A 71,678-nucleotide genomic window follows, 5' to 3' on the forward strand; every position below is an offset into this window, starting at 1 on the left:
AGATGAAAATGGCAGATTATGAGGTGATCGACCAGCTTCAAAAATTTCCCGAACAAGTCTCCTTGTTGGCTTTGCTGATAAACTCCCCCAAACATCAGAAGGTATTGATCAAGACCCTTAACGAAGCATATGTTCCTATTGAAACTTCTATAGAACAGTTGGAGAGGATGGCAGAAAGGTTTTTCTCAACTAACCAGATTTCCTTCAGCAAAAATGACTTGCCTCCAGAAGGGGCCGCGCATAACAAAGCTCTGCACTTGATAGTCAAATGCAAAGGGTACTATGTGAAAAGGGTTATGTTGGACGGAGGCTCTGGGGTAGACATCTGCCCACTCTCGACTCTACAGCGCATGGAAATTAGGACTGAAAGAATTCGACCCAATAATGTCTGTGTACGGGATTTCGATGGTATAAAAAGGGACACGATTGGAGAGATTGATCTGATTCTGACCATCAGCCCAGTAGACTTTGAAGTAACCTTCCAGGTGTTGGATATGGACACCTCCTACAATTTTCTTTTGGGGAGGCCATGGATTCATGCAGCAGGGGCTGTACCCTCTACCCTCCATCAGATGGTAAAATTTGAGCATGAAGATCAAGAGATTGTGGTCCACGGGGAAGACGAGCAATCAATTTATCGGGACCCATCAGTCCTATGTCTTGAAGCAAAAGAGGGGAGTGAGCACATAGTTTATCAAGCCTTTGAAATTGTGGTCGCGGACCAGTACGAAGAAGGAAACCCTTGCCCTCAACCCTTTCTTTCTAATGCATCAATCATGGTGGCCAAAGAAATGATCAGACATGGTTTCAAATTAGGGAAGGGGATCAGGAAATCATTGAAAGGAATAACTGAACCTGTTACCCTGACAGCTAGTGAAAAGTTCTTCAGGATAGGCTTCCGACCCACTCCAGATGATGTAAAATAGGCAAATGATAGAAAGAATGATGATTGGGTCTTGCCTCAGCCGGTGCCGCATCTGTACAGAACATTTGTCAAGCCAAAATACCATGAGGAGGAAGAAAATGAGGCTTTCACAGCCGAAGAAACTGAAGAGATATGTGGGGCAATGAGGAAGATACTGTATGAAGCCCACATAGTTCAACCAAGGGAAGGCTCGATCACCGCTGAGGTGCTGTATATGGGACCTAATGCCAAGCTGCAGAATTGGAAGGCTACGCCATTCCCGATCAGGCGGGAGTCCCGGTAGACCTGTCCTGCCACCTTTTTTGCATCACGAGTTATTTCATGGGGTAAATCGGAGGTTTTCTTTAGTTTCTTGTTTTTTAATTTTCCAATGTAAACCCTGTTATCTCCAAAATCCACGAAATGAAGTTAATATTTCATAGTTTATCTTTCTTTATTCTTTCTGATTTTGTTATTTTTCTTTTTTTTATTTCTTCTTTCAGTTCTAATAATGCGGCTTTAAATAACATGATATGCTTGCGGACTTCATGCCCAGATCCAAACATGCTGTCTAATTGTGAAATAATGAACCAAGAGCCGGAATACGATGAAGAGGAGGCTTTTAGGGAAATAAATCGAGAATTGGAACAATTTAAGAATAAACCTAAGCCGAACTTAAATGATACTGAACCGGTTAATTTGGGTAGTTCTGAAGAAGTCAGAGAAACCAAGATAAGCATTTTCACAGGTGAAAAAACTCGAGACGCATTAATCCAACTCCTGTTTGAGTTCAAAGATGTGTTTGATTGGTCATACGATGACATGCCAGGGCTGAGTGTTGATTTGGTTGTTCACAAGTTGCCAACATACCCCGACTGTCCCCCAGTCCAGCAAAAGCAAAGAAAGTTCAAAACTGATGTTAGTGACAAGATCAAAGAAGAGGTCACGAAGCAGTGGAAAGCGGGGGTGATCCGAGTGGTCCGGTACACCACCTGGTTAGCTAATGTAGTTCCAGTGCCAAAAAAAGACGGGAAGACCCGGGTGTGTGTGGATTATAGAGATTTAAACAAGGCAAGTCCCAAAGATAACTTTCCTTTGCCAAACATCCACATCCTTGTTGATAACTGTGCCAAGCATGAAATATAGTCCTTCGTGGATTGTTACGCAGGATATCATCAGGTGTTGATGGATGAAGAAGATGCAGAGAAGATAGCTTTTACCACACCGTGGGGTACATACTGTTACAGAGTCATACTGTTTGGTCTCAAGAACGCCGGGGCAACCTATATGAGAGCCATGACAGCCATTTTTCACGATATGATGCACCAAGAGATAAAGGTGTATGTGGACGATGTAATCATCAAATCCAAAACCCAGGACGACCACGTTCGGGACTTGAGAAAGTTTTTTGAGCGGCTGTGCAAATATGATTTGAAACTGAACCCAGCCAAATGTGCATTTGGGGTACCATCCGGCAAACTCTTGGGATTCATCGTCAGTCGGAGGGGCATCGAGTTAGACCCAACAAAGATAAAGTCTATTCGAGATTTGCCTCCTCCAAAAACCAAGAAGGATGTTATGAGTCTGTTGGGTAGATTGAACTACATCAGCCGATTCATTGCCCAGATGACATCCACATGTGAACCCATATTCAAACTACTAAAGAAAGACGCAGCTGTCAAGTGGACAGATGAATGTCAAAGAGCTTTTGATAAAATCAAGGAATATATGTCGAATCCGCCGGTCTTGGTCCCACCTGAGACAGGGAGGCCTTTGTTCTTGTACCTGACAGTCTTGGAAAATTCTTTCGGCTGTGTCCTCGGGCAACACGATGTGACCGGAAAGAAAGAGCGGGCTATTTACTATCTGAGCAAGAAGTTCACCAGTTATGAAGGCAAGTACACTTTGTTGGAAATGACCTGCTGCGCTTTGACTTGGGTCGCTCAGAAGCTGAGGCATTACTTGCAAGCCTACACCACTTACCTCATAACCAGGTTGGATCCTTTAAAATACATATTACAGAAGCCGATGCCCACTGGGATGCTAGCAAAGTGGCAGATCCTGCTTACGGAATTCGACATAGTATATGTCACTCGCATGGCAATGAAAGCCCAGGCGTTAGCAGACCATTTGGCTGAAAATCCGATCGATGATGAATACCAGCCTTTGAATACTTACTTCCCAGATGAAGAGGTAAACTCGGTTGAGGGAATATCCGAATACATCAATGCTTGGAAAATGTTTTTCGACGGAGCGGTAAACGCAAAAGGTGTTGGAATTGGGGCAATCTTGATCTCGCCCACCGGCTAGCATTATCCGGCCACAGCTAGGCTCTGGTTTTTCTGCACAAACAACACTGCCGAGTACGAAGCTTGCATTATGGGTATGAACATGGCGATCGACCAAGATGTCTAAGAACTGGTAATCATGGGTGACTCAGATTTGATTATCCGACAAGCTCAAGGAGAATAGGAAACTCGAGGCGTCAAGCTTATTCCTTATAGGCAACATGTGGAAGAACTTGGAAAACGATTCAAGTCAATAGAGTTAAGGTACATTCCTCGTTTTCACAATGAATTAGCTGATGCGCTTGCCACCTTAGCCTCAATGTTGCCATAACCAGGCAATGCCCGCATTGATCCCTTGGAAATCCAAATTCGGGAAAGGCATGGTTATTGTAATACGGTTGAAATAGTGCCAAATACCCAGCCATGGTATCATGACATCAAAAGGTTTTTGAAAACACAATAATACCCTGAGCAAGCCAGTGGAGACCAGAAGAGAACCATTAGGCGGCACGCGAGTGGTTTCTTTTTGAGTGGTAACATCTTGTACAAAAGAACTTCGGACCTCAACTTGTTGAGATGTGTTGACGCAGAGGAGGTTGGAAGAATCATGCATGAGGTACACGCGGGAGTATGCGGACCCCACATGAATGGGTATGTTTTAGAAAAGAAAATCCTTCGAGCAGGCTATTACTGGATAACCATGGAAAAGGACTGCTTCAGTTTTGTTCGGAAGTATCATCAGTGTTAGGTGCACGGTGATTAGATTCACGCACCTCCCACAGAATTGCATCCCATGTCAGCACCTTGGCCATTTGTTGCTTGGGGTAAGGACGTCATCGGGCCGATCGAGCTGAAAGCCTCAAATGGGAACCGATTCATACTAGTTGCCATTGACTACTTCATGAAGTGGGTTGAAGCTATCACTCTCAAATCCGTCACCAAGAAAGCTGTGGTAGATTTCGTGCACTCCAATCTTGTCTGCCATTTTGGCATTCCTACAACTATTATCACAGACAATGCTGCAAACTTGAATAGTCATTTGATGGGAGAGATATGCGAACAATTCAAGATAATGTCACACCTCCTTTTTCCGCACCCGAGGGGGTACAAAGGAGTTTTTTCCAATTAAATGACAATCGAAAGGGGATTTATTTGTTTATTTCAGAGTCGCCACTTGGGAGATTTAGGGTGTCCCAAGTCACCAATTTTAATCCCGAATCGAGGAAAAGAATGACTCTATATTACAGTCTGCGTACCAGAAATCCGGATAAGGAATTCTGTTAACCCGGGAGAAGGTGTTAGGCATTCCCGAGTTCTGTGGTTCTAGCACGGTCGCTCAACTGTTATATTCGGCTTGATTATCTGATTTTATACAAATATGAACTTATGTGCAAATTTTATCTTTTTACCGCTTTTATCATCTATTGTTATTTTTATCAAGAATTGCAACATCGTGGAAACACATCTCGAACCACGTCACAATCAATGTACCCGTGATTAGAGATACATTTCGACTCCGTTGAGATTTGGATTTGGGTCACATATATGTGCACCCGAGTTTAAGAAGGTAAGATTTATTAAGGCGCGTCCTAAAGCAACTAGCGTATTGTTATTTTGGGAAGGCCGTAAAATTCGCTAAACGGCCTGTCCCGAATTCTAAGTATTTTAATATATACATTTTGTGAGGGCCCCGCAATCTATGCATTTTATTTGGCGAGGCTCGTCTCATTTTATTTAAAAAGATAAACCTACAGTGACTACATTTCTCTATTAAGTTTGTCTCTAAAATAAAAGAAAATTTCTTAATTATTTACATGCTGAAAAACGTAACTTATTTATTAGTTCACGGCTAATGCGAATGGAAAATTGCGATCGAGTTTGTACAAAGAAAAACTGCTTTCATTCTATATTCTATTATTCAATAATACTAGAACATGAGATTGACGCACAATAATATCGAAACAGATTATCTATTTTTAGATGAAGAAATTAAACGTATGCAACCTTATTCATTGACGGGCACACATATGAGGTTCAGTAATTATTCCTACATGCAAAGGCGAAAAGACCAAAATGACCTTATCTAACTTAGGTGGTATTACTACATGTTTTAGGCAACCCTTATCCAATAATATAACCTACACGATTTTGTTGTTTATACATATATTTTCCCAAATTGCATAGCATGCTTTTGAAATATGCGTTATATACTGGTGAGCCAAGGTAAAAAAAACGTGATTACTACATTACCCTTCTTAATCGACCCTATACGAAACCATTTGTTGATCGAACATCACTGATACACCACTAATTTTGATTATGATACATCGTCAAATTACTGGACCAAACTCTTATAGAATGAAAACTAATCCATTACACAGTATGGGGTCAAACTTTACATGTAGGGTATACAAAATGCTTTAAACTGTAACAGTAGAAGATGAAAATCACTACACTAAGTTCAAACAACCATTCTCTTTAGACTCTTACATGCTCCAAGTTCATCACTACACCAGTGCAATTAGAATGTGTACCTGGATGCTGGACAATAAGAATGAGAAGAAGAAGAAGAACGATATCAACAACAATCGAACAGACAGCAGTAACACAACAGTATCACAGCAGAAACAAACAGCAACAATACAACCACTAGTTCATGAACAACCAACAGTTGTTCCCACAATGATAAACCCACAAATGGTCGGGCATCAATCAACAATCCCAGAACAGAGTGGTAGACCAACAGAAAAACCCAGGATGTTTGATGCAATAGTAAAAGCAGTTCACTAATCACAACAACTTGACCAATAACTAACAACAAACTCAATAACAACAAAACCAGGCTCAAATTAGCAGCATACAGAAGCCCAAATTTCAGTAATAATCTCGCAAGGAAATCAGAATACACTCTCAGCTGTTCCCAGAACCTTCAGCTGTTTTTTTCAGAACTGTTTTCTGTTTTTCGTTTCTCCTTTCCTCCCTCTTTTTTAGCTTTTTTTCTTCTGTCCCTGCTTAGCTTGTGTTCCCCCCTATTTATTCTAGCATCAGCCCATTCAGAACAACATGTTAGACCATTCAAAACCCCCCTCCCATATTCTCCTGCTGTCTTCCCACTCAAAGATAAAAATAAACCCTTCCCATGAGATTCCCCTGACAAAAACTATTAAAATGCCTTATCATTTATTAAACTAAAACCAAGCATGAGTAGCAGGAATGTAATCTGACAGTACATGTTGTTCAATTATTTTAATTCCTTAACAGCTGACCATACACATGCTGCCCACAATCTAAACCAAGTGAACATGCCATCCATTTAAAAACCACAGTCTGAACTGCAACTATAACACACCCTTAAATGTTTTCTGATTCAAATTGATCAAATCTCAGGCAACACACTCAGTTCCTAATTGAATTCAACAAAATTTCAGCAGACAAACCAATGACAAGGATCAGATTATCACCATTCCAAGCTGAACTAATTGACGACGTATATCGACTCGACTATACTAATTGTAATACATACAATCGAAGCCAATGATCAGAAATCCAAAAGTATCAACATGTGATTCAAATTGTACTGACTAAACAAAGTTGTACTGGGGACTAATTAATCAATCAAATTTAAATTCAGTTGATTGTACAGCTTATAAACACACACAAAATGAAGAAGGGCTTGACCAAATACAGAAACCTTGGGCAAAGTGGACGGGGCAGTCAAAATTCAAAGCAAATCAACTAAAGACATTTAGCCATACAAACAGACCTTTAACTATAACAAAACACATGAACTGATAAAGAAAAAGGGAAAGCAAAAATACCTTGGAGTCTTGGAAAAATCAGCAAATCCTAACTCGGATTTGAATCGACCTTTCTTGGGGTTGAACGGACTTTAATCGAAGTGTTCTCAGTTGAGAACACTTCGATTAAGGTCCATTAGACCCTAATCATCTGGTTCAAACGGACACAGACCGGACATCATGATTTCTAGGGTTCCTAAAGGCAGATTTGGGATTTATGCTTCCCTGGTTAGATTCGGACCAAACCAAGCCTGGTTTGGTCACGAGGGAGGTCAGGGGAGTGTCTGGTATGAACCTGGGGTAGATCGGTGTAGATCGGAGTTCTGCTCGAATCTTCAAATGAAGATTCGAGCACCTAGGGACTGATTCGAACTAAGCGGTTCATGGATTTGGATTCAGGGTGGTGAGGTGAATCTAGGGTGTTAAGGCGGTGGTCACCGGCGTCCTTGCCGCCGGGTTTAATTGTGAGGGAAAAGGAGGCGGCGTTAGGGTTTCATAGGGTTCGGGGTCTGGTGAAGAAGAGGACTACATGGGTGCTTGGATATGGGAGCAGGTTATGATATGGAAGCTTTTATACGGGGTGGATGGTTGGGTCTTGGCCGTTAGATCACTTGAGATCAACGGCCTAGATTCAAAGGTTAATCCAAACGGTGTCGTTTGGTTTAGCATTATGATCGGGTAGGTCCGGGGTTGAATGGGTTGGGTTCGTATGTGGGTACGAGGGATATAATCTTGGCCGTTGATCCTTCTGAGATCAACGGTCTAGATCGAAAGTGGCTCAACGACGTCGTTTGGCAGGTGGTGTGGCCAGTTCAACTGGACCGGGTAAACAGGGCTTCAGGATTGGGTTGTTTGGTTTGGGCCTGTTCATTTTAGTTCAAATTGGCCCAATCCGAAGATCCTTTAATTTTCCAATAAAAATGTCAAATAACACTATACAAACATCACAATTAACACACATTAACATTTAATTAAAATAACATCACTTAATGACGAAATAAAAACAAAAGATGCATTTTTTGTGATTTTCCTAATTAAAGTTTAATTAATTCCTAAATGCACAATTAAATTGTAAATGCGCATGTGACACATATTTTTTTTTCTTAATTAAAGTATAAATAAACATGCACAAACAAATACAAACAATACACAAAATTCACAACAAATGCAAACTATCAAAAACTATTTGGGAGTAATTCTTTCATAGGACAAAAATCACGTGCTTACAGCTGCCCCTCTTTGCCCGAAGACACGAAGGGTTTTCGTGCAAAGATAAAGTTAGCGATTTTTTTCATCCGAGTACTCCGTGTGAAGCATTTTTTCGAAAAAGATTTGATCGAACCTTCGCTTCAGAGGTTTCCTACATATCCTGGGCTGAACAGGAATCAGGTCAATGTAGTTCGGGAAGTTTTGGTAGCTGGGACTACCGCATGACTGTAATGTTCGCTGCTATTGTGTACTGTTACATGCTGCTGTATATTGTTATTGCTTACCGATCTCCTTGTTACACCGTGCTAAAAAGAAAAACAAGAAGCTAGGCTAGACTACGGATCATAAGATCTCATCTATCTTCAACTTGTTCTTGTTGCCTTGCTTTCTTGTCGTCTTGTGTTTCCTCCGGTGCTTTTCTTCCATGAATTTGGGGATGACACTGGTCCTTTGCCTTTCTGAATGCCAGTTTTCATCATTTTGCTTGGTCCGCTGGGGACATGGCTTTCTTCATTAAGCTTTTCAGTGGTTCCTCTGGTGGTACGACTCTCTTCATCAGATTTGCTATGTCGGGCATGATTTGATGTTCACAAGCCGTTTTTTTTTCAAAACGCGTCCTTTCTTTCCTTTTGACACATGCACTTGAGTTTGCAACCTTCTGCTTCCTGGTGCTGGGGATTTTTATTGTTTCCTGCTAGGTATTCCTATTGTAACCTTCGGCCTTCCGGTGGGGTTACTGCTCTCAAAATCTGAAATATTTAAACTAAAACATGAAAAGTATTCCTCTCGTTATACAGGTGGGCGCCTATTTAAACTAGGACTGAAAAGTATTCCTCTCGTTATACAGGTGGGCGCCTATTTAAACTAGTACTGAAAAGTATTCCTCTCGTTATACAGGTGGGCGCCTATTTAAACTAAGACTAAAAATTATTCCTCTCGTTATACAGGTGGGCGCCTATTTAGACTAAGACTGAAAATTATTCCTCACGTTATACAGGTGGGTGCCTATTTAAACTAAGACATGAAAATTATTCCTCTCGTTATACAGGTGGGCGCCTATTTAGACTAAGACTGAAAATTATTCCTCTCGTTATACAGGTGGGCGCCTATTTAAACTAAGACATGAAAAGTATTCCTCTCGTTATACAGGTGGGCGCCTATTTAAACTAAGACTGAAAAGTATTCCTCTCGTTATATAGGTGGGCGCCTATTTAAACTAAAACTGAAAAATATTCCTCTCGTTATACAGGTGGGCGCCTATTTAAACTAAGACTGAAAAGTATTCCTCTCGTTATACAGGTGGGCGCCTATTTAAACTAAGACTGAAAAGTATTCCTCTCGTTATACAGGTGGGCGCCTATTTAAACTAAGACTGAAAATTATTCCTCTCGTTATACAGGTGGGCGCCTATTTAAACTAAGACTGAAAAGTATTCCTCTCGTTATACAGGTGGGCGCCTATTTAAACTAAGACTGAAAAGTATTCCTCTCGTTATACAGGCGGGCGCCTATTTAAACTAAGACTGAAAATATTCCTCTCATTATACAGGTGGGCGCCTATTTAAACTAAGACATGAAAAGTATTCCTCTCGTTATACAGGTGGGCGCATATTTAAACTAAGACTGAAAAGTATTCCTCTCGTTATACAGGTGGGCGCCTATTTAAACTAAAACTGAAAAGTATTCCTCTCGTTATACATGTGGGCGCATATTTAAACTAAGACTGAAAATTATTCCTCTCGTTATACAGGTGGGCGCCTATTTAGACTAAGACTGAAAATTATTCCTCTCGTTATACAGGTGGGTGCCTATTTAGACTAAGACTGAAAATTATTCCTCTCGTTATACAGGTGGGCACCTATTTAAACTAAGACTGAAAAGTATTCCTCTCGTTGTACAGGTGGGCGCCTATTTAAACTAATACTGAAAAGTATTCTTCTCGTTAAACTAAGACAGGTGGGCGCCTATTTAAACTAAGACTGAAAATATTCCTCTCGTTATACAGGTGGGCGCCTATTTAAACTAAGACTGAAAAGTATTCCTCTCGTTATAAAGGTGGGCGCCTATTTAAACTAAGACTGAAAATATTCCTCTCGTTATACAGGTGAGCGCCTATTTAGACTAAGACTGAAAATTATTCCTCTCGTTATACAGGTGGGCGCCTATTTAGACTAAGACTGAAAATTATTCCTCTCGTTATACAGGTGGGCGCCTATTTAAACTAAGACTGAAAAGTATTCCTCTCGTTATACAGGTGAGCGCCTATTTAAACTAAGACTGAAAAGTATTCCTCTCGTTATACAGGTGGGCGCCTATTTAAACTAAGACTGAAAATATTCCTCTCGTTATACAGGTGGGCGCCTATTTAAACTAATACATGAAATGTATTCCTCTCGTTATATAGGTGGACGCCTATTTAAACTAAGACTGAAAAGTATTCCTCTCGTTATACAGGTGGGCGCCTATTTAAACTAAGACTGAAAATTATTCCTCTCGTTATACAGGTGGGCGCCTATTTAAACTAAGACTGAAAATTATTCCTCTCGTTATACAGGTGGGCGCCTATTTAGACTAAGACTGAAAATTATTCCTCTCGTTATACAGGTGGGCGCCTATTTAAACTAAGACTGAAAATTATTCCTCTCGTTATACAGGTGGGCACCTATTTAAACTAAGACTGAAAAGTATTCCTCTCGTTATACAGGTGGGCGCCTATTTAAACTAAGACTGAAAAGTATTCCTCTCGTTATACAGGTGGGCGCCTATTTAAACTAAGACTGAAAATATTCCTCTCGTTATACAGGTGGGCGCCTATTTAAACTAAGACTGAAAAGTATTCCTCTCGTTATACAGGTGGGCGCCTATTTAAACTAAGACTGAAAAGTATTCCTCTCTTTATACAGGTGGGCGCCTATTTAAACTAAGACTGAAAATATTCCTCTCGTTATACAGGTGAGCGCCTATTTAAACTAAGACATGAAAAGTATTCCTCTCGTTATACAGGTGGGCGCCTATTTAAACTAAGACATGAAAATTATTCCTCTCGTTATACAGGTGGGCGCCTATTTAAACTAAGACTGAAAAGTATTCCTCTCGTTATACAGGTGGGCGCCTATTTAAACTAAGACTGAAAAGTATTCCTCTCGTTATACAGGTGGGCGCCTATTTAAACTAAGACTGAAAATATTCCTCTCGTTATACAGGTGGGCGCCTATTTAAACTAAGACATGAAAAGTATTCTTCTCGTTATACAGGTGGGCGCCTATTTAAACTAAGACTGAAAAGTATTTGAATTTGTCTCCTCGTTCCTTCGAGAAATTTTTTTGACAACGGCAGAAAATTTTCTGCCCCGGTTTTGGTGACCTTTCTGGCATTGCGTCTTGCTGCCATCATCAACCTTTATTTTCCTGCAGCAGACAAAAGGATTTAGTTAGTTTTAATCATGGTGGGCAGCGGTGTCCTTCCCGCTGGGGATGATTTTTTGTTTTCTTTTCCTTGCTCTGTGCTCCAACAAATGGTGGGTGGATTAAGTTGCTTGCTGGGGGTGCCCTGCCTGCTGGGGATGGTTTTCCATTTATCCCCTTTTCTGCTTTCTCTTTACAGGACATGCTGTGGGAGTCTACTTTACTCCCGAAACCACTCCCTTTAGGAGTTTACTTCCTCCCAGAACTGCAAGGCACAACATTGCATCGCCTGGGGCTAGCCTTTAGGATGGTTGGGGTTATCTTGCATCGGATTAATTTCCCTTTCCTGTGGCGTCTGACCACTTCGGACTTGGGCCCATGATTTGTCGGCATTCTGCGGGGACATCTTCTCAAAATTTGGTCCACAAGTCCTTCACCCGTCTTTTCCCGCTCTCTTTACCCTTAACTTTCTGCACAATTTGTCCTTTGGTTTTTGCAACTGACGCCTTTTGTCTTATTGCCTCGGCCTTTGGCCTATCCTCTTCGTATTTTGCTTTTGTACCCCTTCGGCCTCTGGTAGTAAACTTTGAAAAATCCTTTTCAAAACGAATTTTTAGAAAGAAAAATTAAAAAGATAGAAAAGGAGAAAAATCTTTCTGAACCAATACTTGGTGGAAAAAGGAATTCAGAAGAACTTATCTGGATGATATGACTGGTCCTTGTGATCATGACGTGCACCATAGATTCCCGACCCAGTCTATTTGTATCAATCAACTTGCCTGATGACCTTACTTGCTGGGGATAAATGGGTGTCCATTTATTTGCGAACGTGGACCCTTTTGTTGATCTGTCTTGTCGCCTCATAGTGCCCTTCGAGGGGTTTTCACTAATGAGACTCTCTCTTTTCTCTCAGCTCCCGGCGCCTTATGGTGCCTGTGAAGGTTTTCACCGATAAGACTCTCTCGTTTCATATCTCTCATCTTTTGTCGCCTTGTGGTGCCTGCGAAGGTTTTCACCGCCAAGACTCTCTCATTTTATTTCTTCAAAGGAGAATTGGAGTACTGTCGATATGACCCTCTTCTGGAGATTCCTTTGGACTATCAATTCATTTCCAGTTTTATGATCCTCTTCTTTGCCGGGGATCAGTGTATTATTCTCGGATTTATCTGCCTAACTTGGCACCTGTTGGAGGGTGATCGGGAGGTCTTTTTTGGACGTCGATGTTGGTTTTGGTGTGGGGTAAAAAGAAAAGCTATCAAAAGTTTGAAATAACTCTGACGGGTGAGCCACTACAACTTTGGAATCAAACCTTCGCTGGAACTTTTAAAACATAACCTCTGCCCCAGTTTTCTGGCTTGGGGGATTTTATTTTTTTACACTATGTTGAGCTACGTGTGTTACGCACACTGTGCCTACTATGCACACTTATGTACACTATGCACACTATTAACACTATGAACACTATGACCGAGCCGTGAGGCGCCTACGTATCCTCTTTGAGGAATCAGGTCAAGCGTAGTTCCCAACGGTTTTGTATTTCTTGTGATTTTTATCTCTTTTTTTTTCTTTTTTTTCATTTTCTCTTAAAATTTTTCTTTTCTTTTTCTTTCTCTTTTTCATATCTTTTCCATTAGTGATTCCAAAAGAGGGGTATGAAAGAATAACTTAAGGCTCAAAAGGGGGAAACAAGGGTTAAAAGTGTTTGGATAGAAGAAAGAATTGCCTCCGTCATTTCATTATCCAATAAGTACCAAGTACAAACAAACGAACCAATAATTGCCATAATCAAAGAAATTACGCATAATATCTCTTGACTGCATCCGAATTGATAGCCATGTCGATACATCTTCCCTCGATATCCGTCAGACACAAAGCACCGTTGGACAACACTCTGGTCACGATATAAGGCCCTTGCCAATTTGGGGCGAACTTGCCTTTTGCCTCGACCTGATGCGGGAGGATCCGCTTCAATACTTGCTGCCCTACTTCAAACTTCCTGGGGCGTACCTTCTTATTGTATGCCTTTGCCATTCTCTTCTGATACAGCTTACCATGGCATACTGTTGCCAATCTTTTCTCGTTTATCAAGCTCAACTGCTCTAGTCGAGCTTTGACCCATTCATCATCAGCAATTTCGGCTTCAGCGACAATCCGGAGGGACGGAATTTCGACCTCCGCCGGTATTACGGCCTCAGTTCCGTACACCAATAAATAAGGGTTTGCACCTACGGAGGTCCGGACGGTAGTGCGATAACCTAACAAAGCAAAGGGTAATCTCTCGTGCCATTGTCTGGACCCTTCCACCATCTTCCGCAGTATCTTCTTGATGTTCTTATTGGCTGCTTCGACTGCTCCATTCGCCTTGGGACGATATAGGGTGGAATTGCGGTGTGTAATCTTGAATTGTTGGCATACCTCTCTCATCAGGCTGCTGTTAAGATTTGCACTGTTGTCCGTGATGATCACTTTTGGGATCCCAAATCTGCAGATGATATGAGAGTGAACAAAATCCACCACTGACTTTTTAGTTACCGACTTGAAGGTTTTAGCCTCGACCCATTTGGTGAAGTAGTCAATGGTCACCAGAATGAACCTATGGTCGTTGGATGCTGCCGGCTTGATAGGCCCAATGACATCCACACCCCATGCAACAAACGGCCAGGGTGCTGACATCGTATGTAACTCTGTTGGCGGAGAATGAATCAGATCTCCATGTATCTGACACTGATGGCATTTCCTCACGAAAGTGATACAATCATGCTCCATGGTAAGCCAATAATACCCTGCTCGAAGGATCTTCCTTGCCAATACATATCCGCTCATATATGGTCCGCAAACTCCAACATGTACCTCTGCCATAACCGTCGTGGCCTGACCGGCATCTATACATCTCAACAACCCCAAGTTCGGGGTTATTTTGTACAAAACTCCTCCGCTGAGGAAGAAACCATTCGACAGACGCCGAAGGGCTCTTTTTTGGTCTCCAATGGCCTGTTCCGGATATATCCCCATTTTGAGGTACTCCTTGATATCATGAAACCAGGGCTTGCCATCTGCTTCCTCTTCTACCGCGTTGCAATAAGCGTGCTGATCACGAACCTGGATGTGCAGAGGGTCCACGTACATTTTGTCAGGGTGGTGCAACATTGATGCTAAGGTGGCCAATGCATCCGCAACCTCGTTATGAACTCTCGGGATATGTTTGAATTTCACCGATCGAAATCACTTGCTCAGATCGTGCAAGCATTGTCGATATGGTATAAGTTTCAAATCCCGTGTTTCCCATTCACCCTGAATCTGATGTACCAAGAGGTCCGAGTCTCCCAAGACCAAAACGTCTTGGACATCCATGTCCGCAGCTAATCGCAGACCCAAAATGCAAGCTTCATACTCGGCCATATTATTGGTGCAATAGAAGCGTAGTTGAGCCGTAACAGGATAATGGCGTCCTGTTTCAGAAATGAGTACTGCTCCTATTCCAACCCCTTTCGCGTTCGCGGCTCCATCGAAGAAAAGCTTCCAACCCGGTTCCTCGGGTAACTCCAGCTCACTTGTATGCATCACTTCTTTGTCGGGAAAATACGTTCTTAAAGGCTCGTATTTTTTATCAACGGGATTCTCTGCCAAATGGTCGGCTAGCGCTTGGGCTTTCATGGCTGTCCTCGTCACATAGACGATATCAAACTCTCTGAGCAGAATTTGCCATTTTGCCAACCTCCCCGTGGGCATAGGTTTCTGAAAGATATACTTCAATGGGTCCAAACGGGATATGAGATAAGTAGTATACGAGGACAGGTAGTGCTTCAACTTCTGAGCTACCCAAGTTAGGGCGTAGCATGTTTTCTCGAGTTGAGTGTACTTGACCTCATATACTGTGAATTTTTTGCTAAGATAATAAATGGCCTGCTCCTTCCTTCCTGTGTCATCATGTTGCCCCAGTACACAACCAAATGAATTTTCCAGGACCGTCAGATAAAGAATTAAGGGCTTCCCTGGCTTAGGCGGAACCAACACGGGTGGATTAGACAGATACCCTTTGATTTGGTCGAAAGCCTCTTGACACTCTGCCGTCCAACTTACCGCAGCATCCTTTTTCAGCAGCCGAAATATGGGCTCACAAGTTGCTGTGAGTTGAGCGATGAACCTGCTGATGTAATTGAGTCTACCCAACAGACTCATTACCTCTGTTTTGTTCTTTGGCGGTGGCAAATCTCGGATGGATTCGATCTTAGATGGGTCCAGCTCAATACCCCGTCGACTGACGATGAATCCTAACAGCTTTCCTGATGGAACCCAGAACGCGCATTTGGCCGGGTTGAGCTTGATATCATACCTTCGGAGTCTTTGGAAAAATCTCCTTAGGTCTGCTACATGGTCTTCCTGACGCCAAGACTTTATGATCACATCATCTACGTACACCTCAATTTCTTTGTGTATCATGTCGTGAAACACAGTAGTCATTGCTCGCATGTACGTTGCCCCGGCATTCTTCAATCCGAATGGCATTACCCGATAGCAGTAAGTTCCCCATGGCGTAATAAAAGCTATCTTTTCCGCATCTTCCTCGTCCATTAGGATCTGATGATAACCCGCATAGCAATCCACAAAGGATCCGATCTCGCGCCCAGCGCAATTATCGATCAAGATATGGATGTTGGGCAATGGAAAATTGTCCTTGGGACTTGCTTTGTTGAGGTTGCGGTAGTCGACGCACACCCTGATTTTCCCATCCTTCTTTGGAACTGGTACCACATTGGCCAACCACTCGGGATATCGAGTGACCCGAATGACCTTCGCCTGCAGCTGCTTAATCACCTCTTCTTTGATCTTTACACTCATTTCTGTTTTAAATTTCCTTAGCTTTTGCTTGACCGGAGGGTATGCCGGGTCAGTGGGCAATTTGTGAACCACTAAATTGGTGCTTAATCCCGGCATATCATCATATGACCATGCAAAAACATCTTTGAATTCCACGAGGGTTTTGATCAATTCTTTCCTAACATTTGGCTCAATGTGGATGCTGATTTTGGTTTCTCTGACATTATCAGCGTTTCCTAGATTCACAGCCTCAGTGTCATTTAGGTTAGGCTTGGGTTTCTCTTCAAATTGGCACAGTTCTCGGTTTATCTCTTCGAAGGCCTTATCTTCGTCATATTCAGATTCATTGTCACAAACGACCTCTTGTATCATTAAGTCGGACTCAGATTGATTTATTAGACTAGGTCGAAGATCCGTTGTGCATGCCATGTCATTAGAACCAGTAAAAAGAGAACTGTTCAGAAATAAAAAGAACAAAACAAAAATTAAAATGAGACAAAAGAAGAGAACTTTATTAAACTTTCGGGATAAAAAGGGTTCACACTTTTACAAACAAAAGTAAAATTTGGATTACACCCTGGAATAATCCGAACAAAACAAACAAAAACATAAATCAAAGCCTACTACCAAGAATCCCCCCGGACAGGAAGAGGAGTAACCGTCCAATTGTTGGTCTTGGCCTCAGGCCCCACAAATTGTATCTCTGCTCTGCTGGAACTCTCTCCAGCTTCTACCATACTGACATCAGCGAATAGCCTCTCGAAACTCTGATTCAGGTCCCCATCCATGCCAATCAATGGTCCGAGAATCTTTGGGACCGGTGGCCCCTTGGCACTTGCTCTGACAAAAAGACTTTGGGAGACGTGGCACGGGTTTGGGAAGATACCAGACTTTCTTCTTCATTTTCCGCGCTTGCTTTACATCTGCTGCGCTTGGCTTGAACCCCAACCCGAAAGTTTCCAAATTTTTAGGCAGGGAGACAGGTTGGACAATCCCCTGAAGCTCGACTCCCAAGCCTTTTCTCGGCACAAATCCATTACCCAGCATTTCCGAGACCATCATGATTGTTGCGGCAGCTACCCTAGGGTGCGGGATGATTTCTCCTTCAGAAATTTTGTTTGCCGACACTGTATCGAAAATCTGGTAGACCCAAGGACCTTTGTCATCATCGGTCTCTATGAAGGGCACAATGGCGCCACCCATGGTGCACGCCGTGTCTTCGCCGTGCAGTACGACCTCTTGTCTATCCCACTCGAACTTAATCATCTGATGTAGGGTGGAAGGCACCGCTTTGGCTGCATGAATCCACGGCTGTCCTAACAGAAGGTTATAATATACTGTGGCATCTATCACCTGGAACTCCATGGTAAACTGGACCGGACCGATGGTCAACTCAAGTACAACATCCCCTACAGTGGCTGTTCCCTTTCCGTCAAATCCTCGGACACAGATGCTATTCTTGCGGATTCTTCCGTGGTCGATTTTTAACTGGTTCAGGGTGGATAATGGACAAATATTGGCACTTGAACCGTTATCCACCAATACCCGAGTAACTACCGAGTTTTCACATTTGACAGTTAGGTAGAGAGCTTTATTATGCTCCGTACCTTCCACCGACAGATCATCATCTGAGAATGTTACCCTGTTCACCTCGAATATCTTGTTGGCAATGGTTTCCAGGTGGTTTACAGAAATCTCGTTGGGCACATGAGCTTCGTTCAATATCTTCATCAGGGCCCGGCAATGTTCCTCAGAATGGATCAGTAATGATAGCAGCGAGATCTGGGCTGGTGTTTTCCTCAACTGTTCGACCACGGAGTAGTCCTGCACTTTCATCTTCCTCAAGAACTCCTCAGCCTCTTCTTCGGACACAGGTTTCTTGGTTGTAGCGGGGTTGGTTCTTTTCAGCTCCACCGGAGCAAAACACCGCCCAGATCGAGTCAGCCCTTGCGCTTCACAACTGACTTCCTCCACTTGTTTTCCTTTGTACATCACCACTGCCTTTTCATATTTCCAAGGCACGGCCTTGCTATTAATCATCGGCAGCTGGACTACAGGCTTTATGGTGACCAGTTCCTTGTATACCCCTTTCAACACAACTGTGGGTGTGGGTGGAGTCCCTGGTATTACCAACTTGTTTGGCTCGGGTTCGCTTGTTATGGCGGATGGACTCTTTCCCAATATCACTACTGGCTTGATGCCTCTTCCCTGCGACTGTACCCCCGTTCCTCCACCGGTCGATCCTTCTTTCGGAGCGGCCTGGATCATCATCACTGTCTGTGAGGGCTTTCTCATCTCTCCTCCCTCGTTCACCAACTCGATCATGTGAGTCTTGTGGTGCGCTGGCAGTGGATTCTGGTTGATGTTAGGTGCCACCGGCGTTTGGACCTCGATTTTGTTATCATCAATGAGATCTTGTATCGCCTGCTTCAGCCTCCAACACTTTTCAGTATCATGTCCCAACATTCCTGAGCAGTACTCACAGCTTATTGACATGTTCACATTTTGGGGTGGGGGGTTTTGCTCTCTAGGTTCGACAGGACTCACCAAACCCAACCGTCTCAATTTGTGGAATACAGCGGTATAAGTCTCTCCCAGCTCAGTAAAGGCTCGATGTTTCTGCAGCCTATCATTTTTAGCAGCTTGACTCCCTCGAAAACCCGTCCTTGGAGGGTTCCTGTATGATCTTGGTGGAGGGTAGGTATTTTGTGGTGGTGGGTAGGCATTATGTAGAGCTGGGTATGTATTGTGGGGAGCTGGCACATGCCATTGCGGGCAAACCGGAGGTTGGGTGTATGTCTGGGCTTGATGAACGGTGAAATGCGGTTCTTGGGGTGGATAGTAGTGATGTGGTGGGCTGTATAGGTAGTTTTGCCTGTGAGGTCTGGGTTGGTTGTAGTGTGGCTTGCCAGCCCTAGACCAACTGCCTGCCTCGATCGTGGCAATTTCTTCTTTCTTTCTTCTTCCTAGCGCACCTCCTGTGCCGCTCTGAATAGCCTGGGTCGTTGCCTTGAGTGCTGAGTAATTCAGGATTTTGTCAGACCTCAGACCCTCTTCTATCATGACCCCTATCTTCACCACCTCGTTGAAGGATTTTCCAACCGTCGTCACCAAGTGACCAAAGTAGGTTGGATCCAATGTTTGCAAGAAATAGTCCACCATCTCTCCCTCTCTCATGGGAGGATCGACTCTGGCCGCTTGCTCTCTCCAGCGGAACCCGAACTCGCGAAAACTTTCCCCGGGCTTCTTCCCGGTCCTCAGCAATGTGAGACGGTCAGGGACTATCTCGAGATTGTATTGAAAATGACCTGCGAAAGCCTGCGCCAGATCATCCCAGGTGTACCATCTGCTGGAATCCTGCCTGGTATACCATTCTAGTGCCGATCCGCTCAGACTTTGACCGAAATAAGCTATCAGTAGCTCATCTTTGCCGCCTGCCCCTCTCATTCTACTACAGAATCCCCGCAAATGTGCCATGGGATCACCGTGGCCTTCATATAAATCAAACTTAGGCATCTTGAACCCAGCCGGGAGTTGGACGTCCAGGAAAGGGCATAGATCCTTATAGGCCACACTGACCTGGTTGCCCAATCCGTGCAAGTTCCTGAAGGATTGCTCCAGGCTTTTGAACTTCCTCAACACCTCATCCTATTCTGGGACTTTAACCGGCTTTTCAATCTCTGCCGGTACCTCCAAGTGCAGATTGTAGGCATGTGGATCGGGGGCATGGAATGTGGGCTCAGGGGGATAGTATTGCGTATCGTGAGCCTGAAACAATGGCTCGCTGGTCGTTCTTTGTAGGGTGGCTGATGTGGGTCCCACAAAAGTGGGAATATCGGGTGTGGGGAGAGGTTGATGGGGTGGTGGAGCCTGGGAATCATGAGGGCTTCTTTCTTGATGGTAACGGGGATTTGGGAGGCTTGTTGAAGGGCCGGAGTGAGGGTATTCCGGCATGTGCCCCAATGGCTCAGGGCTCTTTTGTGCTTTGGCTAGAGCTAGCTGCATTGCATTCATATCTAGTCCCATCCTTTCTATCTTTCCCATCGCTTCCTTTAACAACTGGCTCATCGGCCTTTCTTCCTCGGTACTATTCTCTGAAGTAGTCATGCTTGTTGTTATCGGTCCTTTGGATCTAGTTTGGTAAGGGTGTGTTGCCAGAATTCTTTAACAACTAACTGTTTGAGATTCGGAAAACAACAAACTTGTTAGCGTTTAGAGTTTAACAGATTTGATAACAACACATTGAGGATGCAATGCTCCTAGGCAGTTAACCGTTTCTAACATGCTTTGCTTCAAACAACATGCGTCATCCCGGCTTGCTTATTTGCCCCTTTAAAGTGCTTTGGGAACCCCTGTATTTTATTCTATTTTGTATTTTCTTTTTCTTTATTAATGGCGGTCGAATATTATGTGGATTGCCTACGTATCACGTCCCCGCGTGAATCAGACCGGCGTAGTTCTGCCATAAAGTAAAGACACACAAAATTCTTTTTGGAATCATTGAATTTATCATCAAAATTTGCTATTACAAATTACTTCAAACAAAGAATAGCAACAGTACAGACTCCACAGTTTTTAACCTTATTGGATTAAAAGAAAAGAAAAAAACATATGGGAAAGCAACAAAGCCAAATAAACAGGACTCGACCAAAGATTAATTTTCCAACTTAGGGGCCCGCGAGGCATCATTCGGCCTTTCCGCGGCCCTTGGTGTAAGGTCTCTCTGCAAGCTTTTCAATTCATTCATGATCCGGTGGACGCAGCCCATGATGGAAACAAGGAGGGTTTTCCGAGGCATTTGCTCGCATGCTAGGCATCTCATGTAGATGTAATGCCCAATCTCGTCGATCCTTCCTCGAATGTTGTCCCTTTCAGCGAACAATTGCCTTATTTGCCAGTTCTTTAATCCCAGTGCTTGAGCATTGTCGGCGAGTCGATCCTGGAACATCTCCATTTGTCTTTCCATGCAAGCCATTGCCTCGTAACAACGTCCTCTGTCGGCCTGGGCATCTCGTGCTTGTTTGATGATCCGATCATGAAGAGTGGAGTTCGTTTTTCTTAATATCCCAATGCTCATTTCATAATCCCTTATAACCTGTTGCAGCCGCTGCCTCCGAGCCATTGTACCTTTTGCCCATCTGACCTTCATCCTTGCTATGCAAGCCTCTGATTGTTCTAATTCTTCTTGGCTTTGGCTGACCTGACTTCTTAAATCTGCTATCAATTTTTCGTCGGAGCGACGTTTCTGTCGGTCAATGTTACTCTTGCTAGCTTGGCGAATGCGGGCCTTTAGTGTCTGGTTCTCTTGGGCTAGCTTGTTCTTTTCACCCCGCTCGGAAGCGACTTGCACGTTGTTCTCAAATACAAGCCTTTCAACTTGTTGCTTTAACTTCCCGATTTCAACCTGGTAACCTTCTTCTTTTGCGAGCCAGCCCCATTGTTCTTGCAATGACTCACCAAAATCTTGGAAGTGGGGTCGTTTGGTTGGCCGCTCTGGTTCGTCTCTCGCAATGTTCTTCTTATTATGCCAAGCGAGATAGGCCAGCGAGACTTCACCCCTAGACACATCACCTACCTGAGTATTTGCTGTCAGGTACTGGCATTCACTCCATATGCGACGAACTGTCTTTTCAGGAAATTGGCCGTCATTGACCTCGACTGTATAGGTACTGAGATCTTCGTCCGGGTGTACCACCTGACACCTTCCTAATTGCCTCATCACCCTGTAAGGGGCATAAGGCTGAATACCTCTGAGTCCCATTAAGAGGAAGTGAGGACCAGTGGCGGGCATGTACACAATTTCTTCCACAGAAAGCCAACCCAAAGTCCAATTTATCGGTGATGGCACGGAGATAGGATATCCATTCTTCAAACCCTTCTGGTAATCTGAGACCTGAAACCCTTAGGTTATAACCTTCGATGCAGTCCTCGTTTGTAGACATGTAGCGCATACACTGAGGATGACGACATAAGTGTTCGATCATCCACATCTGCAATAACAAGTTTCACCTTTCGAAGAAATCTGCCCCGGCTTTACAAGCTGTGAGGGTTCGGTATATCTCCGACACTATCACAGGAGCAAGAATGCTTTTATCGTTGGTAATCAGGACCTTGACGATTCCAGCCACTTTCAGATCGATATTTCTATCTTTCCGGGGAAACACCACAATGCCCAAGAATGCTACCATGAAAGCGAACCGCCTATGTTCTTTCCACTTTGCTAGATTCCCTCTGCTGCAGACACCACTTTCCGGATCATTAAATCCTCCTATGTGTCCGTACCTCTGGTATGTGAATTGCAAGGTAGAAAAACCTCTATCCAATTCAGCGTACGGGACTCCCTTGCTTATCTTCAACAGATCCATGAATTTGTGTGAATTTACAGCTCTTGGAGCGATCAGGTATTTGTGTCTCAAACCTTCAGTGACGTCCATGTAACCTGCCACTTCTTCTAAGGTTGGGGTGAGTTCAAAATCCAAAAAGTGGAATACGTTGTGGGCCGGGTCCCAAAATGTAACCAAAGCCTTTATGATGTCGCATCTGGGCCTGACATTTAGCAAACTAGCCAGATCTCTCAGGTTCAGTTTGATCTTGTCTTGCTCTGACTTTTCCAAATCCTCCCACCATAATCGCAACTCCAAAGGGATTTTGCTCCTAACTGTTACCGGCAAACTTGGACTTATGCTCATTCTGCATGTTTATTGGGGGTGATTAAGCAAAGATCCAGACTCATTTGACTCAAATACCAAATTGACACACCTTTCTTTCCTTAAAGAAAACGAAATTAGGCTGTTTCTGAAAAGCACTATGTCACCTTGACTATTTCAAAACTTTTGTTCTTTTGGATTTTTTTTTTATTTTTTTTTTATTGAAAAAAAGTAAGTTGGGCCCGATGGGGGTTGCCCATGTATCTCACACCCTGCGAGAATCAAACTGGCGTAGTTCGGGCAGAAAACATAAACCAAATTTTGGAAACCATATTTCTTATGACAAACTATTTTTCCTCTTCCGTTCAAAAATAAAACAAAGACTCTTTTTTCTTTTTTTTTCTTTTCTATTTTCTTTTACTTTTAATAAAACAAATTAATAAGACACATTTTTATTTTCTCAAAATTCCGACAGAGTTTTAACCGTTTTTTGGGTATTGGTTTTTCCAAAAATAAATAATTAATTCCCTAACCGTGACTTCCTCTTTTTTCTCTTTTTTTTTTCACAACATTCCTGATATTCAAAAGTCGGTCAGCATGCAAGTCTGAAACAAGTAAATGCATAAAGCAAACAGGATGTAGCAGGATGGTCTTTCATTTTAGGTCTCTAGTCCTAGACGGACCCAACCCCTGTGTTGAGTCCCCTAAGTTAAATGCAACGTGATGCAAATACGCGTTCCTACTAGGGATCCGGCGTGAAGTCATGTTATACTAAGTTGTAAAACCTAGGTGTTTGTTCTAGACCTGGCTTACCCGAGCGGACAACTCGAGCCGAGGATGGGAGCTGTGTACCGGTAACCAAAAGGCCATCCGGTTTTGCAACTCCTCCGAATCCTCGTTCTATTTTGGGTATATGACACTAACAGAAAGAAGTCACGGCCAGCGTGCACTCCTCAAGAGAGAGAAGAGAGGGGTTTCGGCACATTTTATATATACAGTCAAATAATATCAAAGCGGTAACATGCATCATTTTGCACATGAATCACATATAAGAATATCAGATAATAAATAAGGCCAAATAGAACAATTATTCTAAGCTCGAATTTCTAACCCTGAACCAGTGGATCTGGGAGAAGATGTCCCCAGCAAAGTCGCCAGAGCTGTCACACCTCCTTTTTCCGTACCCGAGAGGGTACAAGGGAGTTTTTTCCAATTAAAGGACAATCGAAACGGGATTTATTTATTTATTTCAGAGTCGCCACTTGGGAGATTTAGGGTGTCCCAAGTCACCAATTTTAATCCCGAATCGAGGAAAAGAATGACTCCATATTACAGTCTGCGTACCAGAAATCCGGATAAGGAATTCTGTTAACCCGGGAGAAGGTGTTAGGCATTCCCGAGTTCCGTGGTTCTAGCACGGTCACTCAACTGTTATATTCGGCTTGATTATCTGATTTTTTATACAAATATGAACTTATGTGCAAATTTTATCTTTTAACCGCTTTTATCATCTATTGTTATTTTTATCAAGAATTGCAACATCGTGGAAACACATCTCGAACCACGTTACAATCAATGTACCCGTGATTAGAGATACATTTCGACTCCGTTGAGATTTGGATTTAGGTCACATATATGTGCACCCGAGTTTAAGAAGGTAAGATTTATTAAGGTGCGTCCTAAAGCAACTAGCGTATTGTTATTTTGGGAAGGCCGTAAAATTCGCTAAACAGCCTGTACCGAATTCTAAGTATTTTAATATATACATTTTATGAGGGCCCCACAATCTGTGCATTTTATTTGGCGAGGCTCGTCTCATTTTATTTAAAAGGATAAACCTACAGTGACTACATTTCTCTATTAAGTTCGTCTCTAAAATAAAAGAAAATTTCTTAATTATTTACATGCTAAAAACGTAACTTATTTATTAGTTCACGGCTAATGCAAATGAAAAATTGCGATCGAGTTTGTACAAAGAAAAACTGCTTTCATTCTATATTCTATTATTCAATAATACTAGAACATGAGATTGACGCACAATAATATCGAAACAGATTATCTATTTTTAGATGAAGAAATTAAACGTATGCAACCTTATTCATTGACGGGCACACATATGAGGTTCAGTTAATTATTCCTACACGCAAAGCAAAAAGACCAAAATGACCTTATCTAACTTAGGTGGTATTACTAAATGTTTTAGGCAACCCTTATCCAATAATATAACCTACACGATTTTGTTGTTTATACATATATTTTCCCAAATTGCATAGCATGCTTTTGAAATATGCGTTATATACTGGTGAGCCAAGGTAAAACAAACGTGATTACTACATTACCCTTCTTAATCGACCCTATACGAAACCATTTGTTGATCGAACATCACTGATACACCACTAATTTTGATTATGATACATCGTCAAATTACTGGACCAAACTCTTATAGAATGAAAACTAATCCATTACACAGTATGGGGTCAAACTTTACATGTAGGGTATACAGAATGCTTTAAACTGTAACAGTAGAAGATGAAAATCACTACACTAAGTTCAAACAACCATTCTCTTTAGACTCTTACATGCTCCAAGTTCATCACTACACCAGTGCAATTAGAATGTGTACCTGGATGCTGGACAATAAGAATGAGAAGAAGAAGAAGAACGATATCAGCAACAATCGAACAGACAACAGTAACACAACAGTATCACAGCAGCAACAATACAACCACTAGTTCATGAACAACCAACAGCAGTTCCCACAATGATAAACCCACAAATGGTCGGGCATCAATCAACAATCCCAGAACAGAGTGGTAGACCAACAGAAAAACCCAGGATGTTTGATGCAATAGTAAAAGTAGTTCACTAATCACAACAACTTGACCAATAACTAACAACAAACTCAATAACAACAAAACCAGGCTCAAATTAGTAGCATACAGAAGCCCAAATTTCAGTAATAATCTCGCAAGGAAATCAGAATACACTCTCAGTTGTTCCCAGAACCTTCAGCTGTTTTTTTTCAGAACTGTTTTCTGTTTTTCGTTTCTCCTTTCCTCCCTCTTTTTTAGCTTTTTTTCTTCTGTCCCTGCTTAGCTTGTGTTCCACCCTATTTATTCTAGCATCATCCCATTCAGAACAGCCTGTTAGACCATTCAAAACCCCCCTCCCATGTTCTCCTGCTGTCTTCCCACTCAAAGATAAAAATAAACCCTTCCCATGAGATTCCCCTGACAAAAACTATTAAAATGCCTTATCATTTATTAAACTAAAACCAAGCATGGGCAGCAGGAATGTAATCTGACAGCACATGCTGTTCAATTATTTTAATTCCTTAACAGCTGACCATACACATGTTGCCCACAATCTAAACCAAGTGAACATGCCATCCATTTAAAAACCACAGTCTGAACTGCAACTATAACACACCCTTAAATGTTTTCTGATTCAAATTGAACAAATCTCAGGAAACACACTCAGTTCCTAATTGAATTCAACAAAATTTCAGCAGACAAACCAATGACAAGGATCAGATTATCACAATTCCAAGCTGAACTAATTGACGACGTATATCGACTCGACTATACTAATTGTAATACATACAATCGAAGCCAATGATCAGAAATCCAAAAGTATCAACATGTGATTCAAATTGTACTGACTAACCAAAGTTGTACTGGGGACTAATTAATCAATCAAATTTAAATTCAGTTGATTGTACAGCTTATAAACACACACAAAATGAAGAAGGGCCTGACCAAATACAGAAACCTTGGGCAAAGTGGACGGGGCAGTCAAAATTCAAAGCAAATCAACTAAAGACATTTAGCCATACAAACAGACCTTTAACTATAACAAAACACATGAACTGATAAAGAAAAAGGGAAAGCAAAAATACCTTGGAGTCTTGGAAAAATCAGCAAATCCTAACTCGGATTTGAATCGACCTTTCTTGGGGTTGAACGGACTTTAATCGAAGTGTTCTCAACTGAGAACACTTCGATTAAGGTCCATTAGACCCTAATCATCTGGTTCAAACGGACACAGACCGGACATCAGAATTTCTAGGGTTCCTAAAGGCAGATTTGGGATTTATGCTTCCCTGGTTAGATTCGGACCAAACCAAGCCTGGTTTGGTCACGAGGGAGGTCAGGGGAGTGTCTGGTATGAACCTGGGGTAGATCGGTGTAGATCGGAGTTCTGCTCGAATCTTCAAATGATGATTCGAGCACCTAGGGACTGATTCGAACTAAGCGGTTGATGGATTTGGATTCAGGGTGGTGAGGTACATCTAGGGTGTTAAGGCGGTGGTCACCGGCGTCCTTGCCGCCGGGTTTAATGGTGAGGGAAAAGGAGGCGGCGTTAGGGTTTCATGGAGTTCGGGGTCTGGTGAAGAAGACGACTACATGGGTGCTTGGATAGGGGGGCAGGGTATGATATGGAAGCTTTTATACGGGGTGGATGGTTGGGTTTTGGCCGTTAGATCACCTGAGATCAACGGCCTAGATTCAAAGGTTAATCCAAATGGTGTCGTTTGGTTTAGCATTAGGATCGGGTAGGTCCGGGGTTGAATGGGTCGGGTTTGTATGTGGGTACGAGGGATATAATCTTGGTCGTTGATCCTTTTGAGATCAACGGTCTAGATCGAAAGCGGCTCAACGACGTCGTTTGGCAGGTGGTGTGGCCAGTTCAACTGGACCGGGTAAACAGGGCTTCAGGATTGGGTTGTTTGGTTTGGGCCTGTTCATTTTAGTTCAAATTGGCCCAATCCGAAGATCCTTTAATTTTCCAATAAAAATGTCAAATAACACTATACAAACATCACAATTAACACACATTAACATTTAATTAAAATAACATCACTTAATGACGAAATAAAAACAAAAGATGCATTTTTTGTGATTTTACTAATTAAAGTTTAATTAATTCCTAAATGCACAATTAAATTGTAAATGCGCATGTGACACATATTTTTTTTCTTAATTAAAGTATAAATAAACATGCACAGACAAATACAAACAATACACAAAATTCACAACAAATGCAAACTATCAAAAACTATTTGGGAGTAATTCTTTCATAGGGCAAAAATCATGTGCTTACAGATAACGCATCAGAATTCTACTCTTTATCGGCCCAAAGCCAATGGTGCTGTCGAAGCAGCAAACAAAAATATCAAAAAGATTTTGAGAAAGATGATTCAGAGTTCCAGGCAGTGGCATGAAAAGTTACCGTTTGCATTGTTGGGATATCGCACTACTGTGCGCACGTCAATTGGAGCCACCCCGTATCTTTTGGTTTATGGAACTGAAGCCGTAATACCCGCAGAGGTTGAAATCCCCTCTCTTCGGATCATTGTTAAAGCCGAAATTGAAGAGAGTGAGTGGGTCAAAACCCGGATAGAACAGTTAACCTTGATCGATGAAAAGCGAATGGCCGCGGTCTGCCACGGCAGTTGTACCAACAAGGAATGGCCCGTGCCTACAACAAGAAAGTGCGGCCTAGAAATTTCGAAGTGGGGCAGCTTGTTTTAAGGCATATCCTTCCCCATCACTAGGAAGCGAAAGGAAAATTTGCTCCTAATTGGAAGGGCCCATACATCATCAGAAAGATATTGCCGAAAGGGGCGTTGTATCTGGGTGATATCGAAGGGAATGATCCCGAAGCAGCTATGAATGCAGATGCAGTCAAAAGGTATTATGTTTAGCTTTTCTGCAGTGACAACTTTGTCCGATTGGGATGACGAAGGCTTTCATTCTCGCTATCCAAACACTCTCCACCCTTTGCAAACCCATTTGAGCCAGTTACTCTTCTTTGATTACCCTCTTGGGAACCGTAAAGTGTTAAAAAAAAGCAAACGAAACAAAACAAAATGTTTTCCTGAACTACATTCGACTTGATTCCGAAAGGATACGTAGGCAGCCTCTCTCTGGGGTTCAGTCACACCAAAACAAAAATCCAATTTTCCCCAAAAGCGAAACTGGGGCAGATGTTATGATGGTTCGACAATGATGCCTACCTGAACGGTTCCAAAGTTGTAATTTCATCCAGATTCTTTTTACCCAAACCGTGGTCAAGTCCTTCTGATCAATCGGCAAAGGCGTCGGAACTAGAAAACACAACTGTTTGGATCTGATACAATCAAAATGAGAGAAATAAAATGAGAGAGTCTTATCGGTGAAAACCTACGGGCACCATAAGACGACGGTGCGCAGAGAAATTGAAAATGAGAGAGTCTTGTTAGTGAAAACTCATAAAGAGCACTATAAGGCGATGGTGAGAAGAGAAATGAGAGAGGTCAATTGGCGAAAACCCACAAAGGGCGCCGTTAATCAAAGAGAAGAAACCCCTTGCCACCATTGGTATTGAAAGAGTCCTGGCAAGTTTTCTCGGTTTTGAAACACGGGTCGCAATGGGTTTATGAGAAGTTGGGATAGTTGTGCGGATCGGTTGTCTAGTCCAAGAGGCATGTCATGTCTATTTGAAGTCTGCATGCACCCCAGATAAGTCCGTCCTTCTTTCCCGAAAGGGACACTTCTCCTTTAAATTCATTTTCTTGTCCTTTGTTTACTTTCCCTTGAATCCCTTTCGGTCTAACTTTGTTCCGAAGCTAATGCAAAGGAAAGGTGGCAAGATTGGTTTTACAGGGTTCTTCTTAATAAAAGCCAAGTCCGAATAAAAGTACCTAGCCTCAGCGGATGCATCAAGTTGATCTCGACTGGCCATGATGACTGATGCTCCGAAATCGGAGTTTATTGAAAATGAAAAGAAATCCAAGCCCCTAGAGGCAGAAAGAAGTGAAAGGGCCAAAGCCCATGCAATTAAGCCATCATGAGAAATTTTGAAAAGTTGAGCTCCTCGGTTTTAGGATAGAGATCAACTTTCAGAAAAGCCAGCAAGCAGCAGAGGTTCCAACCAAAAGAGTTGAGCCAAGATCAAGTAATCAAAAACGATGAAGACCACAAAACCAACCACCGTTTCAAACTAACAATTGTTCTTTGTTTGAAAAATTGAAACAGGTGCAACCCAAAGCAACCGTGCGAGAATCAGGTGCAATCAGAAGGGAAAAGATGTGCAAGAGCTAGAAACAGTTTTCCGCAACAACCACTCCAAATAAGGGAAGTTCACTCCAAGTTTCTTTCCCGCATTTTATTGGAAATAAAAATTGAAAAAAAAAGGAAGAGAAGTAAGAAAAAAAATGTGTTAGCCTGGGACTCCCAACCTCAATCTTTTACCCTTTTACCAACATTAGGGCTCCAATCCCTGAGTTGAGAATTTTAGACATGGGGCCTCCATTCCCTAGTCGCCTTTTGCCAACATTAGGGCTTCAATCCCTGAGTTGACACTTTTAGATATAGGGTCTTCATTCCCTATTCGCCTTTTACCAATATTAGGGCTCCAATCCCTGAGTTGAGATTTTTAGATATAGGGCCTCCATTCCCTATTCGCCTTTTGCCAACATTAGGGCTCCAATCCCTGAGTTGAGATTTTTAGACATAGGGCCTCCATTCCCTAGTCGCCTTTTGCCAACATTGGGGCTCCAATCCCTGAGTTGAGATTTTTAGACATAGGGCCTCATTCCCTAGTCACCTTTTGCCAACATTAGGGTTCCAATCCCTGAGTTGAGTTTTTAGATATCAGACTCCATTCCCTAATCTTTCCTCTTAAACACACAATCCTTATTTTATTGCTTTCAATAGAGAAATAGTTTAGATTTTAGTTACAAATAATTCACGAAATTTTCCTAGTGAAAACTGGGGCAGAAAAATTTCGTTCGTTTGTTTATTTGGTGTCTAAGCAGGTTTGGCCTCAGGAACAAGGTTCGAGATGACCAAAATAATGAGTCTCAATCCAAAATAAATAAAAAGGGCAAGAGAAATGAACTCAAAATGCTGAAGCGGAGAAAGACGCAGACTGCCCGAGATACGATTGAAGTCACAAGCTTCGCATGTCCCGCCTTGATCTAAAGCTGAAGAGTGAACCAGTGGCTACAACAAGAACCAACCAAGACTCAAGATCAGGTTTCAGAAGATTTATAGATAGGAATCTTGTAACTCGTAGTTGATAGGCTTAGCTAGTTTAGCTTTTTATTTTTCATTTTGGTATAATAAGGAGCTCAGCCAGCAGAAACCGCAGCAACAGCAGTGAAATCACGGCTTCCTGGTAGTTTCAGCTACCAAAAGTTCCCAGAACTACACTAACCTGATTCCTTTATGGCCAAGGATATGTAGGCAACCTCCGAAGCAAGGTTCGGTCAGACTTTTTCAAAAAATGCTTCTCATGGAGTTTCAAATGGGCAAAAATCCTTTGTAATTGCTCATTTTATCTTTGCCCGAAGATCCTTCATGTCTCCGAGCAAAGAAGGGAAGCTGTGAGCACGTGATCTTTGCCATATATGAAATACCCCTACAAAATCTAAGAAAATAGATTTTCTTATTGATTATTCGCCATTTTTAGGAATTTTGTAGATTTTTATTAATTGTTTACATTTTTCTTGCTTGTTTAATTTTTATTCAAATCATAAAAATACCAAAAATATCATGCACTGCATTTAGGATTTATTTTTACACTTTTTAGAGTTAATCCGTAATTACTTGTTTTGTAAAATTTGAAAATCACAAAAAAAATAGTTCATTTTCACATTTTTGCCTTTAATTTTTAGTTCATTGATTTTTCACTTTTAATATAGATTTGAGTAATGTTTACAATTTTATAATTAGTTAATTACTTTAATTTCACATTTTTAGATAATTTAGGATTTTTAATTTAAAAAGAGAGAAAAGAAAAAAGAAAAGAAAAGGATTTGTTAAATAAAAGTAAATTGAAGAAGAATTTTAGTTTTCCGAAATTGGGTCAGCTCCCATGCACCCCAATCTAGCCCAATCTTTCCCCATATAATTAATTAATCCCCAGCCCAAATATTCATGACCCAGTCCAAATAACCGGACCAATCCCGTCAAACTGACCCGCCCCATTTCGCTCAATATATAATCCCTCTTAAATATTTTCCCCAAATTCCCCAAACCCTAGAGAAATCAGAGAAGCGGCGCTACTGTTCTTCTTCTCCACTGAGCTCGACCTCAACTCGCCTGAGTTCGAGCGAGCTCACTCAAAACGGTCCTTCTCTCCACATCACCTCTATTTCCCAATGGATTTGTCAGAGAAGAGTACGATTATTCCCTCAAAACCGCGGATTTTTGTACAAAAGGAAAATTGTTGGATAAATGGGAGTCGTGGATAGAAGTGAATCAATCCACGCCCTCCATTTGTCCCAAAATTGTTCAAAAATTTGAGAAATATTTACGGAGTTCTTGGCAGATTTTGGAAGAATTTTCGAGGGCTCTATATATATGAGGTAAGTCTTCTGTGCTAAAAGGGCAAAGAGAGAAAAAAATCAGGAGAAAAAATCGGATAAAATCTTCAAAAAACTTAGTCGAAAAATTTCTAAAGTTTTTTTTAGTAGTCACTTTTCTTCAAGCCCTTCTTCTTCAGTCTATTTTTTTTTTCCAGAAAAACAAAAAAAATGGCTTGAGTTCTGCTTTCATTCAGGTTTTATTCAAGTTTTGTTTTTTTTTAGAGAAAAAATCAAAAAAGAAAAAGGGCTACTGGAACAGATATCTTTTAGCCTTGGTTCTTTTCTTGATTTCTGGTTCTAAAAGGAAGTTTTGGATTGAATTTCAAGTTGAAGTTTGTGTCTGGTTTTTTCTTTTGGATCTCTGCATTCTGTCGATTATGTTCGAAAAAAAAGGAATTGAAAACCGATTTGGATTCTATTCTCCTGCGTCGCATGTACTGGGATTTTGGAGGGATAACTAGGCTCCGATGTTGCTGTTTCACCGCTGAATTTAGCTGTTCATCCTTGCTGGCATCAACATTTCTTATCTTGCTTTCATTTGGTTTTAAGAATTGGTTTGAGGCGCAACCAGGTACTCCTTCTTGAATTTGAATCACTGTTGTGTAAGAATGATCTAATTCCTTTGGGTTTTTTTTTTTCAATAAAAATTTGATTCCCTTTCATATAATGAACTTCTCTGGATAAGGCTGTTGTTGGCGGATTTGAATTTGAATTTGCGGCTAGATTTGTCATGTCACGATGGCCCATTTGGGATTGCTAAACTTACTTGTATCCTCGGTTAACCATATTCAAGTTTGTTTAGTTAAATGCTTTTCATGAACTTAAGATTTGAAAATGATCCACTGTTTTTACCTCAAGCAGTATAACTGTTATGGTCATCAAAAGATAGATATCATTGTTGTGATTTATTAGGCTAGAGTATGCCTAATTCTTTGGTTGTAATGTCCTGTTAGTTGTTGCGTTTGATGTAAATGTTACCATGTTCATTCGGTTTGTGTTATGACTATTAAATTTACGTCAATAGCATGCTTAATATGAAGAATATGCAACTCTGATTTATAGTTGGCTAGACCTGCTTTCTTAGTATGTTTGGAAATTCTTTGACAGCATGTTGTTGTCCTTTCATTCCAGATCTTGTGCTATCGTTCTTGAATGTCATGTAGTTAAAAAAAGAAAGGTTGGATCAAGTAATTAAGAAGTAGCTAGGATATACTTAAGAGTTGTAAAAAATATTGAATTCATGTGAATGTCCTTGCAAATTCAATTGGGTGCAGACAAAGATTTTGGTAGCTAAATAGCTAGTCATGAATAGGTCAAATGCTTAAATCTTCATGAATAGTCAGTAAGCTCATCTAGTTGTGGCCTATTATTAGAAACTGATTCGCAAGTTGAATGTTGTGTTGTGACTACAGTAATACCCCAACCAATCCTTATTTTATGATGTTATTCTTAATAACTGAGTTTTTTACTTTACTATGTTGAGTTTGTATGGTTGGATCTCAATTTCATGTGAAACAATAGATGTTTTTTTACATGCATTGAACAATCCTACGAGAATCTGAAGTTCCATTGGATTTTCAGAGTTAACAACGAAATACCAGTTCTTGTTGTCTGGCTAATTGGGTAAAGGGCCTAGTTAAGATGTTAAATGTGATTTAGAGGAGTAACTTCTACGACTTTGATTTGTAGTTCTAATAACTAGGAGCGAAATAGTTTAGTCTACATTGATGCATTTCACCCTTTTGCAGAAAATGTAGTGCCCATGTTTTGGTGATCGGAGTATTTTATCCATTTGTGAATTTTATTATGGCGAAATTAAGTATTTGTCCGTAACTTTATTGCCTATGTGCGTGTAGTATTCCAAACTTGCTATAATTTTCGTGTCACTAGTATTTCATGATATAGTCAATATGTATTAACATGTCTTTATCCTTGAGAAAAGGTGAATATACTCTGGACTTGAAAAACCCTGATAAATCATAACATAGGAAAAGAACAAATGAATATTGTAGTGTGTTTTAGGCACGCAATTAAATTATTACAACTACGGGTACGGCTCTCGTGACGTGGTTGTGATAATTAGTTTTAAATTAGAATAAAAGTATCTTTAGTTTGCCTTTAAAATATATATACCCCTTTGAAATAATTTGAGGTGTGCCATACTTTAAACATATAACATATGGCCTCTCACAAATTTAGATAAAATAATTTGGGGTGTGCCATATACAAATAAAATCCTTTAATTTATGGCCCTCATATAAACGAATAAAAATATTAGTATAAAAATTGCCTTGAACTTTCGTAGTTTGCTTTAGGCCCAATTTAGATTAGTATTGCGATTATATATACGTTCGCGTAATATAATTGCAAATTAAATTCTTAAAAGACTCGAGGGATGCGTTCGCGCAACTTCAACCAAACTTTCTTAATAAATCAACAAAAGCGTTATTAATCATGGACACGTTCGCGTGACATGATTTTGACGCGCCAAAAGAAAAGAGTATATGTACGCGTAACTCAATTCTTTAAATTACGAATAATTCAAGTGATTTAAAAGTGGTAAAGAGATAAATGCACATAGGTCCTAAAGTGAGTAGTTAAACAATTTAAGCCAAGTATAAATTGCTAAGCGACCGTGCTAGAACCACGGAACCCGGGAATGCCTAACACCTTCTCCCGAGTTAACAGAATTCCTTACTTAGAATTTCTGGTTCGCAGACTTCAAAAGGAAAGTCGAAATTTTCTCGATTTGGGATTTAAAACAAACCGGTGACTTGGGACACCAATTAAATTATCCCAAGTGGCGACTCTGAAATCAAATAAATAATCCCATTTCGAATAATGTCACTTAAATTGGAGGTGTGATAGCACCTGCGGAACCCAAACTACAAGTGCGGTTATGATAGAACCAGCAGCTGAAGCTGCAACTTAAATTCCAAAATCTTTCCGTCAACCATCCGAAATCATCCCGAGGCCTCCGGGACCTCAACCAAAGGCACCAACAAGTCACAAACCACTATCCAAACATGTACCAATCCTTAAAATACCTAAAACAACATCGAAACCTCGAATTAACCATGGATTTAAGCCTAAGAATTCCAAAATTTTCAAAATATGCTTTCGATCAAAAGGTCTATCAAACCTCGTCCGAATGACCTGAAATTTTGCACACATGTCAAATTCAACTCTACGGAGCTACTCCAATTTTCGTAATTCCATTCCAACCCTCGGATCAAAATCTCACTATCGGATTGGAAACTTCAAAAACTCAACTTTCGGCATTTCAAGCCTAAATTAGCTATGGACCTCTAAAACACAATACGAACACGCCCATAAGCCCGAAATCACCCAACGGAGCTAACGGAACCATCGGATTTCAATTCTGAGACCGTCTTTATACTGTTCTGACTACGGTCAACTTTCCAGCACTTAAGCTCTCATTTTGGGACTAAGTGTTCCAAAACTCTCCGAAACTCAAAACTGAACATCCCGATAAATCAAAATAGCAGAAATAAACTCGGGGAAAGCAGTTAATAGAGGATCGGAACGTTAATTCTTAAGACGACCGACCGGGTCATCACAAGAAGGTTTGGGCTTGGAGTTTGGATGGGCAGTCTTGACATCACTCTCGTGTTTCTTGGCCCATGAACCCTTCACACACACATACCTCATACTTGCAAAGGCTCTAGAGTTGTATGATTTTGAAACTATAGTGAAGAAGTATGCAGAGAGGGAAATGTGGGCTTCCAGAATGTGGGTAATGGCCATTCCATAGGGTAGACTAGTGGGATCTTCCGCACTTTCAATCATGAAATTGATAACCCAAGAGGACAACTTGATTTTGAGTTTGGTCACAAGATAGTAGACCGGAAAAGTATCTCGTAGAGAGAAGGTTAAGAAAGAGTCAGTACGGGGGAGCAAAGTAGTTCCCACAATGTGAGCTATAATACGGGTTTCAAACATCACTAGGACCAAGTTGGTTTGGAAGGGATTTAGATGGACACTCAGCAATACATCTTTTGGCTTGATCAAAAGAAATTTCAAAATTATCGGGCCAGCAATTTTAAACAGCATAGGGAAACCAGAACACTTGCACTGAAAGATTGAATCAAACAAGGAAGAGTCAAGAACAATAAACTTTCCTAGTACTAAGGTCTCCAACTTATCAGACCTACTGGAATGAAGATTAGCATAGAACATTCGCACAAGAGGTTCATAAACTTTAGGATGAGGAACAGAAAAGAACTTGGACCACCCTTGGTAAACAAAAAGGTCCTTGACCTTACAATTTCGGGCTTCTATATCATCAAGGTCGACTACCCTCCCATGAGTAATAGGCTTGTCTGATAGGGAGAAAAAGAGGTCCCTGTTAGGAAAATCCCAGAAATTAAATTCCAAATCAAGGGAACTGGAGAGATCAACTTTTGATTTCTTTGGAGTGGAGGAGATAGGGGGGTCTTCCATGGGTCTTTTACCCAGGGCTTTTTCTCCTAAGTGTTGAGAATGATCGGTGAAATTCCCCTGAGAAGAGGCAAATCCCTCAGAGTGATCGGACCCTAGGTCTACCTATTCAGGGGGTTGAGATGGGGTTTTCCCTTGGAGCGGGTACTCTTTCTAGTCGAGGCAGAAGGGGTTTTGGATTGTTTAGCCATTGAAGGAGGTTGGTGGTGAAGCAAGATTTCGGAGAAGGGGTATGAGGGCGATAGAGACAATGGAGATTGATATGAGAAGACAACATAAAAAGGGGTTTACTGACGGTTGAGTACAAAAAAGGAAAAGGCGTCAGTTGATCAGGCGCGATAATTGGTTTTCCTTTTTTGAGTTCTGTGACTGATGTGAAAAGAGAAGGAAAAGGAGGGAAAATGGAGGCGTAATTAATGCGAGAAAAAAAATGTGGACTATTCTATATAAGATTAAATAATGCCACAAAGGTCCTATTATTCTCTATCAATGCAAATAATGCCAAGAAGTTTTCTAAGTGAACAGAATCTTTCTTCTAGTAATAGCTTGGTAAAGATATCCGCTAGTTGATCAGTTGTTCCTACAAAAGATATTTCTGTATTTCCCTTAAGAACATGATCTCTAATGAGTGATGCTTGATATCTATACACTTTGCCCTAGAATGATGAAAATTATTTTTTGAAAGACAAATAGCACTTGAATTATCACAGAAAATTTGTATAGGTTTAAAGGAAAGTTCATAGTCACCCAGTTGATGGGACATCCACAGTAATTGTGCACAGCATTGTCCAATAACAATGTATTCAACTTCAATGGTAGATAATACAACTTATGCTTGTTTTTTACTATTCCAGGATATCAATGCCTTTCCTAGTAATTGACATGTACCACTTGTGCTCTTTCTATCTTCCTTATCACCTGCAAGGTCAGCATCTGAAAAACCTTCTAATTTAAAAGAGTTAGAACAAGGATACCATAGTCCATGGGAGACAGTCCCAATGAGATATCGAATGATTCTCTTTACTGCAGTCAGATGAGATTCTTTAGGAGCTGACTGAAACCTGGCACATTTACACACACTTAACATAATATCCGGTCGACTTGTAGTCTGATATAGTAATGAGCCAACCATTCCATGATACTTAGTTTCATCAACAGGGATCCCCTGTTCATCTTTGTCTAGACTTGTTGAAGGACTCATTGGTGTGCCAATGGATTTTGCATTGCTCATGCCAAATTTTTGAATCAGTTCCTTTGTGTATTTGGTCTGACATATAAAGGTTCCTTCTTCAGATTGTTGAATTTGAAGGCCAAGGAAGAATGTTAAATCTCCCATCATGCTCATTTTGAATTCACTTTGCATAAGATTTGAAAATTCCTTGCACATAAGAGGGTTGACACTACCAAATATAATATCATCAACATAAATTTGAATAATAAGATTACCTTCTGATGATCTTTTAATAAACAAGGTAGTGTCTACTTTACCTCTTGTGAAGCCATGATCAATCGGAAAAGAACTAAGTCTATCATAACATGCTCGTGGAGCTTGCTTCAGTCCATATAGTGCCTTAGTGAGCTTATATACATGGTAGGGAAATTTTGAATCTACAAACCCAGGCGGTTGTTTCACATATACTTCTTCTCAATAAATCCGTTCAAATATGCAATTTTGATATCCATCTGAAACAACCTAAATCCTTTAAATGATGCATATGCCAGAAGGATTCGTATAGACTCCAAACGAGCTACTGGAGCGAAAGTTTCGTCATAGTCGACTCCTTCTTGTTGTGAATATCCCTGAGCAACTAATCTGGCTTTATTCCTTACGACCTTTCCATCCTTGTTCAATTTATTTCTAAAGAACCACTTTGTTTCAATTATAGAAACATTTTCAGGTTTGGGTATCACTTTCCACACTTGATATTTACAAAACTGATCTAACTTTTCCTGTATTGCTTGTACCCAACTTGAATCTTTAAGAGCTTCCTCTATCTTTTTTAGTTCAACCTGCAAAATTAATGCTACATTTGCTTTCTTTTTGAGAGCTTCCCTGGTTTTCATTCCTTCATTTGGATCCCCTATGATGAATTTTTGAGGATATTCAGGTTCGCTTCTCCATTCATTTGGATGCACCACATTAGTAGTCGACTCAATCGGATGATCTGGTTCACTGCTGCTGATTTCATTAGTTGACTCCATCATAGCAGATTTATCAGTTGATTCTTGAGATTTGCTTTTCTCCTAAGTTTCTTGAGCTTGATCTTCATCACCTATAGTAATTCTGTTCTCGACCAAGGGGTTATTTTCGTCAAATATAACATGTAGAGATTCTTCCACACATAAGGTGCATTTATTATAGACTCTAAAAGATCTACTATTTAATGAGTAGCCCAGAAAAATACCTTAATCACTTCTTGGATTGAATTTTCCAAGGTTGTCCTTACCGTTATTGTGAATAAAACACTTACTTTCGAAGGGATGAAAGTAACTGATATTAGGACGTTTACCTTTCCATAATTTATAAGGAGTCTTCTTCAAAATGGGCCTTATGAGACATCGGTTGAGAATGTGACATGTTATACTCACACCTTCTGCCTAAAAGTGATTTGGTAGTGAATGATCTAGTAACATGGTTCTTGTCATGCCTTGGAGGGTTCTGTTTTTCCTCTCAACAACCCCATTTTGTTGTGGTGATCGTGGTGCAAAGAAATTATGAGTGTCTCCCTGATCATTACAGAAGTCTTCAAAAGCTCTACTTTCAAATTCTCCTCCATGATCACTCTGAATTGTTGAGATCAGATATCTCTTTTCTCTCTCAACCTTTTTGCAGAAAATATCAAACTTTCTTAATGCTTCATCTTTATGAGACAAGAAAATTACCCAAGTGAAACGTGAATAATCATCAACAATAACAAAAGCATATCTTTTTTCTCCTATACTAGCAGTTCTAGTAGGCCAAAATAGGTCCATATGAAGCAATTGCAAAGGTTTAGAAGTAGATACAATATCTTTATTTTTGAAAGAGTTTCTGGTTTGCTTACCTATGTGATATGCATCACAGATATGAGTTCTAGAAAAATTCAGTTTGGGTAGACCAATAACTAACTTATGTTTGGATAATTTTTCTATCAAATGCATGCTTCCATGACCAAGTTTTCTATGCCATAACCATGGATCATCAGACATAGATGTTAAGCAAATATGCCCATCTATCTTTTCAAAACTATCAAGGATATAAACATTTCCTTACCTTTTTCCTTGGGAGGACTATTTCACTTGTCTCGTCTTCAATAGCACGACATGTTTTCTTAAAATTTACCTCATATCCTGAGTCGCCTAGTTGACTTATGCTTAGGAGATTGTAGTTGAGTACATCGACGAGATAAACTTCAGTGATATCACAGTTGTTATTGAAGGGAATTGTTCTAGTGCCAATTATCATTCCCTTTGAGTCACCCCCAAACTTAACGCTTCCTCCATCAATTTTTGTAACTTCTTTGAACAGGTTTTTATCACCTGTCATGTGACTGGAGCACGCACTATCTAAGTACCATTTTCCTTTGCGGCTTATTCTGTGGTGTTCCTGCAAAACATAGTGATTACTTTCTTTTAGTTACCCAAGCTTGCTTGAGTCTTGGAGGGTTAGTATTACTAGATTCAGAATTGTTTTTTGGTTTCCAAACTCATCCTGAAACATTTTCTTTACGAAAGCGACAAAACGAATATTTATGTACACTTTTGTTACAGTAATGACACATAACTCCTGACCCACTTTTAGGTCTTTCATTAGTGTTAGCAGGGGCGGATCTAGTGTTATGGATACGGGTTCAATTGAATCCATAACTTTCGACAGAATCCGGAAATATACTGGGCAAAATTACTGAAATATGGTCATATATTATTGTTTGAACCCATAGACTAAATTAGGCTATGGGTTCAGTGGTAAAAGTGCTGGGCAGAGCGCCACTTATTATAGTGAGGACTGGGGTTCGAATCTCTATGTCTATGATTTTTATTGCATTTTTATTTAAGTTACTATTTGACTTCTTTATTACTTTTGGACTTCTTTTGCCACTTACCATTTAAAGAGGCCAATTTCTTATCCTTAAAAGATGAGGACCCACCTAATTAATATTATTCTTTATTGTATACTTCTTATGGGTCTTTTTAATAATTATAAAAAGTTAAGGCTTCTTTCTTATTTTCTTGGTCTTCATAAAGTTTTAAGAGATCTAAAAGTTCCACTTTTGAGAAGGTTCTTCTTTCCCAAATTTTTAAAGTTAGGGTTTCAAAAGAATCAAAGCAAAGGCTTTTCTTCTTGGACATAAACTGCAATAATTCTCTTTGTTTTGCTAGTATGACTCTATGGCTCTTTCTCAATAATAATGCAATATTTATTAATTATAAGTTAAAGGATCCGTCCTTGATCTTGGTTCTTGCATTTTGGTTCCTTATAAGAAATTAGTACCTGAGGCTACTGTAGAGTTTGAGAAGTGGATGTTGCCCTTAAGTTTAAGTATAGTCAGATGAGCAGATTTGTTATTTTTGGGGTGACTATGAGCTCTGTATCGAGGAAAGATAAGAAGAAAAAAATATTAGGCATATCAATGTATTATGTGTGCCAAATTTAATAATATGCTGACAACCAAGTTCGTTAATAGATCTTGAACACCCATTCTTGATTCTTGAATATTTGAAAAGTAACCCTTTTGAGTTTTGTCATTAAGTTCCATGTCTAGCAATTATTATCGTATGTTTGGATAACTAATTAGATCATTCCATTCAATCTAACAAAATTAGAGTACCTCTGCTGGAGTGTAATTTATTTTTTGTATTTTTGTAGGATCTTTTTAGTGAGGGTGGATATGATTATGAAATTTTTCAAAGCTATTCCAACTCCTCAAACTTCTGGTTCTAGTTCTGGTTCTAGTCCTCCTACGCCAAGTTCTTCTCCAAGTCCAACTATTCATGACAATATCAATCTTTCGGCAGGATTAAACAAAGAGAAAATGTTGAATTTGAATCTTGAACCCGATCGTGCAGAAAGAAAGCAAATTTTAGAGTATCCTCCAAATTTACGTGGTCGAGTGAGGAGACATTATATTCAACCAGGGCCTTGTCAACCTTGTAATTGTAGCTTTCCAAAAAGAGATTTTGGTGGATTTATGCGTCAATTTAATATTGAATGGTTTAACACTTCATACTCTGGATGGTTAGAATATAGTGTTAAAGTTGATGCAACATTTTGCTTATGTTGTTACTTGTTTAAAAATGAGCATGGAGGACATGGAAAAGTTGGGGATTCTTTCACAAAGAATGGTTTTAGAGCTTCGAATAAAGCTATAGAAAGGTTTAACGCACATATTGGAGAGGTGAATAGTCTTCACAATCGGTGTTTTAAGAGGATGAGAGATTTAATTAATCAAGAACAATCAATGCTAACTTCTTTTGACAAGCAGGCTGAAAAAATTAAAAGTGATTATCGAGTTCGGTTGAATGTTTCGATTGATGTGGCAAGATTTCTTTTAAAACAAGGAATGTCTTTCCGGGACCACGATGAAGGTGAAACTTCTACTAAAAGAGGAAAGTTTGTAGAACTCTTACAATGGTATGCAGATAGGGATGATGAAGTGAAAAAAGTTGTGCTACAAAGTGCTCCACAAAATAACATGATGATTTCTCCAAATATCCAAAAAGAGATCGCGAATGCATGTGCGAAAGAAATAATGAAAGCAATAGTTGAAGATTTGAATGGAGATTATTTTGGAATTTTGGTTGATGAATCTAAGGACGTCTCTCATAAGGAACAAATGGCTCTTGTTCTGTGGTATGTCAACAAAGAGGGAAAACTTATTGAGTGATTCCTTAGTATTGTTCATGTTAAAAAAAAACAACTTCATCGTCATTGCAAAAAGCAATCTATGATTTGCTTTTAGAGCACTCATTGAGTCCATCTCAAATACGAGGACAAGGTTATGATGGGGCTAGTAACATGCAAGGAGAAATCAATGGTCTTAAAACTTTAATTCTGAATGATAATCCTTCGGCATATTGTATACATTGCTTTGCCCATCAATTGCAATTGACTCTTGTAGCCGTTGCAAAAAAACATTGTGATGTAGATCAATTTTTTGATATTGTTGCTAATGTCTTGAAAATTGTTGGAAGTTCTTTTAAGCATAGGGATATGCTTCGAGAGGATCAGGCAAAAAAATTAGATGAGCTACAAGTGCTTGGTGAATTTCATACAGGAAGTGAACTAAATCAAGAACTTGAACTCCAAAGGCCAGGTGATACTCGATGGGGTTCTCATTTTAAGATAGTGCGTAACTTTATTACATTATTCTCATCTATCATTAATGTACTTGAGTTTCTTGCAAGTGAGGGTGAAAATTATCTAGAGAGATCAGTGGCAAAAAGTTTAGTGAATGACATAAGGTCTTTTGAGTTTGTGCATATGATGCACTTGATGTTAAAATTATTGGCAATTACAAATGATTTGAATATGGCTTTGCAAAGAAAAGATCAGGATATTGTAAATGCTATGAAGCTTGTTGGTTTTGCCAAGAGGCAATTGCAAGGGATGAGAGAATCTAAATAGGAATCTTTGATAAATGATGCCTCTTCATTTTGTGCCAAGCATGATATTGTGATCTCTGAAATGGATAAGAACTATCATCTTGGAAAGTCAAAGCGTAGGAGTTCAAGTGTTACATATTCTCATCATTTGCATGTCGATGTTTTTAATACTGTTATTGATTTGCAACTTTCAGAGCTTAACAGTCGTTTTGATGCGGTGAATAGTAATACTTCTTGGTATGGCTAGTTTGAGTCCGGATAATTCTTTTGCAAATTATGATAAAGAAAGAATTATGAAACTTGCTACACTTTATCCTCATGAGTTTAGTTGTTCAAAGCTTGAAGATCTTAGTTACGAGCTTGACAACTATATTCTCTTTGTGAAAGAAGACAACGATTTCTCTAACTTGAAAGGACTTGGAGATCTTTCAGAAACACTAGTTGAAACAGATTTGTACAAGACTTGGAGACTTGTTTTTTTGCTTGTGAAGTTAAGTCTCATATTGCCTGTCGCTACTGCAACAGTAGAAAGAGCTTTTTCTTCAATGAAGTACATCAAAAATGACTTGCGTAGCAGAATTGGTGATGAATTTTTGAATGGTTGTTTAGTTTGTTATATAGAAGATGAAGTATTTGAAACTGTACCTAATGATGCCATTATTGATCGTTTTCAAAGCATGACAACATGTAGGGTACAATTGTAATGGTGATATTTATTGAATATATATTTTGTTAGATGGTTCGATACTTGCTGCATATATATATATATATATATATATATATATATATATATATATATATATATATATATATATGCAGCAAGTATCGAACCATCTAACAAAATATATATTCAATAAATATCACCATTACGTTCGGTTATTATTGTATAGTAACTTGAGGTATGTGCTAGAGTTCTAAATCTTGAACCCATAAAGTTAAATTCCTGGATCCGCCTCTGTTGGGACGTATGCATCGCAATTCAATAACCTTCCAGGTCTACCTCGGGTTATTTTCTGTGAACCTTGCTCGGTGAGTCCTGAGGTGTTCCCATGGACAATGTCTGATCTTCACGTAAACATAAGTTCGGTGATCAACATTATTAAAAGCACACATTTAAACATCAAGCCACCTGCATTACCAACGATTGAAATGCAGATCAACCGTGAAACTTACAATTTCGAACTGTTCTCGTTGCTCGTGAAGATAGCGCTAATATTTTCATACCTTCCAGTTCCAAGCTGTTCTACAGCTTCGTGCTTCTACTTAAGCGACTGAGAATTGTCTCCTTGTTCTATGCTGTGAAAGCTCAGAACGTTTATTTTTATGATTCACAGGAACCACGGCAAGTGTCTCTGCATTTACAGGCAGAACTATGGCCAATGCTTTAGAATCTGGAACAGTATCATCAGCTGATTGATCAATCGGATTCGTAAGAGGTGAAATCTCCAGTTTATGGTTATTCTCATCATGCTTGTCCCACTTAGTCGCTGGAGGATCTGACAAAGCATTGGGAGGCCCCAATTCTAAGATAGGACTAGGTGGACGCCTGAATATAAAAATGACTAATTAGACACCATCAGCTACCCATATAGTAGCCAAAACCTATTGTTGTAACATTTCTTCCTCTATTCTTTTTGATAACTATGCAAAGCATCACTATTCAAAAGCATACAAGTACTCATCTTCCCAACAACAACAGCAACAATAACAACAACGTACGCAGTATATTCCCACATGTGGCTCATCTTCCCAACAATACCTAGATAATTCTTGATCTGTAATGTATGATGCTTAAGCAGGAGTATCATCTTTAGGGACTGATGGAGGACCTTTGGTGAAAACAAGGCTACAAAGTGAAGATTGCCATTCTGGGAAATACCGGCCTGCTGTAGAGTTCTATTGTCATCTCTGACCTTTCCCTGGTCAACCGTAATCCACTTCCCGTGATAGTTGTTTAATTTTGATAAGGGTGGTATCCAAGCCAGCTTGCGCGCACCTCGACTAATTCAATAGGAGATCTGCGCCTCCCACCAACACAAGTATAAGGTAACTCTGTCCACCAAAGCTTAGACAAATGGGAAGCAACCTAGTGTATTTGTCTTTATTATGATTTGAACCTGAGATCTCATGGTTATCCACTTCATTGACCACTAGGGTACACCCTTGTATGCCACTTCCAAGGATAGCTGTAACAGCTTTATTTACTGTTCTCTGCATGAGAAATAAAAAAAACTGTTTATTTGAAATTCCTATAGTCAAACAAACAGGCACAGAAAAAGTTGTTCTCGGCATAAAAGATAAAGAACTGTTTATTTGAATTCCACTTGTAAAAAATGTTTATTTGAATTTAACGAGAAAATTTGGTTTCTAGACTGCCTCATAAGAAAACATTTAGAAGAGCTATCAAGTGACTCCTCGAAGGTAATATGAAGCTTTCCACACATAAAAAATGCCTAATAAGCATGCAAAATCAAAGAAGCTTAAATGAAAATAGGAGTAGTTGTTAATACCAAGGGCATAATGCAGCACCCATTGAAACCTGAGTGAACCTCTCAAAAACATATCTAGTTGCTCCTTAACAAAAAGAAAAAGAACATACCTACTTGCTCTTAACATTTGCACATACGATCATCTTTTTAGTTGGTCCAATGTTAACATAAACAGTGTATACATCGAATCCCTACAGCAAATACTAGAATTCCTGGATGCATAAAGTCCAGCAATCTTGATTAAAGATTGAAGATTTTCTAGATTTCACAATGCATCTGTGATTGACGGGAACAAAAAATAGAGTGTCTGTGAAATACCTTCAGCGAACCAATTGCTTCCATTTCAGGAACCTTAATACAAAGCTGTGGCACCTTGAAAGACTTAATGCTAAATTCTACTGGAAAGGAAAAGTTGACTCCGGTCAAAAGCTTTTTCGAGAAAAAAGTGTATCTAATCCAGATAGGAAGAAAACTATACAAAAGTGGCGAAATGCAGCCCAAACTCAAATCTGAAGTCTCTTACCATTAAGATACTTCTGATGATTTCTAACTGATTCTGAAACCCAACTCCTGTAGAGAAAGACAGCATACTGCTCAGTAAGACAGCATAAACCACGGACCTTTAACAGTAAGGACGCTAATAAGGTATTGAACTTCACCTGAGATTGTGGGAGAGGTAATAATATCTCTCTTGATTCCCTTTTCAGGCGATTTTGAAATGCTTTCACTTCTAGGCTCCTTGTCATATGCCACAGCAAAGCTATAGTCATCACACAGTTTCCTTCTCTTGGAAGATTTTTCAAGTCAACGTCTTTCATTTGCACGCATGCTTTTCCTATTGCGATAAAAGGGCTTCATATGGTTATTCAGTATTATTTATAAACCAAGAAGTTACTATAGCATCAGACATTTAAAGTACCCACAGACAAACACACACACATCAATAAAATCAAAACTGAGCAAAAAAATAATACGTGCATCACGTATATGGGGAACTCGTTACATATTCATTAAAGCTGTGTCTTACAGAAACAAGTAGCTCGGGTAGTCAAAAAGATAACAAGATACATTATATACCACCTATCCTGCCCTTAGGTTGTTTGGATCAACAGAGGACATGAAACCAATAATGCTAACATTAAAAGTTATCACTTAAGCTCATTAGAACTGTTCCTACATCCCGATAACAACGAATTGACTTACATAAACATAATCATTAGCTAAATTTTCTAGTAGCAGATTTTCTACCAAGAAGCTTGCTTTGCACTCAAAGACTACTATAAGATTACATCCGTCTTCGCACACGCCTAGCATTTGGATTAACAGATTCTGCTGCAGCACCATCTGCTGCCACATCCAACCCAAAGATGCTGCTGCTAGTCCTTTTCTTGCTAGACATCACAGGCGCCTTCTCATCAACTGATGCAACTGTTTCCAGTAGCTCTGACAACAGTGACGGGCAGCTCTCTTCTAAGTGCTTAAATCCTTCTGACTGCATGACAACTGTTTAACAACAATCAGTATTTTAGCAACTTACTGAAATAATGGAGGAAACGCATCTTATACAGGCTACACATACATTAAGAACTTGAGGCTGTCAAACAAAATTAAGCAAGAACCTGTATGGCACGGATTATAGTTCCAGCAGAGGAAAACAATATTATTGTCACATGTTGAGGCTTCCAGTACTCGTAACACATTGCCCAAACCAGATTATAGGCATAACGTTAGCTAAAAACTAGCAGGCGCGAGATAATCAATTAATTCAACTTTATTATTCAAATTTCAACTTGCACAATCAGCATCAAAAGCTATATGGTCATAAATATAAGGTTAGCTAAAAACCAACAGCCATGAGACACAATCAAGTAATTCAACTTTATTATACAAAATTTAAAACGGGCAGATGGGAAGAAATCGCCAAGGAATTTGTCTCTGTTGGGATTTGTACTCTATTCTCTCATGGTATTCGTCCCACTATAATGAGCGTTAAGCCACACCTTTGGATGTCTTCCCACTCTTAAATCTCTCATTCCATCATTCAAACTTCAAGTATCGATCCAAACATTCTCTTTTATGGTGTCGATTGGAGAAGTGTAGCAGGAATATATCTACTCTGCAAAAATTTCTGGGAACTTTACCTCAGAACTTAACTTTTTAATAATACAAAATATTTTCTCTAAAAATAGTACTACACACAATATCAAACTATCATTTTCCATGATTCCTGTGTCACCTATATCAGGAATCTTCATCTTTAAGAAAATGAAGCCAGACACTCAATATTGTACACGGAAAAAAAGTTACGTGCATCTACAAGGTCAGACAAAATTTTCGGCTTTTTTCCCTACTAGGAGTTATTAAAAGAAGAATAAGCATATGTTGGCTAGACAAGCAAAGGAGAAACACTCACCCTTAGTTTTAAAACAAGTGTGCCCCCATGCTAAAGAAGATTGATGCAAAGGTTAGATCTCATCATCTATCTATCCGCAACTAGTACCATTGGGTCTAGAAAACCCAATCTAGGTTAGATTTGGTAGAGGTGAATTGTGGACGTCCACCCCCTGAAGCACCTGCAAACATGCATCTCTGACGAGCTAGCTTCTCGCACGTACAGGACCCGACCACATTAACTAACGACAAACTTAGATAACGAGCTAAACAAGGCCAGCAGATTGATAAAATTCAATGTAACTTGTTGGCTATCAGAATTTGGGGGTTCCTTTAGAAAATGCAACTGCAAATCTTAAAGATACATCCTTTTCAAAGATACTAACTCCAATAGCCAAAACCACTAACATATTCTTTCAAGAATTTAAGCAATTCCGCCAAAGCCTAGGAGCCTAACCAACTGGCAGTACTGACATTCAACAATCCTCCACCAAGAGCTCCAAAACATTTTAAAGAAGTTCTAAAGGAAATCTTGTTATTATATTTCCATGGATACCCATTTTGCTAGATGCCTCACAACCGATTCCTGAACTTAACACCACAAATAATCTATTGGAAGCCAAAATCACCTTTTTATACAAAAGCAAGGTCCTTCAGCAAGATTTCAACAGAGATTTTTTCTGAAAATGATGTTCAACAGAGAATTTTCAGAACCTAAGCATATCCATACGTCATTTAGCAAAAGGAGTTCAAGGGACTATTGCTCTGGTCTATGGATACCAACTCTTATCTTGGCTTATCATTTGAACTGGACTACAATGAAATATGGCACAAATGCACTGGAAATGAATAACCAGAGACAAAAACATGTCTGCAGATCAACAGACATTGAAAAACTAGAAATGACATAACCTGAAACACTGCACTGCTCACATCTACGGACTACACGCACCTCCCAAGTTTGTTGCAGCAAATTTCAAACATATGGCTTTAAGCTGTAGGCATTGATGCTGCTCCGAAAGGGAAAGAGTTGTAGCCACTGTCTCCACATTAACTTCTTCACATAATTTAGCCTCGCATAACTGTTTCAACCTATCTAAACCAAAGCGGTCCGCTGCAGCCAATATATGCTGCATCATTATTGTAGATGTACATGTTGAAGTAGAGCCAGCAATCTCAAGCAAATCCGGAAGCTCATCAGAGTAAATGAAATGGAGCATAGCCTACAAAACAAACAGATGTACACAATCATTCCAGCTATTAGAAAAAGCCCTAAGGTTGGCACAAGATACGCATGTGCATTACATAATGGTAATGAACAGCTTTTATGGAAAGAAACTCGATTTGGGAAAATTGTGGTGGAAACACCATGACTATAAGGATGGAATTGCTTAGCTAACTGCTAACTTCTTTCAATATATCCTCTTAGTGATAGAATAATGGAGGACATCATTCTGTCAGCTTAGTTAGTTCTTAGATATAAATTCCAGAAAACCATCTAAACTTAGTATTATCATGAGGTTCCAATTTATATAAGAAAATTGGCTATCTTTCTGAAAAATCACATTCTGTAAACTCTCTACTTTTTGGTATAGCTCTTGTATGTAGGATTGTTTTTTCCATTACCAAAAAAATTATTCTGCTTGTAGAAAAAATTTATTTACTTTTACCAAATACTGTAATGTTCAAAGATGTTTAATGTACAGAACATTAGCCATAAGATTCATTTAAGCCTAAGTATAACAATGCTAACTAAAAAAGGAAGTCTAATAAAGAGCAGTGAAATATAATCCATTTACACCTTTAACATACAAAATGAATCTGGAATGTCCATGGGAGGTCTGATATCCCCTCAATTATCTATTTTCACCCTAGCTTTCTTTTTTATTTCCTTTTAATAGCAGAAATCATTATATCAATGCAAGAACCTATTTTGAACAAAAAAAGCAAGAACTTATTACCTTGAAAATTGAGGGCTCAATATCCTCAAGTTCTACTTTGTCAGAATTAGGATTCCCCACAAGCCCAAAGAATTGGGATCTAAACACTGGAGAACGAGCAGCTAGTATCAACTTATGAGCCTTAAAAGTCTCTTCGCCAACACGGAAATCAATATCACAACCAAGTTCAGCATCCAGCACATATTTGAGACTTTGGCCCATGTCTGATGGAGGAACAGAAACACTATAATCTTTGGGTCCTTCAACACGAGTTCTCACAACTCCAACAGTACAGTGCATAGACAGGCAATCATCCTTCAGGTAGTCAGAAGTTTCCAAAACTGATCTTCTGAAAAATCGTTTGTAACCCCTGTACGTACAGGCAAGAAATTCCATTAGTTCGAGCAAGAGAGAAAGTTATCAATGTGCTTAAATACCATGGAATCAAAAAGGTAGTGTAGTGACCCAACTAAACAATTGGTGAATTATCTTGAGCTTTAACAAGGATACTCTTGTTATGAAGGGCAATCATAATATATCAAATCTGTTACATTTTTCACTAAAAAAATTATTTTATTCCATTAATACAAGATTTACAAAATAGTAACTAAATGAACTGTGGTTTAATCAACTGATCATTAATATGGAAATTTCACGAGAGAACTGAAAATGGAACATACAAACACCATTCAAAGTGGTAAAAAGAAAAAGTTGAGGCCTCAAATGGTTTAGCCAGGGGTCAAATCATGAGGCTGACCCAGATTTCAGTAAGTCAATTCTCTAAAAAACTAAGCAATCATTTAGCGTTTCCCGGAGACAAAGTTAGACATACCCCTGCAACCAAGGATTGGTTCTTTTCTACCTTTCTTTTTCTTAAATCTTATAAATACCAGTGGCGTCAGAATCAACTTGTGGACAGCTTGACTATTCCACCATATACTTATTGCAAATAGGAAGATTTCAGTATTCTGAATTACTCTAACTCTTCCAGCTCAACAACCAAGATCAAAGGCTTGTGCACTAAGATCCCGCTATGCGCGAGGTCGGGGGAAGGGCCGGAGCAGATTGGGTCTTATATATACAGCCTCAAAGGCTGTTTTGGCAGCTTGAACCTGTGACCTCATGGTCACAACAATGAGAGAAATAAGAAAAATGCAACAAGGGTAGGCAAAAGCACTCCTATTTCCAGTATATCGACAAACTTCTAATATGCAAACCCCAAGTACACGCAACATAAACCCTAAGAAACATAAAAACATAAACCATTTGGCCACGAATCTTGCTAATTTAATAGTGCCATTACACAAGCTAGCAGATGAATAAATTTGCAGACATACCACATGCTTCCTCTATATTTCAAAGAATACGGGCCACTCTCGAGCGCCCGATCAAAATGGCTATGAACTTTGTGCTTCCCTTTACCGCTCTGATCCAATAGAGTCAGCTCGAACAGCGCCCTGACATCAGTGCCCTCACTAGCAAGGGCGATGAAAACAGAGACATACGTGGAAGAATCCTCAATATTCTTACCATCAGGGTAGAAATAAACGGCCCAATCATAACCGCCCACTGTGAATGTATCGCTAGTTATGTACTTTCCGGGACCCATTCCTTTAGCCAGGGAGTAACCCCTGATGGTGAAATGGTGGGACCCATTCACCGTCTCGTTTATCGACTTGGAACAGGAATCAGAATCATCCCCCCCACCGCGGTCCTCGTAATCAACGATCATTTCATGGGAATGAATGAAGGTGAAAAAAGAGAATACAAACAGAAACCCTAGATATGGGGAATCGAATTTCCCAGGGATCAAAGTTGAGGTGCGAAAGAGAATGGGAAATTGATACTTGAGAAGCAAAATTGGAAGGAAACTACAGTTTAAGCAGGTGTTTGGCTAGCTGGGGAAACTGCAGAAAGCTGAGGAGCGAACGGCAGGAAAACGAAGCGGTGAAGAAATTGTGGTAGTTGGGGAGGAGGGGAGGGGGGGTAAAGGAGGTGGATGTGGTCAGTGGATGATTTGATCTGATGGATTTATGGCTTTTTGGTAGGCTTTGGAATTGGGATTTTACGATGTTAAGAAAACGTTGTTTCATTGGCGGCGACTTGTCAAAATCTGGTGGATCTCTTTTCTTTCTTTTCCTTACTTTTTCTTTTTCTTTTGCTTTTTCTTTTTCTTTCTCTTCCCTTTTTCTTTCTCACTCTGTTCTTATTTGTCTTGGTGATGCATGCCTTAACACACCACATTTAAGGGAATATGCCATGGTGCATGTTATTCGTCGATGACATAGTTCTGATTGATGAGTCGTGAGTCGGTGTTAACACGAGGCTGGAGGTTTGAAGACAGGCTCTTGAATTAAGGGTTTCAAGCTAGCAGGACGAAGACGGAATACCTGGAGTGTAAGTTCAGCACTGAGCAGGGAGAAGTGGGCGTGGATGTGAGGCTTGAATCACAGGTCATCCCGAGTAGAGGCAGCTTCAAGTACCTTGGGTCGGTTATCCGGGGTAGGGGAGATCGACGAGGATGTCGCACACCGTATTGGGGGTAGGATGGATGAAGTGGAGGTTAGCATCTCGAGTATTATATGACAAGAGAATGCCACTGATACTCAAAGGTAAGTTCTACAAAGCGGTGGTTAGACCGGCCATAATGTATGGGGCTAAGTGTTGGCCGGTTAAGAAATCACATATCTAGAGCAGAAATGAGGATGTTGAGGTGGATGTGCGGGCATACTATGATGGATAAGATTAGGAATGATGATATTCGGGAAAAGGTGTGTGTGGCTCCCATTGATGACAAAATGCGGGAAGCGAGGCTCAAATGGTTCGGGCATGTTCAGAGGAGAAGCCCAGATACTCTGGTAAGGAGGTGCGAACGGTTGGTTGTGGAGGGCACGAGAAGAGGTAGAGGGCGGCCTAAGAAGTATTAGGTGATTAGGCAGGATATGGTGAGGCTCCAGATTTCTGAGGATATGGCACTTGATAGGAACACGTGGAGGTCGAGTATTAGGGTTGTAGGGTAGGAGGTAGTTGAGTCTTGGCTTATGTCATGAGTTTGTGAGTCTAGTCTGGTAGGTATACTATTTCGCTTTTGCTTTGTATCTTTCTTCTTGATTGCATGTTGTTCCTATTTTTCATATTATTTCTGCGTTGTTACTGATATTGTCCCCTTTTATCTTTTTATCTTCTTGAGCCGAGGGTCTTTCGAAAACAGTCTCTCTACTCCTTCGGGATAGGAGTAAGGTCTGCGTACACACTACCCTCCCCAGACCCCACTAGTGGAATTTCACTAGGTTGTTGTTGTTGTTGTTGTTCCCTTTTTCTTTTGCGCGGGGTAGTTACTCCCTTCGTGCGTAGTTTTTTTTAACCATAACTTTTTTATATTGTAATGTAAAATATTTTTTACATAATTTTTAAATATATAAATTTTATTTCAAAAAAATTAAAAATTTTGTATCTGAATTTACGATCAAAATTAAGAAATTTGACTCTTAAAATTCGAGTTTTGCCACTTAACTTAATACAGTATCTTTTAATGTATACTGCTCCAGAAGTAAATTACAAAGTCAGTTTTTCCTTTTTCTATCTTTACAATATAACAAAAGAACAAGAACAAGGAGAGGCATTTGTGTTTTAAGAAGAAAAAACTCACCCAAAATGTCATTGAGACAAAAAATTAATGTCACATATGTCCCAAATAGGGGCATTATGGTAACTCACACGTATTTTGAGGGCATAATGGATAATTAATCATATATTTTTTTCCATTCCTACCTTTCGGTCGATTGTCCTTTTAATTTTAATTTTTTGGTCCAACTCTCTCATTATTTTAATTGTATTTACCTTACCCAAGACACATATCACAAATACATTGTTTACTCGTAAACGGTACAGTTGAATTTATAGCGTGGTTTATAGAAAAGCGAATCGATTTGATCCCGAAATAATAAATAAATTAAATAAAATTCAAGACTTAGTTGAAATCGAGATTGAATAGCAGATAGTTTAGTTTCGGGAGCAAGCTTCCGAAGACAGCAATAGGAATAATGTTAAATAGAAAATAAAGTATTATTTAGCTTTAAATAATATGTAGCATAAGTTTGTCAAATTTTTTGTATCCTACGATGGTTGTTGAAGCCACAATTTATAGCTATACCTAGGAAACAAGGTCCTAGGATCAAGCCCTTTTGAAATGACAATAATGAGGGTCATTGATGAATATGTAACGGCAGGTTATGAATGCCAAAATTCTCTATAACGAATGTGTATTTAATACTGAGGAATATTTTTCATTGAATGTCATCTGGTGGAAAATATTTGTTTGCCCTTGTTGACAATGTTCCCATCGGGGTCTACCTGATGCTAACTAAAGTTGTTGCCCTCGGTCTTGGTTTCCACACGTTTCGTCTTATGTCTGTCTCCGGTTCCACGTGTCACTCTATCATTCGAGTATTTAGTGTGAATTAATTTTACCCTATACAGATAGCCCCCCTGCTATCCGGTGGCACATCATTGTGTCATCGGGAAGTTGGTGAAGATTCCTTTCTTGGCGGAAATTTTTTCGAACCCTTCTTAAAAATTTCTTATGCTTGATAAGACGCATGCATGTTTCGTATTTAATACCCCAAACACATGTTACTCAATGATTTAACAATATTTTTGATGGTTCTCGAGGTAATCATGGCCACGATTTTAGCCCTCTATTCCTTTACATATACGCCTCATTCTTCTTCTTTTACACTCAACAGTTTTACAAACTCTCTCACCTTTTTTGCATTCAACTCTTTTCTGCATTCATCCTTCTTTAATCTTCTTCAAAGAAATCTTATCACCTTCTGTTGATTATGGCTTCTTTCACTAACTCTTCAAAGATCTCGAGTCTTCTCTTCAGTAGGTGTCCGAAGGAGAGCATAGACAAAGAAATCAACGTTGATGCTGACCCCCCTACGGTGAGCACCATTATCCCTAACACAACCAAGGACTTTGAAGAGAAGTTCCCTTCTTCAAGCTATTGTACTTGGGTTGTTGCCAAATACCCCTTTTCTATTTGCCATTCCAACATTCCTGTTGTGAGGAGGATTATGATTGTCATGACCTAAACATTATTGCTCCCGATATGGTGAAGCAAGTAACCTTCACTAAGAAGGGCTTTACGTACGTTTATATGTACCCATTCACTTTGGGTTCGTTTTCTTTGAGCGGGGGCCTTGACCCCGTGATTATGGAGTTGTGCCATCGGTACCAAGTTTTTTTGGCATAGTTGGACCCTTCGGTGTGGCAAACAGTGGCCTGTCTGCAGCGGTTGCGCTAGGAAACGAAGGAGGACCTCACTTTGGCTCGTGTGATGGATCTTTACTCCCCCAAGATTTTTGTGGGGTAGTAATAAATTTCAGCAAACATGGCCACCATACTTTAATCACTATCATGGATAACGAAAACGACCATAGGTGGATGGAGACGCTTGTCGTTGTTACCATCAGGGATATCATCCCGGCCACAACTTCATCCTTTCCTGACTCATAGACTCGTACACGTAAGTTCAAAGTCTATCTCTTTTTTTTTGAAAAAAATAGTTGTTTCATGTCGTTGTTGATCCGTCTTTTTTCATTATTTCAGCAACTCGATGGACACCACCAAGAATTGAAGGCTTGGACTGGTGGGGTCAGAAGATCCTGGACATCACCACACCTGAGACCCGCAGGTGGAAAGAGTTAACCCCCAAATATGGATGGAGGTCCAAGAATCATGGTATGTTGACTCGTAAAACCAATTCTGCTTTTGTTTTATCTTTATACATAAGAAAACAGGTTAACCTCACCTTTTTGTTAGATTCGGGTCTCCCGTAGGGCTCTACGACCATCCCTGAGAGCACATTTTGGTTGATTCCGTAGAGGCTGTGAGGTTGTTGTAGGAGGCTTTCACCCGAACAGACACCATCGGATCTGCTTTTGGTGCAAGCGCTTCCTCTCTGAAGCGCTCGGAGAGGAAGCGCTTTCTCCAACCAGAGAATAAGCAACCAAAAAGGCAGCATTCGGTCGAGGGCAAGAATAAAAAGGTGAAGAAAGCCGCAACCAAGCCAACCATAGCCACTGTGGTTATTGAAAATGATGGGGAAGCCAGTGATGAAGGGGCTTGCCTACAAAGGAGACAACGTCCTTCATAAGCTCAACAAAATGCTCAATCTGAAGAGCTTATAATCCCAATCGAGGATGATGCCCAAGTGCTCTTGGAAGAGTTTGACTTGGTGGAGAATGCCAATTCTCCCTTTTCGGTCCCAATTGGTTCTCCCGATACTGTGAGGCCGAGTACCGGGCTTCTTCCGCCTTTGATTGATGAGCAACCAACAAACAACATTGCCTCCATCGAAGTTGCTTCTCAACCCACAACACCATCAGTTTCATCTCCTTCCATGCCGGATGTACCTTCATTACCAGCAACTACTACATTATCCCCATCGGCCACAAATGCCCGAAAGGAGGATGTCCCTCCTCCCCAGTCCCCAGACCATGGGAATTTGGGGCACAACTACTCACCCCCTTCTGAAGATCCCTGGAGGATGAGTATTGTCTTGCTCTTGATATCTACTGAGTGGCATCTGCTATCCCGATCGATGGAATTCGCCAATTATCTAAAGTCGTTGGCTTCAGAAAAAGATAAAAATAAAATACACTCTCTTTGGGGAGAGTGTTTTTTAAATAATGCAATGCATAATGCGGCGGCGTTAACGTACTTGTTCTGTTTACTACTTGTTTTTTCTTGACTTGCTATGACAAGGTTTCTAAATTAGGTTTTTACTTTGCATCCCAACTTCCTTACTTCTGAGGGCCTTAAAAAATTGATCCTCGATGAAGAAAGACTCCACTTCTAGTGGGACTAATTATTAGACGAGATAGACCAAATTGCTACTTGCCTACTAATGCCGGAAGCAAAAGCTGCTGAGGCGGGTGAGTTAGAGGCTCGGTTGCAACAGAGTGAGAAGGAAGTGATGGCCCTTAGACAAGAAGCCTCACAGCTAAATGTACAATTTCAAGAAGCTAATGCTAAATTGTCTAAGGTACAAAATGGTGTGCTCGCTGTAGCCGAGCGCGAATCTGCCTCCATTGAGAGAGTGAATAACTTGGAGGCAGCCTTGAACTCCAAAGCTGAAGAGGCTGATGCGGACGGAGAAGTGTGCCCAGATGGAGGATAAGAGGATCATGGAAAATAATAATGTTCATATAACCATTATCCGTGATCTTGATCTTAGCCTTAGCGCCATGAAATCCTAGCGGGATGGCTTTTTGACCAAGGTTGATCGGCTTAAATCAGATCTCCAGCACCGAGCGGATTCCCTCATCATTGAAAAAATATATTCTATGTATAGCACGAGGAGCCAAAGCGGGCATCATTGATAATGAGGATGAAATCGCCAAGGCCCAAGTGCTGGAGTTGACTGCTCAAAGATGCCTCCCAGCTCAGCCTGATGCAACTGACTCTTCTGGTTTTGGTTTTGGTTCCAAGTTCTCAGGAATCGAGGACAAACTTGAGAGGAATAATGATGAAGGCCAAGATCCTAAGCCGATGGCAGATCCGCCTACTTCTCCCGGGGCGCTGATTCTCTTCTTCCTCCGAGTTGTGGGGGCGATGTAGTTTAACTTTTTTCTTTCTTTCCTTTGTTTTTTATTGTATTTTTGTACTTGTGCTGCTTGGCACGTTTGATAAATAAAAGTGCTTTTTGTCTAAGCATTGTGCAAAGTTTACTTTTTTGCATCGAATTATGCAAGACTTCTGGTGCATTTTCCCTCGATAGTATTTGGGTTCTGGGCTTAAACTCTTCCGGAAGCAACCCTTTACTATAAGGGTTTTATAATAGAGGGACCTCTTATGTTTATGGTTCTCTTGAAGAGGGCGTCTCCTGTTCATTCCGGCACTAGCATTTAAAGTACTTGATTAACTTTTAAATGATAAAATCAATTTATCGTTTGGACAAGATGCAAGATAAAAATAAAAGGACTTTATTTTATTCCTTCTATCACCAAAAATACATAAGAATTCGTTTTGCTAAAAGAAATGAAATTGCCATTACATGTAGCTAATTTGTACAACGTGTTTCTATGGGGATGGTTGTGCAATCCTCGGTTCTGATGAGATATTTTTTTATCGGGATTTTGTAGTCTTGATTTCTATGGCAATCAGGTTGTCGTATTCTTATATCATTCCCCCACCCCCCAGTGTTCGAATGCGAGAATGCAAATTAGAATACTGGAAATCTTGCTCCTTTGAGGATTCCACTAGTGAACGGATGGATAATCTTTGGTTGGATATCAAGATTCGTTTCCCGTTAGGAAATTTACTATCGAGCCAAAGATTATCTAACCACCCCTAGTGGCTTGTAGGGAAAACACTTGTAAATGGTTGAATAGCCTTTGGTTCAGTGGCAAGTTTTGCTTCATATTAGGAATTTGTCATCGAGCCAAAGACTATTTAAGCATCTCGCAATGGCTTGTCATTTCGATGCCTTGTCGTTTAAAGGTCTTATTTTTGCTGATGGTGTTTCCTTCGTAGTATGATTTCCGTTGCCGCCTCGTTAAAAACCTTTTCAAAAAAATCCTATTGGGACAAAAACTGGGTGAAGAGAAAAAGAGTGTAACACAACTTTTAGTATAGCGGTGCTCATCAACAATAATACCTTTCGACGTGGGTCACATTCTAGTTACTAGGCAATTTGACTCTATCTTGGTTTTCTAGTTCATATGATCCTTTCTCGGTGAGAGTTGAAACCCTATAGGGGCCTTCCTACGTCGGACCTAGCTTTCATGCGTTGAGTTCCCGAGTGTTTTGAGTCACTTTTCTTAAAACCAAGACTCCCACTTTGAAATAGGCAGAGAATGGCCCTTTAATTATAGTACCTTTTCATTCTTTATTTCTGGGCCACTATCCTTATGTGCGTTAAGTCCCTGCGTCCGTCAAACGTCGACATTTTGACTAGCAACGGTTCGTTGTCTGTTTCTTTGTTTGCTCGGAAGTATCACAAGGTTGGTTCTCCTACTTCCACCGGAATCAGAGCATCTACACTGTATATGAGAGAGAAAGTTGTCTCTCCCATGCTTGGTTTGGTCGTCGTTCGGTATGCTCATAATACTCCTGGTAATTCTTCGGGACACTTTCTTTTTAGCTATTTTCAACCTCTTTTTGAGGTTTTAAATAATCACCTTATTGGTTGATTAAACCTGCCTATTTGCGCTCGGATGGTATGGAGAAGATCTAATTCTTTTAATCTTCAAGTTTTCAAGGATTTTGTGACCTTTGAGCCTATGAATTGTGGTCCGTTATTGCAGGCAATCTCCTTCGGTATTCCGAACTGGCAGATTATGTTTTCCCATAGGAAATCGACCAGTTTGCGCTCACCGATTTTCTGGTAGGGATCTTCTTCAACCCACTTAGTAAAGTAATTGGTTAAAATTAAAAGAACCTTACCTTCTCGGAAGCTGATGGAAGCGGTCCGACTATATCCATCCCCCATTTCATGAACGGCCATGGGGATAATACCAAATGTAGAAGTTCTGCCTGTTGGTGTGCTAATGGCGCATGGCGTTGACATTTGTCACATTTCTGAACGAATGCCTTAGCGTCTTCCTCCATCCAGAGCTAGAAGTATCATGCCCTAACTAATTTCAACACCAACGAATTTGTGCCTGAATGATTTCCACAAATTCCTTCATGAACCTCTATCATGACATAATTAGCCTCGGAGGCTCTTAAGCATCAGGCCAACGGGCATTGGAATGACCTTCTGCATAGTTGTCCTCCCTAGAAGCTATAATGAGTTGCTTTGGTGCGGAGTGCTCAGGATGCCTTCAAGTCTTCGGGCAGCTTGTCATGCTCAAGGTAGTCGATGATTTCATTTCTCCAGTCCTAGACCAGGTTGGTTGTATTAACTTCATAATAACCGTCCACATCCAATACCGAGTGCATGAGCTGTACGATCGTACTGGAATCTGATCCTATCATTTCCATGGATGAGCCCAAATTGGCTAATGCATCTGCTTCTGTGTTTTCTTTTCTTGGGATATGGGTGATTGACTATTCCCTGAACCGTGTGAGCAGAGTTTGAAATTTCACCACATATTGTTGCATGCGTTCCTCTTTGGTGTCAAAGATTCCATATACCTGATTTACCACTAGTTTGGAATCGCATTTGATTTTAGTGATCTCAGAGTCTAGTCCCCGGGCCAGTTCAAGTCCTACAATAAAAGCCTCATACTCGACTTCATTATTAGTCAAGGGAACCTCTTTTATGGCATGCCTCAGGACTACTCCTGAGGGCGTGATTAAAGCTTTCTCGAGCCCGGACCCCTTTACGTTGGAAGCTTCATTTGTGAACAGGTCCAAACTCCTGATGTCATTTCCGACACCATCACCGCTTCCTTTGGGGACAAAGGCAGCAGCCCGAGAATAAAATTAGCCACAAAGTCGGCCAAAACTTGTGATTTGATAGCAGTCCTAGATTTATATTCGATATCGAATTCACTAATTTCGCCTATCCATTTGGCCAGTCGACATGACAACTCAGGTTTGTGAAGGACATTACGAGGGGAAAAGTTGTCACCACAGCTATCAGGTAGCATTGAAAGTAATACCTAAGATTTTGAACGGCGACTGCGAGAGGTAAGGCCAATTTTTCGAGGTGCGAATAATGAGTTATCACTCCCGGTAAAATTTTGCTAACATAATAGATAGGAGATTGTGTACCTTCGTCTTCCCGGAATAGAATGGCACTTAGCGCTACCTCCGAGTCCGCTAAATATATTAGAAATTGTTCACCTTCCTCTAGTTTTAATAGTAACAGAGGGCTTGATAAATACTGTTTTAGGTCTTTTAGAGTCTATTGGCATTCCGGAGTCCATTTGAAGTTTTTCTTCTTCTTCAGAAGTGAGAAAATGTGATGGCATTTCTTGGAAGGCCGAGAGATGAACCTGCTTAGAGCGGTCACTCTTCCAGTTAGTCTTTGGACTACTTTCATGTTTGTCATCTGGTCTGGAATGTCCTAGATGGCTTTAGTCTTATCGAGTTTGACTTTGATCCCCCTTTGTGATACCAGGAAACCCAAAAATTTACCAGAGTTGACTTCGAACACACATTTTTTAGGGTTAAGCTTCATGTTGTGCTTCCTTCGGATATCAAAAGTTTCCTGGAGGTGTTTTAAATGGTCACATGTGTTCAAAGACTTAACCAACATATCATTTATGTAAACTTCCATTGTTTTCCCTATTTGCTTTTCGAACATTTTATTTACGAGCCTCTAATAAGTGGCCCCGGCGTTCTTAAGCCCGAAGGGTATCATATTGTAGCAATATGTGCCAAAGTTTGTTAGGAATGAAATTTTTTCCTGATCCTCCGGGTTCAACTTGATTTAGTTGTACCCGGAATAGACATTTAGGAAACTCAGCAACTCGTGTCCGGTCATTGCATCAATCATTTGATCAATGTTTGGCAATGGGAACGAGTCTTTTGGGCATGTGTTATTCAGATCCTTATAATCTACGCACATGCGAAATATATTATTCTTTTTTGGAACTACTACTACATTAGCTAGCCAGTCGGGATACTTTACCTTCCCAATTGAACCAATATCGAGCAATCAGGTTACCTCTTCATTGACAGACCTGTTTCTGACCTCGAAAATTGGGCGCTTTTTTCCTTACCGGAGAGATGTTGGGTTCCAAGATTAACTTGTTCATGGACCCCTCAAGCGGGATACCTATCCCATCCGTTTGCATCCATGCAAAACAATTAACATTAGTTTTAATAAATTCTCTAAATCCTTACATGAGCTTGGGGTTTAGTCTTCTCCCCAAATTGTTCGAGTTCTTCCGTAGTGGATGTGGTCGCGCCCATTTCTTTCGGTACCTGGAAATACCTTGGTATCTGGTGGGATTCCAATGACTCCTCCCTTTTATCGTCTTCGTTTTGTTCGGGAGCAGGCGTCGGTTCTTGTAATTGCTATACCACATGTTCTTCCCTTTTACTGCTGGAAACCAAGGTCGCGTTCATCTCACTTGCCGCCGGTTGATCTCCTATTATTTGTTTGATTCCTTCTGGAGTTTGGAATTTCAGAAGTTGGTGATATGTTGATGGCATGACTTTCATCTCGTGTAGCCATGGTCTATCAAGAATTATGTTGTAGCCCATGTCGCGGTCTACTATTTCAAATAAGGGAATCTTCATGACCCCTTCGGCCTTCATGGGTAGTAAGATCTCCCCTCGGGTTGTCACACTTGCTAAGTTGAAACCGGCAAGAAGTTTTGTTATCGGAATGATACTTCCGATTAGCTTGGCTTGCTCCAGCACCCTCCATTGAATGATGTTGGCTGAATTTCTTGGGTCCACCAAAACACGCTTATTTTTAAAATCTAGAGCGTTAAGAAAAATTACCATGGCATCATTTTGCGGAAGTAGAAGTCCATCGGCATCTTCTTTTGTGAAGGTTATATCGTCCTCGGTGACTTCCCAAAGTCTCTTGCTATGAGTCATCGATACTTTTGTCTTTTTTGTTGTCGAGAAAGTTACACTGTTGATCTCGTTTCCCCTGAAAATCATGTTAATGGTTTGCTGGGTAGGGTCTTCACCTATCTTTGAGGGCTCTGCGTTATCATGGTTACAACCATAATTGTTTTTATCCTGGTCTCTTAAGAACTCTCTAAGATGGCATTTTTCAAAAATGTCGCCACCTCTTCGCATAGATGTCGACAGTCCCCACCTCGGTGGCCGTTAGTCCCATGATACTCGCACCATAGATTAGGATCCCTTTGGCTGGGACCAAATCTCATCGGTCTCAGGAACCATACTTCCTTGATGTTCCTCATCACCAATATCAACTCCACTACACTTATATTAAAATTATATTCGGACAATCCAGGATAGGTGGAATCCTGGGAACCAGATACCTCTTTATCTTGCAATGACCTGCTAATCCAGCCACATCCAGTTTTTCTTTCGGGCACAAACCTATCCATCAACCGAAACTCTCTATTGTGGCATTCAGCCCTTTCGTAGGGCAAAAATCGGCCCTTAGAAGATCGTTGATGTGCGTCAAAATCATCCTTCGACTTATCCTTGTTCTTTTCTCGATCCTGGATCTTAGTTGATGTCGAGAACCCGAGATGATTATCTTCTATTCTTATCTTTGATACGTAACGGTTATGGAAATCTACCCATGTTGTTTCCTGGAACTCGAGTAGGCTTTCTTTCAGTTTCTTGGAGGCGTTGGAGCTCCTCGGGTTTGACCCTTTAATAAATGCCTCTGCTGTCTATTCATCTGGCATGACTGGTAGCACCATTCTTTCTTTCTATAACCTGGTCACGAACTTACGCAGCAACTCGGATTCAACTTGCGAAATCCTGAATATGTCTGCCTTACGGGCTTGGACCTTCCTAGCCTCGGCATGGGCCTTGATGAAAGAGTTTGAGAGCATCTCTAAAAGGAATCTATTGAGTGTTCGGGTAAGAGTGAGTACCATGTCAAGACCCCTTTCGTGAGGGTTTTTCCAAAATTCTTTAGCAGGACTAACTCAATCTCATATGGATCCAAGTCATTTCCTTTCACTGATATTTTATAGGTGGTGATATTTCTTGAGGGTCTGAAGTCCCATCATATTTTGGCACATCTGGCATTTTGAATTGCTTCAGAATTAACTCTAGTGTTGTGCTCCATTTGAATGGAACCTGGGTGTATTTCTTTGAGTCCAGGCCCTTCAACATTGGCGGTGCACCCAAAATTTGGTCCTTTCGAGCATTTATTTCCCTCATAAACCGCATGAGCTCGGTTTTGAATGGATCATTATTATTATTGTTACTAGATCCGCTATCGACCTCCTTGCCCCGTCGAAGCTAAACTCGCCCCTCGGGGTGTTGTTATCAACCCTTTGCATTGATTGATTTACGGGAGCACTGATAAGTTAGGATCTTGATTACTTATTAGCGCCTTTTTACTTTTGTTTTAGTCCAAAAGTCTTTAATTGTATTCTTGAAAACCGATAAAATGTGCTTAAATACAAGAGAATTGGAAAATGATCCACAAAGATGCAATCCAAATCAAAAAGGAGTAAAGTATTCTCAAGAACAAAAAGTAGGAAAAAGGCATAATATGCGGACCACAGAATTCTCTCTGCGGTTGTAAAAGGTGAAGTGAATCCCGTCAAAGGTCTAGTGTAATGTGTAGACCGCACAATTATTGTGTGGCCACAAAAGCTACCAAAGAGTTCAAGTTCAGAGAAGTCCCAGCTCGAGCTTCAAGGATATGTGAAGTGCGGCCGCAGAATTTAGCCATGCAATCGCACACAGAGTTGTGCGATCTGTAGAAAGGCCTGTGCGGTCGCTCTCCATTTTGTGTGGACTGCAGAACAAGTGACATGCGGCCATAATCCAAAATTATGCGGCTGCAGATCAAGCTCCTGCCAAGACTGAAGAAGAAGTGCGGACCGCACATGGAATTGTGCGACCGCAGAACCTCCGAAAGGGCATTTTGTCTGAAATTTCTAGTTATGTTTAAATAGACTTATTTCACGAAATTAGGTCAAGTTTTGAAGATCTGAACATTTGTAGCCATTTCTTCTTACTCCTTTAGGCAACTTTAACTTACTTTAGTGATTAAATATTAGATTTTTGTCTTTTAATCTTTTAATATGAGTTTAATTATCTTTTTTTCTCTATTTTCTTGATTATCCGTTATGAGTAGCTAGATTCTTATCTAGGTTTGTGACCCAACTCTAGTGTGTAAACCTTATGGGTGATTAATTTTATGCTTGTTTATGAATGAGTATTTGTTATTTAGCTAAGTTTATGCTTTATTTGTGAATTAATGGTTGCAAATATTGATTCATGTCTTTTTGACTTAGTCTCTTCTTGAGAAAGAGAGACTTAGTCTAGGTCAAGCTAGCTAATAATGAATTGAGTCAATTGAGAAACTGATCAACCCAATTAAACGGTTCAACCTAGAGATAGTAACAACCCGACTTGAGCTCTTATCAACTGTTTCGGTAGATACCCATTTGGTCTTGAGAAAGTCAAATTGGCCAAAACCATTCTCTGACCGAGAGCTATTGAGTGGGCAACGCATTGTTGTGAGCTATAATAAACCTCAGTCAACAAAACAACATGAAAGTCTTTATCCCATTAGACGAACACCTAGGTCATGGTCACAGCCCTAGTCTTTTTACACCATTTAAAAAACAACTAAAAAATCATTTCTTAGTTTTAATTACTTAGTTGAAATCTTATTTTAATTTAGCTATAAAAGCAATCAAGTTTGTGGAAGTTCAATTTAGGATTATTCAAGCTCATATCCCGTAATATATACTCCTAAATCCCAATCTCATAGCTCCATATGGAATTCGACTCCGACTCAAAGTTGGGTATTACTATTACATCAACCGTTTCACTACCTTAACTAGAGGGTGTGACTTGGACGACATCAAGCACCGGGAGGAACTGGACCTCTTCCATTCACGTTGTTAAAAGCACCCGACAATGCTTGCCTCAATTCTGATATGGCCTGGTCTTTCCGTAAGAGATGACCCATGATGGCCTTTTGCTATTCTCTCAAGATCCTCACTGTTTCTGCAACGTACTCGTCTTCAACGTCATTAGGAGTCACCTCTCGTACGTGTCGGGGATACCGCGCGCCATGAACCGTCATGGCTTCGTCCTCCCCGTTGCAGGTGTCACTGATCGAATCCTCGTGCTGAAGAGGATTTTCTTGTGCATCAACGTTGTGTGAGATGTTGACATCGTTATCTTCCATCTTTTATGATTTTTGCTAAGAAACAAAGAATCAATCATATTAGTAATAACCGCATCAACTCAATTACGCAACTGTCTAAGCCCCACGGTGGGCGTCAAACTGTTTATCCGTAAAATGGTACAATTAAATTTATAAGGTAGTTTATAGACAAGCGAGTCGATTTTATCCCAAAATGATAAATAAATTAAATAAAATGCAAGACTTAGTGTTAAAATCGAGATTGAATAGCAGATAGCTTAGTTCCGAGAGCAAGGCTTCCAAAGACAACAATATGAATAATGTTAAACGGAAAATAAAGTATTATTAGTATTATTTAGCTTGGAATAATGTGTAGCATAATGTGTCTTACAATTATTGTTGAAGCCACGATTTATAGTTATACCTAGAGAACAAGGTCCTAGGATTAAGCCCCTCTTAAATAACAATAATGGAGGACATTGATGAATATGTAACGACATGTCATGAATGCCAAAATTTTCTGTAATGGATGTTTATTTAATATTGAGGAATCTTCTTCATTGAATGTCATCTAGTGTCAAATATTTATTTGCCCTGGTTGACAATGTTCCCTTCGGGGTCTACCCGATGCCAACCGAAGTTGTTGCCCTTGATCTTGGTTTTAACTCATATCGTCTTCCATCTGTCCCCGGTTCCACACATCATCTGTCATTCGAGTATTTAGTGTGAACCTATTTTACCATATACATACACATGCACGGCTATATCCTTTTCCATAAAGCACTCAATGCATATATACACATACAATACTAAATGAATTACATAGATATGAACAATACTATACACATCTTGCATTGATCACTTTCTAACTCTACACCCTTAAATATTCATTGTCGCACCTAAGATGCTTATTCCAACCCTATTTATTTTCTATATTTATTTTCTTCTTCTTTTATCTCTTATCTTTATTTTAGTGTGAAAGTTAGATTAAGGAATGGTTAACAGAAAGAAAAATATTTTTTTTTGTGGTAAGAGTCCTGATTATACAACTCTTAGTGTGAGTGTGCTCCTATGGTTATAAGTTTCAAATGAAGCATCTTCCAGGCCTTCAAATTTTATGATGAAGGTATAGCTGCGTTCAATGAATTCCAAGAAGAAATTGCTGACTGTGAAGAACCATCTTCAAGTTTATTTGTAGATGAAAGTAGAGTAGGAGTTGATGGTAACAATGGAGCAAATGTTATTTCACCTGTTATGTTAGCTAGAATGTTTGTAAGGAAGGAGATTTCAGAATTAGTTAATTTTATTATTAATTAAAATCATTTATTCCCTTATGAACTGAATGTTTTGCTTATATTGTTGGATGTTAATTGAAAGGTTTAGTTCTAAGTGACAAAGTATTATCATCTATTGTCAAAGTCATAATTTTCATATGATCATCTTAATTCGTTAAGTTCCTATAGATGAATATTCGTTGTATGTACTCTTTTATTTTTATTTGATGTTATTTTGCTTTGTAAGTCCAAGCATGCTATCTTTGTCCTGATTTTATACTTCTGAAAGCTCTTTATTAAACTGAAAAAGAGTTAGATTACGCCTGATGTATAAAAATTTGTAGCATCGTCTTCAATTAATCAATAAACTAAGGAAAAGTTGTGTTGGCTCAATTTCATTTAGTTATGTCTCCAAAACGTATATTGGTTTCCTTACTGGCCCCAAATGTGAGATAAGGTGTATGTTAGTTGATTTTTCTTGAGTGGATACAACGTGGCTTTATATCTGTTTATGATTAGTATTCTAAGTCCAACCAAAATCGGATAGGATTCAAAGAAAGCATTGTAGAATTATCTATAAGCATAACAATAGTTTCACTAAAATATATGTAGGAGATTCCATAACATCAACATAACATAACAAGACCAACAAAAATACCACGATAAGCAAAAGACAACTTAATAGACTATTAGCAAAACCCCAATATTAGAATATCATACTATATGCTTGGCATGCACAAAGAAAATTTCATAATGGACTACTCAATTTTGTGGGTAACAGAAAGAGACTTGGTGGTTTTAGAGGCTGATTTAGGGTCATTAATGATAACAATAATGGAATTGTTCTAGCCTCCATTTTGGACGGATGATGTGGCATATCATCAAGCATGGTGTAAAGTGAAGTTAGTTGATGCTTCTCCAACATGACACTCTCAGGTAATTAATGCTTGAATCACGAACTAGCTTCTCAAGCAATTCATTAGTCTCATGCTTCAGCTTCGTAAAGTCACGCTTTAGATATTGATGCAAAATATTAGGATTAACGGGTGAACCATAAAGGGGTTGTTCAACAACATTTTTGTTCGGAGTCCTATTCATGGTTATGCTTAGAAGAAGTAGTAGTTTCAATTTTTCTTTTGTTTTATGCAGGGTTGGTAGAATAAAAAATGAAGTATATATAGAGGGACATCTAGTGATGGTATAATACAACTATTCCACTTCCCAATAGCACTTATAGTCCCTTTGTATAGAATTTAGAGTCCCTATTCAACAACTTCACTTCCTAGTAGTCGTTCTACTCTTCCGTGCAATCATTCAATTCCTCCACGATTACAATTAATTATATAAGCATGTTCCTATTCAGCCATTCTACTTCCCAGTAGAGTCCCTAATGGGGCATGTCCATTCTGAACCATGGTTTGAATTCCACTTCAATCCATCCGCCAACCATGTTTTGTTTTTCTTCTTTTTTTGTCTGTCATGCTAATGTTAGGTTTAGGTTGCTTATTAGACCGTAACGATCCGATCTATCATTTTCAGTACTAGTTTTTTTTTTAGACTTATCATAGCTTCATTTGATGATTCATGATTTGCATTTGTAGCCTGTGTCACTTTTTGAAAATATTATATGTGAAATTTAAAAAACAAAATATGATTATTGACTTTAAAAGTGATATTGAGTTGACCATAGTCAACATTTTTGGTAAACGACCCCGGATCAGTATTTTGATGATTTTGATAGGTTTGCATAGTGTTTTTGAACTTGTACATATGTTTGGATAGGATCCCGGGTGACCCGAGCGCGTTTTGGCACATAATGTAAAAAATTAGAAATTTTGATTTTAAACTTGAAAACCGTAAGTTTTGATGATTGATTTGTGATTTTAGATGTTATTTTGATGATTTGAGGTAGCGAACAGGTTTGTATGATGATATTATACTTGTGTGCATGTTCCGTTTGGAGACAAGGGGCTCGATTGAGTTTGGAGATGTGTTACGCAATAATTTTGGTTGTTGAGAGGAAGCGAGTGTGTTGGACATGCAGATCTCGCATTTGCAAGGTTCTTCTCCTAAATGCGAGCATCGCTTTTGCGAGCTATTACTCGCATTTGCGATACTAGTCTAGGGATGGCTCTTTGCATTTGCGAAGAAAGCGTCACAAATGCGGATAGGTGGGGGACCGCATTTGTGACTCATTTTGTTGCATTTGCGATGCTGGATCATTTTGAGAAACTTCGCATTTGTGCACAAGGTGCGGTAAAAAATGCGAGACTTTGTTGCATTTGCGACAATTTCATGTATATGACACGGATCACATTTGCGCTTAGTGGTTCGCATTTGCGAACGCCGCATTAGCAAACAAGAGTTCGACATTACGACATCTGCAATTGGGTAAAAGTTGGAAAAATTGAGACTTAGCTCATTTTACACCATCTTTCAACCTTAAACACTATAGAAGCGATTTTTGAAGAGGAACTTCTTCCCGAATTCATTGGTAAGCAACTTTAACTTGTTTTCAATCAATTTCAATTATTTTAAATTTTATCATCAAATTTTTGAATTTCAAAGTAGAAATTTGGGGTTTTGCGAAGAATTTAGAAATTTTGTAAAATTAAGGTTGAATTTCGAAATAAATCACATATTCGGGTTCGGGAGTGAATGGGTAATCAGGATTTAGTCTTAATCTTGAATTCGACCACGTGGGCCCAAGTTGACTTTTGTTGACTTTTTTAATTTAGTTAAAGATTGAATTTTTCATCCATGGATAGTTTCTAAAGCTTGTTTTGAATTGTTTGAATGATATTTGGCTAGATTCAATTGGTTCGGAGGTTGTTCTAAAGGAAAAATCATTGTTGATTATATTTCGGAAAGCGGTAAGTGTCTTGCCATCTCTGTTGAGGGAAACGTTTTCCAATAAAATGATATTATTTGCTATATACGGGGGTGATATATATGCGAGGTGACGAATGTATATGCATGTGTTAGGGTTATCCATGCTCGGGGTAGATTATATGATTCTTTGTGCCTTGTTGGACTATGCAATTTTCTTACCTCATATTTTACTTGATTTCTATAATTATATGAATACAAATTTTAATGCTAAAAATCATGATTCAGGCTATTACAACTTGATTAAATATGACGGACTCTTTGTGAAATTGTTGATGTGTTTGTCGAGATACATGAACAATAGAGTTCTTGTAACGACCTGACCGGCCATTTTGAGTATTTTAGCCCCAATCCTCTATTTGTTGCCTCTTTTATATTTTTTATGGTTACGTGACTTGTCGGGGGTGTTTGGTTTTGGTTTCGAGTGAGTTTCGGAGTGAAATAAGGCATATAGTCCTTAAGTTGGAGCTTTAAGTTGAAAGAGTTGATTGTAGTTTGACTTTTGTATAGATATCTCCAGAATGGAGTTTTGATGGTTCCAATAGCTCCGTATGATGATTTAGACTTGGGAGCAAGTCCGGATGTTTATTTTGAGGTCCGTAGGTCGGTTCGGCTTGAATTGACGAAAGTTAGGAAGTTGAAGCTTCGGAAGGTTGGAAAGTTTAACCGGGAGTTGACTTTATTGATATCGAGGTCAGATTTTGAATCTGAAGTTGGAATAGATTCGTCATGTCATTTATGATTTGTGTGCAAAATTTTGAGGTCAATCGGAGTTGATTTAGTATGGTTCAGCATTAGTTTTGGAAATCAAAAGTTCATGGTTTCAACAGGCTTGAATTCGGTTGCGATTCGTTGAATCAATGTTGTTTTATGTGATTTTAGGCCTCGAGTAGGTCCATTATGTGTTTTCAAACTTGTTGATATATTTGGACGAGGTCCCGGGGGGATCGGGTGTGATTCGGATTGAATTCAGAACATGTTTTGACTTCTTTGATTGTTGAAGTATTGTTTGGACTGGTGTAATCGCACCTGCGCCTTTTGGATCGTAGGTGTGGCACCGCAGAAGCAGCGCTCGAGTCGTAGAAGCAGATTTTGGCATACCCAACTGGGACCTCAGGTGCGGTCCATATTCCGTAGAAGCGGAATCGCAGAAGCGAAACCGCAGAAGTGGTGGGGGCATCGCAGGAGCAGAGTGGAGTGAGCAGGGGAAGGGCTATCAGTGCGGTTGCAACTCCACAAATGCGTGCTCGCAGAAGCAGGCCATAGGTCGCAGAAGCATTAGCGCAGGTGCGCTTGGGTGTCCACATATGCGCATTCTCAGAACTTAAGTCATGGACGCACCTACAATGGAATTTTTGCAAGTGTAGAGCACACACACACTCTCTCAAACCTAGCCAAAGGAGCAAGCGGTTGTTGGCCCGCAAAAGCAAGATCCCTGGGCAGAAAAGGCCTAATTTCGAGGGTTTGATTTCATTTTCGGACATAGAAAGATTAG

At 40.0% G+C, this 71,678-nt stretch overlaps 7 protein-coding genes and 1 long non-coding RNA gene across 9 annotated transcripts in view; 4 read left to right on the top strand and 4 right to left on the bottom strand.

Annotated features, from left to right (window-relative positions):
- LOC138887269 (uncharacterized) overlaps positions 1–926 on the top strand; it is a 1,929-nt gene extending 1,003 nt beyond the window's left edge. The window contains exon 1 of the mRNA XM_070168997.1: positions 1–926. This exon is cut by the window's left edge and continues 1,003 nt beyond it. Coding sequence (XP_070025098.1) covers positions 1–926 — 926 coding nt within the window.
- A 36,785-nt stretch (positions 927–37,711) lies between these two features.
- Positions 37,712–38,227, bottom strand: LOC138887270 (uncharacterized mitochondrial protein AtMg00810-like). Its single transcript, XM_070168998.1, has one exon. It carries the CDS (start codon positions 38,225–38,227, stop codon positions 37,712–37,714), a length of 516 nt encoding a protein of 171 aa, XP_070025099.1.
- Positions 38,228–38,511: 284 nt separating this feature from the next.
- On the bottom strand, positions 38,512–39,084 carry LOC138887271 (uncharacterized mitochondrial protein AtMg00820-like). Its single transcript, XM_070168999.1, has one exon. It carries the CDS (start codon positions 39,082–39,084, stop codon positions 38,512–38,514), a length of 573 nt encoding a protein of 190 aa, XP_070025100.1.
- A 2,672-nt stretch (positions 39,085–41,756) lies between these two features.
- Positions 41,757–42,746, top strand: LOC104244110 (uncharacterized). The gene has a single exon (XM_009799429.1). It carries the CDS (start codon positions 41,757–41,759, stop codon positions 42,744–42,746), a length of 990 nt encoding a protein of 329 aa, XP_009797731.1.
- Positions 42,747–42,877: 131 nt separating this feature from the next.
- On the top strand, positions 42,878–43,486 carry LOC104244111 (uncharacterized). Its single transcript, XM_009799430.1, has one exon. The coding sequence runs from the start codon at positions 42,878–42,880 to the stop codon at positions 43,484–43,486; it is 609 nt and encodes a 202-aa protein (XP_009797732.1).
- Positions 43,487–43,546: 60 nt separating this feature from the next.
- LOC138887272 (uncharacterized) lies at positions 43,547–44,168 on the top strand. The gene is made up of 2 exons (XM_070169000.1): positions 43,547–43,701; positions 43,793–44,168. The coding sequence occupies exons 1-2, from the start codon at positions 43,547–43,549 to the stop codon at positions 44,166–44,168; spliced, it is 531 nt and encodes a 176-aa protein (XP_070025101.1).
- A 118-nt stretch (positions 44,169–44,286) lies between these two features.
- Positions 44,287–46,787, bottom strand: LOC104244112 (uncharacterized). Its single transcript, XR_011406019.1, has 3 exons — positions 46,613–46,787; positions 46,064–46,523; positions 44,287–45,675 (listed from the first exon to the last, which is right to left on the bottom strand). It is a non-coding gene; the product is annotated as an uncharacterized lncRNA (long non-coding RNA).
- A 122-nt stretch (positions 46,788–46,909) lies between these two features.
- LOC104244109 (BTB/POZ and MATH domain-containing protein 3-like) lies at positions 46,910–52,372 on the bottom strand. 2 transcript variants are annotated; one of them, XM_009799428.2, is made up of 4 exons: positions 51,622–52,372; positions 50,306–50,654; positions 49,257–49,567; positions 46,910–47,456 (listed from the first exon to the last, which is right to left on the bottom strand). In XM_009799428.2, the coding sequence occupies exons 1-3, from the start codon at positions 52,014–52,016 to the stop codon at positions 49,280–49,282; spliced, it is 1,032 nt and encodes a 343-aa protein (XP_009797730.1). In that variant the 5' UTR covers positions 52,017–52,372; the 3' UTR covers positions 46,910–47,456; positions 49,257–49,279. The 2 variants fall into 2 exon arrangements, with proteins under 2 accessions (XP_009797730.1, XP_009797729.1); XM_009799427.2 differs by having other exon boundaries at positions 49,297–49,567; positions 51,622–52,371.
- Positions 52,373–71,678: the final 19,306 nt, after the last annotated feature.

This window comes from Nicotiana sylvestris, chromosome 3 (genome assembly GCF_000393655.2).
Source record: "Nicotiana sylvestris chromosome 3, ASM39365v2, whole genome shotgun sequence".
Classification (NCBI taxonomy): Eukaryota; Viridiplantae; Streptophyta; class Magnoliopsida; order Solanales; family Solanaceae; genus Nicotiana; species Nicotiana sylvestris.

Coding starts and splice junctions, on each gene's coding strand:
- LOC138887270 (XM_070168998.1), bottom strand. CDS start 38,227: ATGAGCATGATGGGAGATTTAACATTCTTCCTTGGCCTTCAAATTCAA.
- LOC138887271 (XM_070168999.1), bottom strand. CDS start 39,084: ATGGAGTCAACTAATGAAATCAGCAGCAGTGAACCAGATCATCCGATT.
- LOC104244110 (XM_009799429.1), top strand. CDS start 41,757: ATGAAATTTTTCAAAGCTATTCCAACTCCTCAAACTTCTGGTTCTAGT.
- LOC104244111 (XM_009799430.1), top strand. CDS start 42,878: ATGCAAGGAGAAATCAATGGTCTTAAAACTTTAATTCTGAATGATAAT.
- LOC138887272 (XM_070169000.1), top strand. CDS start 43,547: ATGGATAAGAACTATCATCTTGGAAAGTCAAAGCGTAGGAGTTCAAGT. Junction 43,702..43,792: donor GTGAATAGTAATACTTCTTG/GTATGGCTAGTT, acceptor TCATGAGTTTAG/TTGTTCAAAGCTTGAAGATC.
- LOC104244109 (XM_009799427.2), bottom strand. CDS start 52,016: ATGATCGTTGATTACGAGGACCGCGGTGGGGGGGATGATTCTGATTCC. Junction 50,655..51,621: donor AAATATAGAGGAAGCATGTG/GTATGTCTGCAA, acceptor CTGTACGTACAG/GGGTTACAAACGATTTTTCA. Junction 47,457..49,296: donor TGCTGCAACAAACTTGGGAG/GTGCGTGTAGTC, acceptor GTTGTTAAACAG/TTGTCATGCAGTCAGAAGGA.